This window comes from Eleutherodactylus coqui, chromosome 3 (assembly GCF_035609145.1).
Source record: "Eleutherodactylus coqui strain aEleCoq1 chromosome 3, aEleCoq1.hap1, whole genome shotgun sequence".
Classification (NCBI taxonomy): Eukaryota; Metazoa; Chordata; class Amphibia; order Anura; family Eleutherodactylidae; genus Eleutherodactylus; species Eleutherodactylus coqui.
The window spans coordinates 313,930,731-314,002,819 of record NC_089839.1 but is presented as its reverse complement, the minus strand read 5'-3'; the positions used below and the strand labels follow the sequence as shown (position 1 = coordinate 314,002,819).

Sequence of the window (72,089 nt, the reverse complement as noted above, 5' to 3'; positions counted from 1 at the left end):
TTGTATTCTTTTACATAGGAGGCAGTATTATAGTAGTTATATTCTTGTACATGTGGGCAGTATTATAGTGGTAATATTCTTGTACATAGGGAGCAGTATTATAGTAGTTATATTCTTGTACATATTGGGCAGTATTATAGTAGTTATATTCTTGTACATAGGAGCAGTATTATAGTAGTTATATTCTTCTACATAGGGAGCAGTATTATAGTAGTAATATTCTTGTACATAGGAGCAGTATTATAGTAGTTATATTCTTGTACATAGGGGGCAGTATTATAGTAGTTATATTCTTGTATATAGAAGGCAGTATTATAGTAGTTATATTCTTATACATAGGGGGCAGTATTATAGTTGTTATATTCTTGTACATAGGAGGCAGTATTATAGTAGTTATATTCTTGTACATAGGAGGCAGTATTATAGTAGTTATATTCTTGTACATAGGAGGCAGTATTATAGTAGTTATATTTTTGTACATAGCAGCAGTATTATAGTAGTTATATTCGTGTACATAGGAGCAGTATTATAGTAGTTATATTCTTGTACATAGGGGCAGTATTATAGTAGTTATATTCTTGTACATAGGGGGCAGTATTATAGTAGGTATATTCTTGTACATAGGAGCAGTATTATAGTAGTTATATTCTTGTACATAGGAGGCAGTATTATAGTAGCTATATTCTTGTACATAGGGGCAGTATTATAGTAGTTAAATTCTTGTACATAGGAGCAGTATTATAGTAGTTATATTCTTGTACATAGGGGGCAGTATTATAGTAGTTAAATACTTGTACATAGTAGCAGTATTATAGTAGTTATATTCTTGTACATAGGGGGCAGTATTATAGTAGTAATATTATTGTACATAAGGAGCAGTATTATAGTAGTTATATTCTTGTACATAGGAGCAGTATTATAGTAGTTATATTCTTGTACATAGGGGGCAGTATTATAGTAGTTATATTCTTGTACATAGGGGGCAGTATTATAGTAGTTATATTCTTGTACATAGGAGCAGTATTGTCGTAGTTATATTCTTGTACATAGGAGGCAGTATTATAGTAGTTATATTCTTGTACATAGGGGGCAGTATTATAGTAGTTATATTCTTGTACATAGGGGGCAGTATTATAGTAGTTATATTCTTGTATATAGGGGGCAGTATTATAGTAGTTATATTCTTGTACATAGGGGGCAGTATTATAGTAGTTATATTCTTGTACATAGGAGCATTATTATAGTAGCTATATTCTTGTACATAGGGGGCAGTATTATAGTAGTTATATTCTTGTACATAGGGGGCAGTATTATAGTAGCTATATTCTTGTACATAGGGGGCAGTATTATAGTAGTTATATTCTTGTACATAGGAGGCAGTATTATAGTAGTTATATTCTTGTACATAGGAGGCAGTATTATAGTAGTTATATTCTTGTACATAGGAGCTGTATTATAGTAGTTATATTCTTCTACATAGAGGGCAGTATTATAGTAGTTATATTCTTGTACATAGGAGCAGTATTATAGTAGTTATATTCTTGTACATAGGGGGCAGTATTATAGTAGTTATATTCTTGTACATAGGGGGCAGTATTATAGTAGTTATATTCTTGTACATAGGAGCAGAATTATAGTAGATATATTCTTGTACATAGGGGGTAGAATTATAGTAGTTATATTCTTCTACATAGGGGGAAGTATTATAGTAGTTATATTCTTGTACATAGGAGCAGAATTATAGTAGATATATTCTTGTACATAGGAGGCAGTATTATAGTAGTTATATTCTTGTACATAGGAGCAGTATTATAGTAGTTATATTCTTGTACATAGGGGGCAGTATTATAGTAGTTATATTCTTGTACATAAGGGGCAGTATTATAGTAGTTATATTCTTGATCATAGGAGCAGTATTATAGTAGTTATATTCTTGTACATAGGGGCAGTATTATAGTAGTTATATTCTTGTACATATGAGGCAGTATTATAGTAGTTATATTCTTGTATATAAGAGGCAGTATTATAGTAGTTATATTCTTGTACATGCGGGGCAGTATTATAGTAGTTATATTCTTGTACATATGAGGCAGTATTATAGTAGTTATATTCTTGTACATAGAGGGCAGTATTATAGTGGTTATATTCTTGTACATAGGGGGCAGTATTATAGTAGTTATATTCTTGTACATAGGAGGCAGTATTATAGTAGTTATATTCTTGTACATAGGGGGCAGTATTATAGTAGTTATATTCTTGTACATAGGGGGCAGTATTATAGTAGTTATAGTCTTATACATAGGGGGCAGTATTATAGTAGTTATATTCTTGTACATAGGAGGCAGTAGTATAGTAGTTATAGTCTTGTACATAGGGGGCAGTATTATAGTAGTTATATTCTTGTACATAGGAGCAGTATTATAGTAGTTATATTATTGTTCATAGGGGCAGTATTATTGTAGTTATATTCTTGTACATGGGAGCAGTATTATAGTAGTTATATTCTTGTACATAGGAGCAGTATTATAGTAGTTATACTCTTGTACATAGTAGCAGTATTATAGCAGTTATGTTCTTGTACATGGGGGGCAGTATTATAGTAGATATATTCCTGTACATGGGGAGCAGTATTATAGTAGTTATATTCTTGTACATAGGGGCAGTATTATAGTAGTTATATTCTTGTACCTGAGGGCAGTATTATAGTAGTTATATACTTGTACATAGGGGGCAGTATTATAGTAGCTATATTGTTGTACATAGGAGCAGTATTAAACTAGTTATATTCTTGTACATAGGGGGCAGTAGTAATTTGCTTTGAATAAAGCAAGCAGTATTATAGTAGTTATATTCTTGTATCTAGGGGCATTATAATAATAGTTATATTCTTGTGGATAAGAGCAGCATTATAGCAGTTATATTCTTATACATAGGAGGCCGTATTATAGTAGTTCTATTCTTGTACACAGGGGGCAGTATTATAGTAGTTATATTCTTGTACATAGGGGCAGTATTACATTAGTTATATTCTTGTATATAGGAGGCAGTATTATAGTAGTTATATTCTTGTATATAGGAGGCAGTATTATAGTAGTTATATTCTTATACATAGGAGCAGTATTATAGAAGTTATATCCTTGTACATAGAGAGCACTATTATAGTAGTTATATTCTTGAACATAGAGAGCAGTATTATAGTAGTTATATCCTTGTACATAGAGAGCAGTATTATAGTAGTTATATTCTTGTACTTGAGGGCAATATTAAAGTTGTTATATTCTTGTTCCTGAGGGCAGTATTGAAGTGGGTATGTTCTTGTACATAGGAGCAGTATTATAGTAGCTATATTGTTGTACATGGGGGTTGTATTATAGTAGTTATATTCTTGTACATAGGGAGCAGTATTATACTAGTTATATTCTTGTACCTAGGGGCAGTATTATAGTAGTTATATTCTTGTACATAGGGGCAGTACTATAGTAGTTATATTCTTGTACATAGGGGGCATTATTATAGGAGTTATATTCTTGTACATAGGGGGCTGTATTATAGTAGTTATATTCTTGTACATTGGAGGCAGTATTATAGTTGCTATATTGTTGTACATAGGAGCTGTATTAAACTAGTTATATTCTTGTACGTAGGGGGCAGTATTATAGTAGTTATATTCTTGTACATAGGGGCATTATAATAATAGTTATATTCTTATGGATAAGAGCAGTATTATAGCAGTTATATTCTTATACATAGGAGGCCATATTATAGTAGTTCTATTCTTGTACACAGGGGGCAGTATTATAGTAGTTATATTCTTGTACATAGGGACAGTATTACATTAGTTATATTCTTGTACATAGGAGGCAGTATTATAGTAGTTATATTCTTGTACACAGGAGGCAGTATTATGTTAGTTGTATTCTTGTACACAGGAGGCAGTATTATAGTAGTTATATCCTTGTACATAGAGGGCAGTATTATAGTAGTTATATGCTTATACATAGGAGCAGTATTATAGTAGATATATCCTTGTACATAGAGAGCAGTATTATAGTAGTTATATTCTTGTACATAGGGAGCAGTATTATAGTAGTTATATTCTTGTACCTGAGGGTAGTATTGCAGTGGGTATGTTGTTGTACATAGGAGCAGTATTATACAGTGTTTCCCCTAAAATAAGGCACCCCCTGAAAATAAGGCACCCCTTGAAATTTGCAGAAGTCCCAAATATAAGGCGCCCCCCCGATAGTAAGGCATAGTAAAGAGTGCAGGCAAGTCAAGAGGCCTGTCCCCTGCTGCCATCCCCGTTGTCTCCTACCTCCAGATGTATAGGTAGATCTGCAGAAAGTCTGCTGTTATCCTGTCCCTGCTGTGCTGTACAAATGTGCTGTTGTGAGCTCCCCTTGCTGGCTGAAAAAGTCCATACTGTACGTTCTGTTCCTGCTGTACATGTCTGCTGTGATGAGCTACCCCTGGTGGCCGGAAGCTGCAATACCATCTCTGCTAACAAGTGGTACAGGAACTTCTGTCTGCAGACAGGTACGTTACTTTACAGCCCTTATTTTTTTATGGCTCTGTGTGTGAGTCAGGCACCCTGTGTGATTCTTAAGGCTGGGTTCTCACAGAGCGTATTTCCAGCGGAAATCTCGCAGTTTGGCCACAGCGATAAACAGCGAGATTTCCGCCGGGAAAGCGCTGCTTCAAAACTCACGGCACTCAGCCGCTTGTTTTGAAGCGAACTGGCTGCATGCTTTTCCGTTTCTGTGGTTGGTGAATCCGCACCACAACACCGGCTTCCCCCAGCTTTGCCGTGACAGATTTGCTGTCCCATGTGGACGAGATTTCTGAGAAATTTTGTCCACAAAGCTGGCCAATTGAGGGATTAGCGGCCACAGACGGATTTGCCGCGGCGAAATAAGACACCCCCTGAAAATAAGACGTAGCGCATATTTGGGAGCAAAAATGAATATAAGATGCGTCTTCTTTTCGAGGAAACAGGGTAGTAGCTATATTGTTGTACATAGGGGCAGTATTAAACTAGTTATATTCTTGTACATAGGGGCATTATAATAGTAGTTATATTCTTGTGGATAAGAGCAGTATTATAGCAGTTATATTCTTGTACATAGGGGGCAGTATTATAGTAGTTATATTCCTGTACATAGGGGGCAGTATTATAGTAGTTATATTCTTGTACATAGGAGGCAGTATTATAGTAGTTATATTCTTGTACATAGGGGCAGTATTATAGTAGTTATATTCTTGTACATAGGAGGCAGTATTATAGTAGTTATATTCTTGTACATAGGGGGCAGTATTATACTAGTTATATTCTTGTACATAGGGGCAATATTATAGTAGTTATATTCTTGTACATATGGGGCAGTATTATAGTAGTTATATTCTTGTACATAGGAGGCAGTATTATAGTAGTTATATTCTTGTACATAGGGGGCAGTATTATAGTAGTTATATTCTTGTACATAGCAGCAGTATTATAGTAGTTATATTCTTGCACATAGGGGGCAGTATTATAGTAGTTATATTCTTGTACATAGGGGGCAGTATTACAGTAGTTATATTCTTGTACATAGGGGCAGTATTATAGTAGTTATATTCTTGTACATAGGAGGCAGTATTATACTAGTTATATTCTTGTACATAGGAGGCAGTATTATAGTAGTTATATTCTTGTACATAGGGGGCAGTATTATAGTAGTTATATTCTTGTACATAGGGGGCAGTATTATAGTAGTTATATTCTTTTACATAGGAGGCAGTATTATAGTAGTTATATTCTTTTACATAGGAGGCAGTATTATAGTAGTTATATTCTTTTACATAGGAGGCAGTATTATAGTAGTTATATTCTTGTAAATAGGGGGCAGTGTTATAGTAGTTATATTCTTGTACATAGGGGGCAGTGTTATAGTAGTTATATTCTTGTACATAGGGGGTAGTATTATAGTAGTTATATTCTTGTATATAGGGGGCAGTATTATAGTAGTTATATTCTTGTACATAGGAGGCAGTATTATAGTAGTTATATTCTTGTATAGAGGGGGCAGTATTATAGTAGTTATATTCTTGTACATATTACATATTCTAGGGCGAGTATTATATTGGTTTTATCCGTGTACATTGGAGGCAGTATTCTAATAGCTAATTTTCTTGTTCTTGGGAGCAGTATTATAGTAGTTATATTCTTGTACATAGGGAGCAGTATTATAGTAGTTATATTCTTGTACATGGAGGGCAGTATTGTAGGAGTTATATTCTTGTACATAGGAGGCAGTATTATAGTAGTTATATTCTTGTACATGGGTGGCAGTATTATAGTAGTTATATTCTTGTACATAGGAGCAGTATTATAGTAGATATATTCTTGTATATTGGAAGCAGTATTATAGTAGTTATATTCTTGTACATAGAGGCAGTATTATAGTAGTTATATTCTTGTACATAGGAGGCAGTATTATAGTAGTTATATTCTTGTACAGAGGGGGCAGTATTATAGTAGTTATATTCTTGTACATAGGGGGCAGTATTATAGCAGTTATATTCTTGTACATAGGGGGTAGTATTATAGTAGTTATATTCTTGTACATAGGGGCAGTATTATAGTAGTTATATTCTTGTACATAGGAGGCAGTATTATAGTAGTTATATTTCTGTACATAGGGGCAGTATTATAGTAGTTATATTCTTGTACATGGGGGGCAGTATTATAGTAGTTATATTCTGGTACATAGGAGCAGTATTATAGTAGTTATATTCATGTACATAGGGGGCAGTATTATAGTAGTTATATTCTTGTACATAGGGGCAGTATTATAGTAGTTATATTCTTGTACATAGGGGGCAGTATTATAGTAGTTATATTCTTGTACATAGGAGCAGTATTATAGTAGATATATTCTTGTATATTGGAAGCAGTATTATAGTAGTTATATTCTTGTACATAGGGGGCAGTATTATAGTAGTTATATTCTTGTACATAGGGGCAGTATTATAGTAGTTATATTCTTGTACATAGGAGGCAGTATTATAGTAGTTATATTCTTGTACATAGGAGCAGTATTATAGCAGTTATATTCTTGTACATAGGGGGCAGTATTATAGCAGTTATATTCTTGTACATGGAGGGCAGTATTGTAGGAGTTATATTCTTGTACATAGGAGGCAGTATTATAGTAGTTATATTCTTGTACATAGGGAGCAGTATTATAGTAGTTATATTCTTGTACATAGGGGGCAGTATTATACCGTGTTTCCCCGAAAGTAAGACAGTGTCTTACTTTCTTTTTATCCCCAAAAGCCCCACTATGTCTTACTTTCGGGGTATGTCTTATATTGGAAAAAAATACACTTCTGTATGGCCATATTAATGCACTTTGTAATGTACATTGTGCATTAATTATGAGCCATACAGAAGTTATAAAAAGTTTTTCACTTACCTGCTCCGTTGCTAGCGTCCTCGTTTCCATGGAGCCGACTAATTTTCGCCGTCTAATGGCCAAATTAGCCGCGCTTGCGCAGTCCGGGTCTTCTTCTTTTATGAATGGGATCGCTCGTGCAGGATGCCGGCTCCGTGTAGCTCCGCCCCGTCACATGCCGATTCCAGCCAATCAGGAGGCTGGAATCGGCAATGGACCGCACAGAAGCCCTGCGGTCCACCGAGGGTGAAGATCCCGGCGGCCATCTTCACAAGGTAAGTAAGAAGTCACCGGAGCGCGGGGATTCAGGTAAGCACTCTCCGGTGTTCTTTTTTAACCCCTGCATCGGGGTTGTCTCGCGCCGAACGGGGGGGGTGTTGGAAAAAAAAAAAAAACGTTTCTGTGCGGGACAACCCCTTTAAGATCAGAAGGAGGTGGCAGACGCGGCGACGTATGGAGAGGGGGACGGTGCGGACGTGGGCAGGAGGCGGCGCGCAGCTAGATGAGAGGGAGGCGGCAATACCCCCGTGTTTCCCCGAAAGTAAGACATATGTCTTACTTTCGGGGTACGGCTTACATTGGCCGACCCCCCTGAAACCCCCGATACGTCTTACAATCGGGGGTGTCTTACTATCGGGGAAACACGGTAGCAGTTATATTCTTGTACATGGAGGGCAGTATTGTAGGAGTTATATTCTTGTACATAGGAGGCAGTATTATAGTAGTTATATTCTTGTACATAGGGGCGGTATTATAGTAGTTATATTCTTGTACATAGGAGGCAGTATTATAGTAGTTATATTCTTGTACATAGGAGGCAGTATTATAGTAGTTATATTCTTGTACATAGGAGGCAGTATTATAGTAGTTATATTCTTGTACATAGGGGCGGTATTATAGTAGTTATATTCTTGTACATAGGAGGCAGTATTATAGTAGTTATATTCTTGTACATAGGGGGCAGTATTATAGTAGTTATATTCTTGTACATAGGAGGCAGTATTATAGTAGTTATATTCTTGTACATAGGGGGCAGTATTATAGTAGTTATATTCTTGTACATAGGAGCATTATTATAGTAGTTATATTCTTGTACATAGGGGCAATATTATAGTAGTTATATTCTTGTACATAGGAGGCAGTATTATAGTAGTTATATTCTTGTACATAGGAGCATTATTATAGTAGTTATATTCTTGTACATAGGGGCAATATTATAGTAGTTATATTCTTGTACATAGGAGGCAGTATTATAGTAGTTATATTCTTGTACATAGGGGGCAGTATTATAGTAGTTATATTCTTGTACATGGGGGGCAGTATTATAGTAGTTATATTCTTGTACATAGGGGGCAGTATTATAGTAGTTATATTCTTGTATATAGGGAGCAGTATTATAGTAGTTATATTCTTGTACATAGGGGCAGTATTATGGTAGTTATATTCTTGTACATAGGGGGAAGTATTATAGTAGTTATATTCTTGTACATGGAGGGCAGTATTGTAGGAGTTATATTCTTGTACATAGGGAGCAGTATTATAGTAGTTATATTCTTGTACATAGGAGCAGTATTATAGTAGTTATATTCTTGTACATAGGAGGCAGTATTATAGTTGTAATATACTTGTACATAGGGGGCAGTATTATAGTAGTTATATTCTTGTACATAGCGGGCAATATAATAGTAGTTATATACTTGTACATAGCGGGCAGTATTATAGTAGTTATATACTTGTACATAGCAGGCAGTATTATAGTTGTAATATACTTGTACATAGGGGGCAGTATTATAGTAGTTATATTCTTGTACATAGCGGGCAATATAATAGTAGTTATATTCTTGTACATAGGGAGCAGTCTTATAATATAAATATTTTTGTACATAGGGGACAGTATTACAGTAGTTATATTCTTGTACATAGGAGCAGTATTATAGTAGTTATATTCTTGTACATAGGGGGCAGTATTATAGTAGTTGTATTCTTTTACATAGGAGGCAGTATTATAGTAGTTATATTCTTGTACATGTGGGCAGTATTATAGTGGTAATATTCTTGTACATAGGGAGCAGTATTATAGTAGTTATATTCTTGTACATATTGGGCAGTATTATAGTAGTTATATTCTTGTACATAGGAGCAGTATTATAGTAGTTATATTCTTCTACATAGGGAGCAGTATTATAGTAGTAATATTCTTGTACATAGGAGCAGTATTATAGTAGTTATATTCTTGTACATAGGGGGCAGTATTATAGTAGTTATATTCTTGTATATAGAAGGCAGTATTATAGTAGTTATATTCTTATACATAGGGGGCAGTATTATAGTTGTTATATTCTTGTACATAGGAGGCAGTATTATAGTAGTTATATTCTTGTACATAGGAGGCAGTATTATAGTAGTTATATTCTTGTACATAGGAGGCAGTATTATAGTAGTTATATTTTTGTACATAGCAGCAGTATTATAGTAGTTATATTCGTGTACATAGGAGCAGTATTATAGTAGTTATATTCTTGTACATAGGGGCAGTATTATAGTAGTTATATTCTTGTACATAGGGGGCAGTATTATAGTAGGTATATTCTTGTACATAGGAGCAGTATTATAGTAGTTATATTCTTGTACATAGGAGGCAGTATTATAGTAGCTATATTCTTGTACATAGGGGCAGTATTATAGTAGTTAAATTCTTGTACATAGGAGCAGTATTATAGTAGTTATATTCTTGTACATAGGGGGCAGTATTATAGTAGTTAAATACTTGTACATAGTAGCAGTATTATAGTAGTTATATTCTTGTACATAGGGGGCAGTATTATAGTAGTAATATTATTGTACATAAGGAGCAGTATTATAGTAGTTATATTCTTGTACATAGGAGCAGTATTATAGTAGTTATATTCTTGTACATAGGGGGCAGTATTATAGTAGTTATATTCTTGTACATAGGGGGCAGTATTATAGTAGTTATATTCTTGTACATAGGAGCAGTATTGTCGTAGTTATATTCTTGTACATAGGAGGCAGTATTATAGTAGTTATATTCTTGTACATAGGGGGCAGTATTATAGTAGTTATATTCTTGTACATAGGAGCAGTATTATAGTACTTATATTCCTGTACATAGGGGGCAGTATTATAGTAATTATATTCTTGTACATAGGGGGCAGTATTATAATAGTTATATTCTTGTACATAGGGAGCAGTATTATAGTAGTTATATTCTTGTACATGGGAGGCAGTATTATAGTAGTTATATTCTTGTACATCGGGGGCAGTATTATAGTAGTTATATTCTTGTACATGGGAGGCAGTATTATAGTAGTTATATTCTTGTACATGGGAGGCAGTATTATAGTAGTTATATTCTTGTACATAGGGAGCAGTATTATAGTAGTTATATTCTTGTACATAGGAGCAGTATTATAGTAGTTATATTCTTGTACATCGGGGGCAGTATTATAGTAGGTATATCCTTGTACATCGGGGGCAGTATTAGGCCTCCTGCAGATGTCTGGGTCGGTTCCCACTGCGATATTTCTTGCAGCTGCTCAGCTGCTCAGAGCGTTGCTGGCGTGTCAATAGTGACATATCTGCGCGGGCCTCTGCGAGGATCGCATAGAAATGGGACATGCCCTGATTTGTTTACCTCGCGTGTTCTCACGCGATCATACCGCGGCTGTCGGCAAAGGATTGCATTATCTAATGCAACCCTGTGGCAGCGTGTACGGGCGGAAATTCTGTGGGAAATCCCACCCCGGAATTACCGCCCGTGTGCAGGCGGCCTCATATTAGTTATATTCTTGTACATAGGGGTGGTGTTTATTAGTTATTACACATTAATCTTGAGTATATGTTATGAGAACATCTCCTCGAAGGATGTTGTGGAAATGGTTCTCACTTTCTCCTCTGGATACCGTTGAGTATTTTCTGTGGAAACAGAGTAAGTTTCACACCTGAGTGAGTAATGAATTGTAGGCAGCATCGGCATCTGCGGTTCTCCGTGTTTTCATGTGGTAGGATGAGTTTACGCTCCTTAGTGTCTGAGCTCCTCTGTATTCAGCCGCCAATTCAAAATTAGAAGTAAAAGTATATTTTAAAATAAGAAAATTTTTTTTGCAAAAATAATCAGAATTTATGAGCTGCCGACATTGGATCAGCAGTTCAGTCATGTGCGAGTCTTAATGCAACAAACCCTCCATGCTAACGTCCTGTGAGTCATCCGCTCACCTCCCCCGATCTGGCATTGATGGGGTTAAAGTGGAATGGAGAGAATGAACGCTTGTTTTCAGTAGCCTCGTCATGATTTGGCAGTTTTATGGACTCATTTCCTGCCGTTTGAAAAGCCAACCTTAGTTCTAAGTTTAGCTCGGAGAAGAAGCAGCCTTTAATTTAATACAAAAATCAAAACCACCCGTGTAGCTCTCAGCTGACATCAGCACCGGCTGCACCCAACATCCCGCCAGCTCCAGACTCCGGCTCCACGGGCAGACTCTGTGGGTCACATGAAGGCTTGGGAAAACAAAAGAACTGGAATTAAGGCCTCTTAAACTGGGCGTATTTGGGTCCACACAATGCCCAATTTATAAAGAGCCATAGGGCCTAACCTACCGGCGCCATGCTGTTGCCCTATATGCCTCCTACTCCTCCGTCATATGGTGCCGTTCAGGAACACCACACAGCAGCACAGAGAGGCTTACAGCTCTACCACGTGCATGAGCTCCAAGGGTTAATCTAGACACCCTTGTTGGGCTAATATCAGATGGGCGAGTGCGATATTGGGGCGTGAAAATCGGGCTGATGTCATGCTCAGGAAAGTGCGATTTTTTTGCGGGGAACGGCAAGTGTTTCCCATTGTTTTCTATGGATAACCTCACATTCGCATGCACCTCACACGCTATGCAACGCTTTTACGGTCCCACTGCAAACAATCGGGCAATACGTCCTGAGCGCCCAAAGATAGGACATGCCGCAATTTTTTCACGCACCACGATGCAGAAAAAACTCGATCCCATATGGAGAGATACAGTACTGTTAACGTTTCAGGCACGTGTGTCAAATATGCTGCAGAGTAAAGGCCCATTTAGACACAACGATTATTGCTCAAAAGTTGGTCAAAAGACATCTTTTGAGCGATAGTCATTGTGTGCATTAACACGGCAAGTTGATCACCCAAAATTCGCCCAAACAGCAGTTTGGGTGACAGTTTTGAGCGTTTACTTTGCATAAGTGTGTAAATGAAGGCTCACACTGTATGCAGAATACAAGTGGGACTGCTATCTTTTGCATACAGCTGTTGTCTTCTCGGAGCGCTCAGCTGGTATACAGCTGAGCGCTCTGAGCGGGGTATACAGAAGACAGCTGGATCGCTGTCTTCTGCATACTCCTGCTGTGTTCACGAAGCACACAGCTGGTAGCCATCTAAGTGCTCTGAGCAAGGTAAACAGAACACAGATGAAGCGCTGTCTTCTGCATACTCCTGCTGTGTTCTCCGAGTGGGATACCAGCTGAAACAATAGTATCAGCGGTATCCCGAGGAGCACTCAGCACATGGCACTGATAAGGCTCATCGTTCTTTTTTAGCTAGCTGAAAGAGAACCATGAACGACTCGTTAAGGAAAACTGCATAATGTCCGTGCGTTTAGACCCAACGATTCTCGCTCAAAAGACGACTTTGAGCGATTTTTGAGCAAGGATCGTTGGGTCTAAATGGGCCTTAAGAATGCTTCCAGAAACAGAAGGGTTAATAGTTTATCTTTCCAATTAATAAAATGCTAAGTGACTGAATAACAGAGAGATGTAACCCCATCAGTATGTGGTGTGAGCGCCCTTCACCTTCTCGGCATTCTCGCACACAATCAAGGATTTTGTAGGATTGTAGTCAGGTGTCTCATTAACTAATTATACCAAACAGTTGATAATGATCATCGTTTTTATATGTAGGTGGAAACACAGTCATTAACTGAAACAGAAACAACTATGTAGGAGGCTTATAACTGGATGAGGAACAGCCAAACTCTGCTACAAAGGTGAAGTTATGGAAGACAGTTTCATGTCACAGGTCATACACCATGGTAAGACTGAGCGCAGCAACAAGACAAAAGGAAGTTGTCCTAGGAATCCAATAGAAATAAAATCATAACAGACATTTCCTTATCCCCTCCCCACCCCCACCAACATTCCTAGTTCCTCCCCTGTATCATCCTTTCCACATTCCATCCCCCAATCCCTATCTATAATCCGTGTCCCAGAAGAAAACGGGATAAAAGAGATAAGCAGAAGATTAAAGTTAAAAGACTGATAAGAAATAGTTTATTAACCGTTTGCATGTTGGGTATTGAATACCGATCTCAATTAAAAAATGTGCTGGAAAAAAAGAAATGAAATGCTAACGGCTGCTTCATGTATGAAGGTGGGGGAATGGTGGCAGAAACATGGTGCCCAACGGGCCTCTACAGCAGTGCCCGCGCCCTGTAGGATTCTGTACAAGTGGCTGTAATATATTATGACAGCGGCTAGATTTACAATCATACAGTTGGAAGGAAAATGTAAGTGAACCCTTTGGAACACCCTGGATTCCTACACTGATGACTGATGAAATGTGGTCTGACTGCAGCAAGAGCAGGATTACAGACAGACACAATGTAGCGCATAATGCAGACTGTTGGAGCACTCTCATCGTTTATTGAGCACAATGAGTAAACATCCACAATGCAGGCAAGAAGTAAGTGAACCTCTGTTTTAAATACCTCTCTGAGAGCAAATTCCTCAAAAGTGTTTCAGTAAGGCCTCTGTCACACGGGCGACAAAGTCACGAGATTTTCTTGTGTTGCGACATCGCCACAAATCGCATGTATGTGAAGCTCATGGGTTTCTATGGGTTCCTTCACATTTTGCCATGTTTTGTAGCCCATGTTTCCCTATGGAGCCTCCATAAACGCGGTTTTCATTCAGTGTGATGTAAATTTGACAGTATGAAATCCTACTGTTAAAGCCCTAAGCTAAGCCCTAGCTGCAGAAATTTTTTTTTAAAAAACCCCATACATCACCTCTCCAGCGCTGACAGCTACGCTGCATCTTCTCTCTGATCCCCAGCACTGTTCTTCAGCATCTCTTCAGGCCAGGGATTGGAAAATCCCTGCCTCCAGGAAGTGCTGCCTCTGATTGGCTGGGAGCCTCGGCTCAGCCAATCAGAGCCAGCACTCGATGAATCAATCACAGCCAATGAATGGCTGTGATTGGTTCATCGAGCACTCGCAATGATTGGCTGAGCGCCATAGAGGTCAGCCAATCAAAGGCAGTGCTTCCTGGAGGCAGGGATTTTCCAATCCCCGGCCTGAAGACATGCTGAAGAACAGTGCTGGGGGCCGAGCAGAAGACACAGCATAGCTGAAAGCGCCAGATAGGTAATGTATACCTTTTTTTTCCTGCAGCTGGGGCTTATTTTCAGGATAGGGCTTATATTTCAAGCCCTCCCCTGAAATTCCTTACACTGAGAATAGGGCTGATTACTCTGCACTGTGACAGCCCTTCAGATATATGTAGCTGTCTACAAATATCTGAAGGGCTGTCACAGTGCAGAGGGATCAGCCCTATTTTCATCTGCACAAGGAAAGACTAGAAGCAATGGGATGAAACTGAAAGGGAGGAGACACAGATTAGATATTAGACAGTGAGGGGATCAATGAGTGGAACTGGTTACCACGGGAGGTGGGGAGTTCTCCTTCAATGGAAGTCTTTAGAGACGGACAGACATCTGTCTGGGATGATTTAGTGAATCCTGCACTGAGCAGGGGGTTGGACCCAATGACCCTGGAGGACCCGATAACCCCTGAGGACCCGATGACCCCGGAGGTCCTGATGACCCTGGAGGACCCGATGACCCTGTAGATGCCTTCCAACTCTACCATTCTATGAAAGTCGCACGACTTTGTAGCACAACTTGTGACTTTGTAGCGCCACAAAATCCTGGTATTGCCGCAAGAAAACGCAGTGATATAGCACAGACCACTGATGAGATATCACTGCGGTTTTCTCATCGTGATATCGTGTCGCCCATTTGAAGGAGGCCTTAGGAAGATTTAATTGGCAGTGCGGGTCTCACAGGGATTATTATGTGCCTTATAATAATCATTATTTTGGTCCTAAATAAGTACATTTCTGCCCTTTATCGGGCTGAGTGGTTATTGTTTATTGTAGGTCTTTGACTGCAAGAGCAAAAATGATGAATTTGTTGTATGTTTCACCAATAAACATCTTTAAAATGATCTTTAATAAAAGTTCTGTTTTAGATTTCCACTTTTTGTCAGTGATAGTGGCATGTTATAGTGGAGGGAGCTATGGAGCAAGGGCGCATCATTGTTTGCTGCCATAGCGGAAGGGGCATCATGATTTGGAGCTGCCTTGCTCCTTAGGCCCTAGACACCTTATGATCATTGAAGGAACAATGAATTCTAAGGTGGATCAGAACATCTTAAAGAAGGATATAAGGGAGGCCATCCATTACCTCAAGCTAATGAGATGTTGGTTGATGCAATAAGACGATCACCTAAAGCACACAAAAAAATCCGTTACGATGGTGAAAGAGATGTTTTGTAGAGATGAGCGAACCTACTCAGCCACGCCCCTTTTTCGCCCGAGCGGCGCGATTTTCGAGTACTTCCGTACTCGGGCGAAAAGATTCGGGTGGCGCCGTGGGTGAGTGGGGGGTTGCAGAGGGGAGTGGGGGGGGGGAGAGAGAGAGAGAGAGGGCTCCCCCCTTTTCCCCGCTGCTACCTCCCGCTCCGCCACGCCTCCCCCCGCCCCCCGGCACCCCCCGAATCTTTTCACCCGAGTACGGAAGTACTCGAAAATCGCGGTGCTCGATCGAGTAATTACTCGAAACGAGTAGGTTCGCTCATCTCTAATGTTTTGTCTTTTGGAATAGCTAAGTTAGAGTTTTAAGATGCCATAGCATGACCAGAAGAGTCCTGTGCACAGAAGGCATCCCAGAAATACTGATGAACTGAAACACATCTGTAGGAAGGAATCATCCAAAATTCCTCCTCACAGCTGTGCGAATCCTATTTGCAGCTACACGAAATGCTTGGTGGGGGTACTAAAGGGGGATTTACAGGTTAAATGCAAAGGTTCACATACTATTTTCCCCACACAGTGAACAGCTGTATTTCTGTTATTAGTTACATTGTGTTTGTCTATAATTGTGACTTAGATACAATCAGACACAGAAATACAAGAAATTTCAAAGGGTTCACTTCCTTTTTCTCACAACTGTAGAGAATTGGAGTTTACATGTAGTGCTGTTCATCTTGATCGTCCCAATTTTCACCAAATCGAATCGGGTTAGTCCAAACCAAATTTTGGCGAAGGTCACGAGAAAATGTAATTACCCATAATGCCTGCTGAAGTGGTCAACGTGCAGACAGTCCGCTGCCATGGTGCCTTGCTGATATCACCAGATTTGTTTTCCATTTTGTATTGGGGCAACAGTTTCATTGGCGCCTGCATCAGATGACCTAGCCATATAGGACATTGGCACAGTGTAACCAGTGGCCATTCTACAGCTGAGGACGGAGAAGCTGCATCACATTTATGTGCCTATATATCCACAGATATGGTGCTGCTGCTGATGGCGCTGAGTCCACTCAGGAGGAGAAGGACAACAAAAAAATAACATGAGGTAGGAGAGGATGAAGTATTCTGTCTAACATGGAGGAAGAGTCATCATAGCAGCTTGCAGATGATGTAGGAAGAGGCAGACGTTGCAGGGCAGCACGGTGCCAAGGCAGCAAGTAGGGTGTCACAGACAAAGGGCAGTGCCACCACCCTCAGGTACTACTAGTCGCAGCGGTAAAGGCAGAAAAGTGATCATGTTTAATATCTGCGGTAAGCATTTAAAATGTGGCAAGAGCGTGATCAACCTGAACACAACACGTATGAACAGTCACATGAACTCCCACCACCGGCTACCTTGGAGAGCTCACTTGGGTCACAGGGTGAAGTGTCAGCTTCATCCTGCTCCCTCTACCGCTGCCTCTTCCTCCGTCTCCCTCCCCGGGCATGCAGTAGCCTCTGAGCGTAGAGGCGCAGTTTTGTATGGGGGCAGTAGCTCGCCTACTTTGGGCCTCCAGGCTAGTGGACATAGACGCCTTCCACAACATGATGTTAACCCACAGTATCAGATGGCCAGCTACCATTTCTTTGCCCAAAAAGCCATCCCTGTCCTGCCATATGAATGATAACGTGTCCCTGGCGTTGAAGAATGCTGTCAGTGGCAGGGTGCACCTGAGCACAAACACATGGTCCAGCAAGCATGGCAGGCACTTTACATATCCTTAACAGCACACTAGGTCAATGTTCTGTAGGTGGGGAATGAAGCTGAATGTGGTGGTCCATGGTACACTTAAGACTTGTGTGACATTGATCCTTGTCTGACCCCTCCTCACCCCCCTGCTCCTCCTCCTCTTCCTCCACCACTTCAAACCACCTTTCAGCATCCTTCCCATTGGCACGAATATCCGTATGTGACAAAATCGTACCTCCATATCGCACTGCATGTGGTGAATGCCAAAACGCTGCCCTAAAACTCATATGTCTAGTCAAGCTGTTGATGGCTCTGCAGGCCCAGGCTGACCCACATCTGAAGCCAGGTAAGGTCTAGTGTGACAATGGGGCCGACCTCCTGGAGGTCGGATGTAGCTTGCCTGGCTCAGGTGATGAAGCTGGTAGTGCAGCGCTCCCTAAACAATTACTCAGGTTTACATCCACTGCTGGAAAAGGCCAGGAAACTGCTCACACTTTCGGTGATCACACGCAGCCGCCTCTCATCTGGCAGAGGGGCAGCGACAGTTCAGACTACCACCCAACCGCCTTACCTGTGACATGCCTAAATGGTGGAATTCTATGTTGCCTATGGTGCAGAGGCTAAGCCAGCAGCAGAGAGCGGAGTACCAGATGATGTATGCCATTAGCAGGTGCTCTATGGAGGTCGGTCATTTGACGCCTGTGGAGGGGCTGCAGATCTAAGACGTGAGTGCCATTATAGCCTGCTTTGAGGAAGCAGCCAAAATGGTCAGTCGTGATGACATCCCTGTTGTCTGTCTGCTGGAACAGACTGCACAGGGCCTCAGGGACAATAATATATCGTTGTCACAGCAAGGGGAAGGGATACCTATCTCCCAACTGTCTGGTTAGTCCGCCATTACTCAACACCACAGCGAGGGTGGCTTTGGGCAAGAAAGGGGGTCTTTTCTCCAACACGGAGGGGAATAATATAGAACAAGAGGGGCTATGCAACGTTCCTTCTATCTATCACTAACCCCTGCTGTTCTATGTGGATGCTTGGACCAGCCAGAAGACACTCTTAAGCCTAACCTTGAGGAATGTGGGCTACCACCCTTAGGCACTTTGAGGTATATAAGTGCTTTTATACTACAGTGCTTGCAGAAGGACCGCTGTATAGCCCACATCAAAACATCAGATCATTACTGGATGGCCACCCCCCTTGATCCCTGCTACAAGGCCAAAATGGCAAATCTTATGCGGCAGTATCAAAGTTGATTTAAGCAGCCTGATTTTTCCATGGCTGTAGGTATCAATCCGCAATGGGTTGCAGCTTTGTGGCTCATTGTGGATGAGCAGGAAGCTGCAGCAGCACCACCACCGGTGGTAGGGGAAGTCTAACAGAGGTGTGGCATAGTTTTTTCAGCCTTTGCAACCTGCAAAAAACAACACAGCATAGGACTGACAGTCATAGGCAGCACTTATTCATGGTGGTCCAAGAGTATATCAGCTCCCCTGTGATGTTCTCAGACATGGCGTTAGCCCCTTTAACTTCTGGGTGTCTAAGCTGGACGAGTAATCCAGAGCTTGCACAACATGCTTTAGAGGTGCTTGTCTGTCCCGCTACCAGTGTGCTGTTAGAAAGGATGATCGGCACAGTTGGGGTGTGATAACTGACAGCCGCATCCGCCTGTCCACAGAGAACATGGATCACCTGACATTTATAAAGATGAACCGGGCGTGGATGTCACCTGACTTCTGCACCCCCCACTGCAGATCCACTGATTAGTTAGCATGCTGGCAGGTTTTACTCACATATGAATGAGTATAGATCCTTATCAAAGACCACACTGTGCACTCGAGGTGGTGCCGCTGGTGGTGCTGCCGCTGCTGCTCTCCTTCTGCTCCCTCCATATTTCCTCCTATCTGGAGCTCCACAGCTGCTCCTTGGAGAAGGTCCGCGCTTCAGCGTTCCGTCCACCTGACAGAATTTCTTCTTGTACAATTTATTACATTAAATTGTAATTTATTACTTTTACATCAAGCAGCCCGCCTGCTGTCTTCTTTAGCGCAATTTTTGATCCTGGAGACCCTATGTGAGCCTTGTTTTGCTATCAGTGACACCCATGCACTATAAGCGACGCCCCACACACCTCCCTACACTGTTTTGACTAATTTTGGGAGCAGCACAGTGTTTGGGGCTTAGGCCTTAGTCAGACGGGCGTTTTTTGCCGCGATTTGCGGATCGCATGACGGATGCGCATCCGCAAATCGCGTGACCGATGCGCGCAAGTCGCCCGCAAATCGCCCGAAAATCTGCTCCTAGCCGCGTTTCATTAGAAACGGGCCGGAGCTGTCCAGCGCATTGCATTCAATGGAGACGGCAATACAGCCGTCTCCATTGAAAGCAATGCGCTGCGGGCGAGCCCGGGATGAATTGTCGGGAAGGGCTTAAATATATAAGCCCTTCCCTGCAATGCATCCTAAAATGTGTTAAAATAAAAAAAAATTGCATTCTCACCTTCTGCCTGCAGCTCCGGGCAGCCGTCCTGCAGTGGGTGTGAAGGGGGTGTGAGTCAGACCTGCCCCCTGATTGGCTCAGCGCTGAGAGGCAGCAGTCACTCACCCATTCATGAATGGGTGTGTGAGTGAAACCGGCCTCTGATTGGTCAGGCTGTGACCAATCAGAGCAGATCATTCAGCAGGCGGGGATTTTAAAGTCCCGCCGGCTGAATAGTGCCGAGAAGCAGTTCAGGAGAACTGACAGCGGCCGCGGCTGGACTCCGGCTGCAGCGGAAAGGTGAGTATACAATTTTTTTTTATTTTAACACATTTTAGCATGAATTGCAGGGAAGGGTTTATATATTTAACCCCTTCCCGACAATTAACCCCGCGCACGCCGGCAGCCCATTGCTTTCAATGGAGCGGCTGTATTGCCGCTCCATTGAATTCAATGGGCAAACATCGTTCTTCTCTGCCACAGCTGTTACAGCTGTGGCAGAGAAGAATGATTTGTCTTCTATATGTTCTCAATGGGGTCGGCGCTGCTGCCGCCGGCCCCATTGAGCGCATATACAGAAGCGAACAGGAATCGCAGATCGCAGATAGGTGCGATCTGCGATTTTTTGTTCTATAATTTTTCGGACGAGCGCATAAAAAGCGCTCATGTGTCCGATACCATTGCGAAGCAATGGTTTTAAAAAATCGCCGGACGCATGCGCATGCGCAAATCGCGGCAAAAAACGCCCGTCTGACTAAGCCCTTAGGCTGCATCCTTGGAAGGGCAAATTCATGAATCCAATTGTTACTCCCATTGACTTTAATGGGAGTTGGAATCGGCCATCCTAATTCACGATAATTTTTGTGAAATTGGTCTGCTACTGATATGAACCGATTATTCCACTAATCGCTGATTACTTTGTGTATGTTCACATCCATCTCTGTGTTGTTGCAGTTTTTGGCACATTGCTGCACTTTGAGGACACCAGTGCACTGCATGCAGGTAGTAGTGAGACTTTCTGTGTCCGCTGAGTTCTGTTCTCACCTCATTTTAGAAGAGCTGAATTTTATAACGGATACTCATATAACGCCGCTTGTCATTTTTTTTCCAGTAAGAATTATGCTTTCCATTTCCCCAGATTCCAGTACTTGCTCTAACGGCCTTCAGGTAATAAGACTAACAATCACATAATAAACTAATGCAGTGCAGTGTTTTTGACGGTTTGGTGATAATGTTCTTAAAGAGACAGTGCTAATATTATGGATAACCATGAAAGTCATAGGAACCATAAAGTTGTTTCCCCTGCCGTCACTTGCAGTCAGGGGCTCTGAAGGCCAACCACACATAAGAGAGGATTTTCAAATACAGAGCAAGTCCCCAAAACCGCACAGACAAAAACGGTTGGTGTTAATTTTTCCTGCTGACTTTCGTGTTAACGTTCCCCTATGAATGCACCCTAAATGCAGCGGCGCTCCCCGTCGTCCTGGTCCTCAGCCGCCTCTTTTGCTTTTATTTATTTTGTGATTGCGAGATGCAAAGTAAATCCACATGACCAAAATAGGACATTTTTGGAGATGTGTGACTCAGGGGAGCGAGCAGGAACCGAAACTCCGCGAAGAAGGAGGCTTTATTTTCCATCAACAGTTTGGTGCTCTCCGTCATGCATCCAGGAGTCGGAGCAAGGTGCCACATTACCCAAGGACAGCATAGCAGGATGCCCTCCCCAAAATCACGGGCATACAAGAAATACTACATAAACTGTGCATATATACAGTATATACACATCAGCACAAACACATAAAGCAACACTCTGTGCATCGCAGAACCCACAGTCACTGCTGCCACCCTTCACCTGCCAACTGTCTCCGCATTCATCTGCTCAGGTCATTTTTGCATTAACATGACCCAGCAACATGTATATGACGGACGAACAAGGACCTCCGTCCATCCAGGTCAGCCTATTACCTCCCAATGTTGATCCAGAGGAAGGCAAAAAAAAACCCAATGAGGTGGAAGCTAATCTTCCTCAGTTAAGAGAGGAAAATTCCATCTTGACACCAATCTGGCAATCGGAATAATCCTGGGGTCACCGAACCTTCAGAAGTAATTAGTGATATTACTGTACTGACCTTGATATATCTATACATAGTTATTAGAGCGCCCCCTTCTTACAGTCCTGGGTATAATAGCTGATGGCAGAGATCTCTGTACTGACCCCCAATATATCTATACATAGTTATTAGAGCGCCCCCTTGTTACAGTCCTGGGTATAATAGATGATGGGAGAGATCTCTGTACTGACCCCTGATATATCTATACATAGTTATTAGAGCGCCCCCTTGTTACAGTCCTGGGTATAATAGATGATGGGAGAGATCTCTGTACTGACCCCTGATATATCTATACATAGTTATTAGAGCGCCCCCTTGTTACAGTCCTGGGTATAATAGATGATGGGAGAGATCTCTGTACTGACCCCTGATATATCTATACATAGTTATTAGAATGCCCCCTTCTTACAGTCCTGGGTATAATAGCTGATGGCAGAGATCTCTGTATTGTCCCCTGATATATCTATACATAGTTATTAGAGCGCTTCCTTGTTACAGTCCTGGGTATAATAGATGATGGGAGAGATCTCTGTACTGACCCCTGATATATCTATACATAGTTATTAGAGCACCCCCTTGTTACAGTCCTGGGTATAATATATGATGGGAGAGATCTCTGTACTGACCCCTGAAATATCTATACATAGTTATTAGAGCGCCCCCTTGTTACAGTCCTGGGTATAATAAATGATGGGAGACATCTCTGTACTGACCCCTGATATATTATACATAGTTATTAGAGCGCTTCCTTGTTACAGTCCTGGGTATAATAGATGATGGGAGAGATCTCTGTACTGACCCCCAATATATCTATACATAGTTATTGGAGCACCCCCTTGTTACAGTCCTGGGTATAATAGATGATGGGAGAGATCTCTGTTCTGACCCCTGATGTATCTATACATAGTTATTAGAGCACCCCCTTGTTACAGTCCTGGGTATAATACATGATGGGAGAGATTTCTGTACTGACCCCTGATATATCTATACATAGTTATTAGAGCGCCCCCTTGTTACTGTCCTGGGTATAATAGATGATGGCAGAGATCTCTGTACTGACCCCTGATATATTATACATAGTTATTGGAGCGCTTCCTTGTTACAGTCCTGGGTATAATAGATGATGGGAGAGATCTCTGTACTGACCCCCAATATATCTATACATAGTTATTAGAGCGCCCCCTTGTTACAGTCCTGGGTATAATAGATGATGGGAGAGATCTCTGTACTGACCCCTGATATATCTATACATAGTTATTAGAGCGCCCCCTTTTTACAGTACTGGGTATAATAGATGATGGTAGAGATCTCTGTACTGACCACTGATATACTATACATAGTTATTAGAGCGCCCCCTTGTTACAGTCCTGGGTATAATAGATGATGGGAGACATCTCTGTTCTGACCCCTGATATATCTATACATAGTTATTACAGCGCCCCCTTGTTATAGTCCTGGGTATAATAGATGAAAGGAGAGATCTCTGTACTGACCCCTGATATATTTTACATAGTTATTGGAGCGCTTCCTTGTTACAGTCCTGGGTATACTATGTGATGGGAGAGATCTCTGCACTGACCCCTGATATACTATACATAGTTATTAGAGCGCCCCCTTATTACAGTCCTGGGTATAATAGATGATGGGAGAGATCTTTGTACTGACCCCTGATATATCTATACATAGTTATTAGAACGCCCTCTTCTTACAGTCCTGGGTATAATAGATGATGGGAGTGATAGGGGTCAATCAATATTAATCAATAACCTAACATAAGAAAGATAAGGAAACAGTGTAATAAATGTGACATTAGTTATTTGGTTATATAATGTTATGTATTATATGTAAAACATTCCGGAAGTTGCTAGTAGAATTTGGATATAGAATCATATGTAAAAAGGTATATTCAAGCGTTTATTTGAATATTGATTTTAAAATACTAAATGTATGATTAATTAGATGTTATTCAGTTATCTTACTGAATACCAACTCTGTGCTGACTCCCGAGTAGGTGGCCGAACCAGTTTTGTCTATGTGAAAACTAGAAACAATGTGCCCTCTTTTGATGTGCAAATTGTTGATGGATCTTCTGATTAAGTAGGTACTCAGACAGCCAGGAGACAACCTTTATTATCACATGTAATTGTTTTATGTATAGTTCAAACAGCTTTGTTGATACCTTTTGTTTAAAAGGCTTTTGATTTACAGCCCTATTGTAATCTGTTGGAATGAGGGTTTGGTCAGCAAAAGTAGAATGAAACTAGGTATTGGAAACGCCTTCTTTACAACTTGCATATAAACTAGCAATGTACAACAATAAACAGAATTCATTCTGATTTACTAAGTCTGTGTATAGTGGGTCATTATGGTTCTCAACTATGAGTACTCTATATAATATTTCCTCTTAATTTGGATACAGGCAACATTCGCATTTCGGTCTGCGTTCCAGACCCCCCACAGTTTATTTGGCGCCCGACAAGTGGGGCAGAAGCTAACTCCTTACCTGCAGCCGATACCTGACTACACTACCTGCCGACCAGCCGGACGAGAGGCCACGGGACCCCAGATCTACAAAACACCGGTATACGGTAAGCTCTTGACTTGCCACTCAAGCTCTGGGCTCTCCTGACTTCATTCAGTCCTCGTGTCGACAGGGGGTGAGTTGCTGTATGTTATATAGGACGCTTCTGCCTGTTATTTACGGTGTTCTTAGTGACCGTGCTAGACGGAAGAACCCTTGTGTGTATATTGCCATGTTGCCTGTAGTATTGTTGAAATCTGTACGTTGATAGTCTGTGTCGTGTTAGCCATAATTTGCTTTTACTGAGTCTGTTATAATATCACCAGAAGTTCCCTTAGAAGAGAGGTCTGGTCTCCCCTAAACCCCCCCCTTAAGGAGTCCGTAAAATTATTCCAGGACCAGGGGTCCTTAGTGTACTGTGTGAAATAGAAGCCTGTGTGACCTATAGAAGCCTGTGTGACCTATAGAAGCCTGTGTGACCTATAGAAGCCTGTGTGACCTATAGAAACCTGTGTGACAAATAGAAACCTGTGTGACAAATAAGGTTCTGTGTGCCATAAGCTGTGTGAGAAAGGGAAGGGGGAGACGATTGCAGACAAGTGTATAAAATATAGAAAGATAGGACTTAGAAAAACGGGAACCTTTAACTATGAGTTCTGGTAACAGTACGGGAAAAAGCATATGAAAGATATCAGAGACGCCGGTTTAGATAAAGGAACAGACAATATGGGAAACGTACAGGGCAAGTAGTATGCCTATATGGAAATCAGCTAGAGAAATAGTAAAAGACAAAGAAGGCACGTTAGCTGTGGGAAGAAGAATGTAGTAAGGTGTTTAGAATTTTGGGAGTCTTAGACCAGCACGTTTGGGGAAAAGATTCAGATATAGTCAAAAGGTTGTATAAAAATATGTTAGACAGATGGATTAAGGCAAGTATAGATACGGCAGTAAGGGGTTATCAGAGAAAGGGAATCCTCTTATAGTTTGTGTCCCTCTGGGACATAAAGTAAGTTCATGCAAAATCTGTGGACAATTATGTGACAAATAACCACTATTGTTTGTCTTGTAAGTCTTGTTGTTATGTAAACTAATCTTTGTTGTACGTCTTAGTGTTCTTGTAATGTCTAATTTCTAAGTGTAAGAAAGTTATACCCCACTCACATCTGTGGGGGTTCAAAAGAACAATGCACGGTAATAATAGTTGCTATCTGGAGTGGTGAATATTAGTATGTGGGTAGAAATGGGCATAAGTTGTATTGTGTTTGTCATTGGGTAGCCTATTCTGAGCGAATCGTGTAAAAACCGCGGTACTAAGAGTTTTTCTTATCTATACATAATTCGCTCATTATTGGAAGTCTGGTGTACAGTAAATACAATCCCAATTTCTACTTCACATATTATCAGTCCGTATAGGAATGAATAAAACCCCCCTTACTGAGTGTGAATTTGCAGTTTTTGTAAGGTGGGGGCAAGTGTATTACATTCTGGGTTAATCTTAAATAGACAGCCCAGGAAGATAGTCACAGGCAGTGGAACCAGTTATACAGCTTTGCTATCTGTCTGGACAAGTTTCTGTGTTCTATAGAAGATAAGATAAATTTCAAAGGGTGGGGAGTACTGGGCTTTAGAAGACCTACTTGTCTTTGCAAAGAAATCTGAATTAAGAATTGGTTATATTTGGCTGCACAAGAAAAAGCCCCTATGTTGTATTATATTAAATATATATATATATATATACTTTGTTCAATATGGGAAGTTCTATGTACAGTAAATACAATCCCAGTTTCTACTTCACATGAGATACTTGTGTTATATGGTGTATACTGTCCGGTGGCTAGAAACTAAATGATGCAAGAAAGACCAAACGCTGAGCCAGATCACAGGGGGTGGAGCTAGGTGATGTAAGGAGATGGGAGGGAAGAACAATAGGAAGAGGTCTTCCTCCACCCTCAACACAGACCAGCCTAGGAGAGAAGTATACGTCTAGTAATTACTAATAATTAATGCTGTTTGAAGTCTGAATGTTTTAGTTGCTTATTAATATCTTAGCTATTGTTTCATAGAGATAAAATTCAGTGTCATAGAAAGAAAGAAAGACGCTGATGAAATAAGAAACTTGTAATGAATTATGTGAATTATACCGTCTTAAAAATAGAGAACATAGGGATTTTAAGATATATATATATATATATTTTTGCTTTTTGTGTAAATATCAGTTCTGTGATAGGTTGGACGTCTATATCACTGCTAAATGCTGTTAGTACTGCACTGTCTCTGAGAGAATGTTCTGTAGGAGAGACATGCAAACGACCAGCATCGAAGGAGTGGAGCTAGATAATGTAAAAGTAGGTAATGTTTCATCCTTCTTTTGTCTACAAAGGAGGGGGTGAGGAGCTTGGGCAGTTAGGAAATTTTTTTCTTCTTAAATTTGATGAGACATTGCAGGCAGGATCAGATTAATAATGAATTTGCTTAAATAATATCATATTTCAATATGAATACATGTTTGTGGATTATTCTGCCTTGTTGTAATTCATGTCTGTTATTTGTACTAATATCTTACAAGCCTTATCTGCATCCATCAAATTTTCACCGGATGGATCGGTACGGGTTGAGAGACCTCAAGTGACAGTTCAGAGGAGGTTTGTAAACTAACTGCTCTCTTGGTAGATCCGGCTCATGTATTTGTCTTGATAGCTACTGCAGAAACTCAGCTTTCCGCAGGTCCTGACAAATAGTAAGCCACCTCCAAGACAAACTCCAATTCCTGAGTCATTGCTTAGCACAAGGAACTGGACATCTGACATAGGTGATCCAGGTATTGCAGGTCAGCAATTTCTAAATTTTTAATTTTTAATTTTTTTTTTTGCTACAAGGTTCTGATCTATTTTAATAGAATACCAGCTTGATTATCTAGCAGTAATTGGTGCAAGGGGTTTCAGGAGTGCCAATTCAGCTGGCAGAAACTGAACCACTAGAGGTAATGTTTAAAGGGTCACGATGCCTCATGCGCTTCCTTGTGCTGGAAAGTCCTGAAAGCATATTGGGAACCGAAATGATGGGATCCTTGGGATCTTGTATCGAACTTCACTCGTCCGGTGAGGCTCGTATACACCCCAGGTCTGAAAGTCACCCGACCTTCGGTCGGATGGCAGCAGACCTAGCGACACCTCTCCCTGTCTTCACTTTTACGCACGCAGAGAAACAAGTTCTTAGTGTCGTTCCTTTGAGCCTTTGGGCTACCAGTCAGACGGACCTCGACAGACTGTCTGTATTTGTTTGTATTTAATTTCAGAGGAAAGCAGTACTGTTGGATAGTGCTGCCACAAGGGGCACAGTATAGCCCAATACCAGTTCACCAGATTCATGAAACTGGTATTAGACGCCTGGCCAATTCGCGAGGGCACCGCCCTCTTGTAATATGTTGATGATTTGTTTTTAATTTACTTTTATGTACTGCTGACAGTTACCTCAATGCATCACTAAGCCTTTTGTGTTTCCTCCATCAGAGTAGAATGGCTGAAAAGCCAGCAAAGAGAAACTTCAGTTCTGCAAGTCTCACATAGTGTTCCTGGGCCACTGCCTAGGTCCAGGTACTAAGCACCTGACGCCGGAACGCACGAAGGTGGTAAGTGACATGTAACTTCCCACCTCCCATGCCCAGTTGCGTACCTTCTTGGGACTGGTTTCATACTATTGGCAATGGACGCTCTGCCTCCATGACCATGCAGCCTCTGTACGACTGTTTGGGTTCACGGCCATTTGCCCTGACCCCGCAGGCCGAGTCAGCCTTCTATCAGCTGAAAGTACAGGTAACCGGGTGCACTGGGGCTGCCAGACTATGACAACCCTTTCCAAATGTACGTCACTGAGATGGAGGGACACGCCACCGCTGTACTGACACAAAAAGCGACCTGTAGCATACTACAGTGCCCATCTTGACGCGGTGGCTAGAGGGTCTCCATCCTGCGTCCGAGCGGTTCTAGCAGTTCAGGCACTAATGGACAAAAGTTCTGACGTTGTCCTAGATCACACCATGGTGATCTACACCCCACATGACATACATGGTATCCTGACACAGGTAAGCCATAGACATCTGTCCCGTGCTAGACAGATCAAAAATGGAACTTGCAGTACACTCTTCATCCAATGTCTCATTTCAACGTTGCACCACTTTGAATCCGGCCACCTTATTGCCATTAGGTGACACTGATTCAAATGGGGGAGTAAGTACAGAGGACCAGCTTTTTGCAAATTCTCTGACTGATGAAGAGGAGGCCTTTTGACGCAGAACACCAGCATGATTACAGCTGGGTTCGCACATGTCACTGACAAACCCCTCCTAAACCCCCACCTTGAAATGTTTGTGGATGGATCTAGATACCTGAATGACAAAGGAAGGTTTGTAACAGGTTTTGAAGTAGTCACACTGAATGAGATGCTTGTACAAAAGCCACTGCCGCCATACATGTCAGCGCAGGAACTGAGGCCTGTACGATTGAAAAATATACCACTACTAATATCTACACTGATTCCAGGCTCGTCTTTGGTACTGCACACGATTATGGACCCATTTGGCGGTCCAGGAGCTTTCTCACGGCACAAGGCAAGCCCATTAAGCTATCATGTTGCCAGGACAGGTGGCCATAATAAAGGTTAAAGCACACACGCAGGGGCAGTCACCAGAGAACAAGGGGATAGGGCAGCCAAGGCTGCAGCTCTCCTAGGACAGGACGCAAGACCCCTTGTGCTGTAAGTTGGATCTTGGTCCCACCACTCTTGTTGATTTGGGATTTGGCGTCCTACGGGACGTAGATGATGTACCAGCGGCTGCCTACACCCACCTTGCCGTCCTAGCTCACGGGAAAGTGCATGCCTCTCGGAATGCCATGGTTTCTGTTGTGGACAAGGTATAGTATGCTCCAGGGTTGGACAGGTTGGCGAAGGCATATGTGAAGGCATGTGAAGTGACCACTGTATCCTATTCAGAGATTACAAATCGATTACATCCAGCTTCCCAAATCAGGCAGGTATGAGTACGTCCTTGTGTGCGTGGACCTGTTCAAAGCCACCGCACAATGTACAGTGGCTAAACTTGTGTCAGAACTTGTATGTAGATTTGGGGTACTAGAGACAATTGAGAGTGACAGAGGTACACAATTTACAGGTTAAGTGATGCGAAAGGTGATGTCAGCCTTGGGGGTGGAACAAGCGTTTTACACTCCATACCACCCGCAGAGTTTAGACAAAGTTGAAAGAACTGAAATGATATGCTTAAGTTAAAAGAAGTGTTTGGCTCTATGCCAAGATTAGACCTGTACCATCCACAGGCCCTACAGCGGAGGTGTGATAAGGTTATTGAATATGTACAAGAACTATGTCGTAAACTGAAAATAACACCCGATCTAGTGTTTTCCCCAATTCCAGACCCTGACAACCTAGAGGGGACTCATTTCTTGCCACCTGGAGATTGGGTGGTCGCAAAAAGACACGTAGTAAAGGCCTTGGACCCAAGGTTTGACGACCATACCAAGTTCTGTTGTCAATGCCTACTTCTGTAAAAGTGGATACATGCCTCCCACTGCAAGAAAGTTCCCGAGCCAGAGGAAAAGTGATGGGTGGGATCCCGGCGTTGTTTGGGTGGGGGAGGTAATGGACATTTTGATTTTGACTTTTGCATTTGTCTTATTGGACTATCTTCTTATTGGGAAACACCACTACGAACGATCCACATGGAGAAGCGATGGACTGGATGGGCAAATATTTCCCACACATGTATGCCCAACCTCAGGAGTGGAGAGGACATTTTGCGGACTTGTCTATTATCTGTCCCCACTCCTGTAGAGACTCTTCGAGACATACCCAAAAATACACCCCTTTAAGTGTCTAATATGACTATGATGATATTGATGTTGATAAATCTAAGATTACTGTATTGTAAACTTGATTGACTTGCAATATCTGATATTATGTCATTTGTTTAAATATCTTGATGGACATAGAGTGCACCATTCCTACGTGGGAACCCGGCACCTATGGGTGACAGAACCAGGAGATAATGGTGGCTCTGATGTCCAAATGAGGGAATGATAGGGGTCAATCAATATTAATCAATAACCTAACATAAGAAAGATAAGGAAACAGTGTAATAAATGTGACATTAGTTATTTGGTTATATAATGTTATGTATTATATGTAAAACATTCCGGAAGTTGCTAGTAGAATTTGGATATAGAATCATATGTAAAAAGGTATATTCAAGCGTTTATTTGAATATTGATTTTAAAATACTAAATGTATGATTAATTAGATGTTATTCAGTTATCTTACTGAATACCAACTCTGTGCTGACTCCCGAGTAGGTGGCCGAACCAGTTTTGTCTATGTGAAAACTAGAAACAATGTGTCCTCTTTTGATGTGCAAATTGTTGATGGATCTTCTGATTAAGTAGGTACTCAGACAGCCAGGAGACAACCTTTATTATCACATGTAATTGTTTTATGTATAGTTCAAACAGCTTTGTTGATACCTTTTGTTTAAAAGGCTTTTGATTTACAGCCCTATTGTAATCTGTTGGAATGAGGGTTTGGTCAGCAAAAGTAGAATGAAACTAGGTATTGGAAACGCCTTCTTTACAACTTGCATATAAACTAGCAATGTACAACAATAAACAGAATTCATTCTGATTTACTAAGTCTGTGTATAGTGGGTCATTATGGTTCTCAACTATGAGTACTCTATATAATATTTCCTCTTAATTTGGATACAGGCAACATTCGCATTTCGGTCTGCGTTCCAGACCCCCCACAGGAGAGATCTCTGTACTGACCCCTGATATATCTATACATAGTTATTAGAGCGCCCCCTTGTTACAGTCCAGGGTATAACAGATGATGGAAGAGATCTCTGTACTGACTACTGATATATTTATACATAGTTATAAGGTCGCCCCCCTGTTACAGTCCTGGGTATAATAGATGATGGGAGAGATCTCTGTACTGACCCCTGATATATCTATACATAGTTATTAGAGTGCCCCCTTGTTACAGTCCTGGGTATAATAGATGATGGGAGAGATCTCTGTACTGACCCCTGATATATCTATACATAGTTATTAGAGCGCCCCCTTCTTACAGTCCTGGGTATAATAGATAATGGGAGAGATCTCTGTACTGACCCCTGATATATCTATATATAGTTATTAGAGCGCTCCCTTGTTACAGTCCTGGGTATAATAGATGATGGGAGAGATCTCTGTACTGACCCCTGATATATCTATACATAGTTATCAGAGCGCCCCCTTATTGCAGTCCTTGGTATAATAGATGATGGGAGAGATCTCTGTACTGACCCCTGATATATTATACATAGTTATTAGAGCGCCCCCTTGTTACTGTCCTGGTTATAAGAGACAAGACCCGCTAAATCGCATGTATGTGAGCTCCATTCTCTTGAATGAAGTCATACGCACAGGCGATGTTTTCCTTCATAGTGATGCTGCAAGGTAAAAAAAAAATCGCTGCATGTCGTATTTTTTCAAGCTCCTCGGAATGCATCGCCCGTTGTTTTCAATGAGACAGTCAAACACATCGCAGGCCATGTGATGGCACGCCAATGTGAATGCAGCCTTACTGTCAGCTTGTCAGACACCTTCTCCCTGCACTGGGTTGTGTTCACACAGGAAATTGCAATGTGGTCCGAGAAAATTAGGCCTACATCACACTCTAGTTATAGATATTGATGATGGTCTTGTGGAGGAGAAGGTATCAGGCATTACCTGGTGTCCGACGCTGACTTGATGATGGATTTTCCAATGCTAGAAGCATTACGCCATATCGTCTGTATGTGGGGCTGAGGTGCATCCATATACAGTAGCTGTGTGGTTTTGGTGCCTCTGGTGAGTGAGTGCACAGTAAGTATATGACAGACACTGAGACCTATTGTGAGTCTGAGCGGAGCTGTCCAGGCCTAGAGAGCCACTGAGGAGCATGCTGGGCGGCTGAGAGAGCAGCCTAAAGAGTGAATGAAGTCTGAGGAGCCTGCTAAACCATAGTGTGAGGAAGGTGAGAGAATGAGAGGGGTTCTGAGGCTAGAAGCCCTCAGAGGGGTCACTCAGGGATTGAGAGAGTCTGAGAGACTGATGTAAGGAGTCATGCACACTCTATGCACGCAGCTGTAGTGTTGGAATGTGTAGTGGCCTAGTGGTTGCAAAGACTCCCGGAGGCACCAGGGCATCGTCATACAAGAGGCTGGTGCAACACTCTGAATACTGCTTAAGCGGAATATGTTGTGTCATTGAGTACTCAAAACTAGAATACAGATGGTTGACTCTTGGTGAACATCTTAAGTTTCTTCTTGTTGACCCAATGATCTTCTGAGTGCTCCTCAAGTCCTTGGTCCCCCTGATGGGTGGACCATCCATTGTCTACTGCACTCAGTGCTTGCATCCCCTTTCTGGGAGGGACCTCGTTTCCATCTTTGGACTAAATGTTCATCTACCAGGACTTCTAATTGCTCAGACCCCAGAGGGCATTTATGTTATGAATTTGCTGGTTGTTCCGGTAATGACACAATTTATCTGATATTTCACTTTGCTGAAACCTAACAAAACTGTAGGACTTAGCGATGAATATGAATCATGTTGCCGCCGGGTGCTATCATGTTGAGCATGCACAAACATCTTGTATAATTGATGAAGCTGCTGGCCACAGTAGGTACCTGTATCAGTAAGTGACTGATGGCTGGATGGGGCTGAATAGTTTGTGCCCTAAAGACTCTATTTTCCAGGAAAGTTTGGATAATGTAACACTGTGGATTATGCATTAACATTGCTAGTAGTGTAACCTGGAGCCTCTAAAAAATGAAGAGTCTTCGAAGCCTAAAAGGATTTTCAGGAATATGGTGAAACTTCAGGAATTTGCTGGATCTCTTGAGGCTTGGAGGAGCTCCTATGTCTTCTGGGACTAGGCAGATCTCTTGTGTCTCGCTGGATTTTCAGGTCTTTGGTGGATCTCCTGTGTCTTGCTGGATCTTCAGTGCCTTAGTGGATTTGTAGTGGCCCAGAGTTAACGAGGCCCCTCCATAAGTGTGAATGCATTTGTGTCGCGTGCCTATGTGTTGTCAGTGTCTTCTATGTTGCATGCATTTGATGTGTATTGCACTTCTGCAGCACTGAATGAGTTAACATCTGGGTTATGTATGAAAAATGTATCTTGTTGTATGTCATGTGATCATGAAATATATATATGATTGCATGGTATATGCAAGTTAGTCTAGTCTGGGCTTGCAAAAGAAGAAAGGAGTGGAGTGTTGTTCTGCAAGAGAGCCACACAGACATTGTCTGCTCTGTGTGGTCCAGAATGGAAGAGGCTGAGAGATACATATCAGGTTGCCCTAGGCCCAATTCACCCAGGCCTTCATGCAATTAATCTGGAGGAACACTTTGTGATCTGCACTATTTCCCTGCTGGCGTGTTTATACTGTTTCTGGACTTTAAATAATTTTTCAAGTAAAGGAGCCCTGCCGACCATTCCCGGCTTTGCTTTAAACATTTCCCTGTGTGTGGACTACTTATTTTTCTACCATCTGGAATCATTGCAGAGGAAGGAACGGTGGCATCAGGAGTGACAGAACTTTAGGGTAAGCTACGTATAGGGTTACCCAGTGAAACTCCCCCAGCCGTAACTTGGACAGATCCCGTGCTACCCCCAGGGGAGGAGATGGTAGAGCCCCTTGACAAAGCCTCAATCTACCCCGCTATCTCCTGGGTGTGGGCCCGCTCATTGGATGCTGCTGATTTCTTGTGTTTTGCTGGATCTTTACTATTACCCTCTCACTTTCACAGCCACTTAAGGCCCATTTACACACAAAGACAATCTTTCAAACAATTAAAAGATTAAAAGTTTTAATGATCGTTTTGCATAAAGTGTTAATGAACACTAATGCCTATTAACACTTGATCATCTTCATTTGTGTGTAAAAGAGCCTCTGGGAGCTGTTTGCAGAGCCCAGCATGTGGGCTTAGCCCTGCACACAGCTGCATTGTTCTCGCATGGGCTGTTGGCAGAATACAATGTAATCTCCTGGCTCCCGCTAAGAACACAGTGTGCGGTCTGTTGAGAGATACTTTATCACTCTGCGGCTGAACAATGGATTTTAAGTTCACCTTAAAATCATTGTTTAGATGAAAAGTGCACGATGGCCTGTTTACACATAATGATTATCGCTCATCTGCAGTTTGAACAATTTTTGAGTGATAATTGTTGTGTGTAAATGGGCCTTTATAGTCCAGTGCATAGCTGGGATTCCTAGAGACATAGACCAATCATTCCTTTGCAGAGGGTCCCTAGGACATGTCTTGGTGTTCACAGGAGGAAGCCAGATCCAGATCTCTTGTGTATATAATTATATCATTATAGCATGAGCCAGGATGTGGGGATTAGTGGAGCTGGGTGAGAAGCAGGAGTAGAGCCGCGCCGGAGCCGGGCCCTGTGTCTGGGCATGTGTCTATACTTGTGTTATTAGTGAGGGGCCGTCTGCTGGGGTCAGTGCAAGCCTAATAAGACATCCATATAAGCCACTGTTACTATACAGAGAGCATTGCCTACAGATAAACATCTTTGTCATTTGCAGCAATTATGTCTGATAAGAGCACAAGCTGACATCAAACCTGACAACCAGCGCAGAGGCCGTGCTTAGAATACGAACGCCGGGTCTGCTTGTCACTACAGCAAAAAGCAAAGTCATCTCTGTACGCATGGCAGCTCCATCATAGGACTCTGACAACCCTGGCAATGCCCAGATGGGCAGATCTTTCTAGCAGCATTAATTCGCTGGTCTTCGTTCTCAAGGTGTAACATTACTAAGCCTTAAAGTGACAGTCCACCATATAATACTTAGTAATGTCTCCCGTAAAGGGAGACCTTTGGTGATGTAGAATTGGATGGGAATACCTAGGATGGAGGAGGTCAGGTACAACATTCACTAACAAGTACCTTGCCCAAAGGCCTTACACTCTGAATGGTTAAAGGGGAAGTCTGAATGATGGTAAACATGGATGTAATTCTGAGGGCTATTTAAAAAAAAAAATTACCCAGATCTATACAGGATGAGCCCCATGTACTCCATAGGTGGAGGATCGAGCTCCATGCATAAGTCCTGTTCTTAGAATCCTGCCTGAGGTTGGTTCACTTCACACCCACCATTGTGTTACACCCAGGAGGGGCGCATCAGGTTCTGTATGACTGACAGGTGCTACATTCCACTGCTTGACTATTGTGATAGAAATGCTGTGTATTCCTTGTTAATCATCTGGACATGCTAAGAATAGCTACCGTGTAAAAAGAGGAGAAGTCCAGGCGAGCTGGAACCAATGAGAACAGAAATCCTGGAGAACTATAACTAAGGAGAACAGAAATCCAGGCTAGCTGGAACCGAGGAGAGCAGGAATCTATGAGTGCTAGAACAGAGGAGAACTGGAGCTTAGAAGAACAGAAATGCACCTAAGCCCACGAAGCTGTGGAAACACCATCTAGTCTACTGGTTCATTCTGCTGGTAGAGAGCAGCAGGACTGGTGAACACAAGTAGGGCCATTGGAGATGCCAGCGGCTGCTGGAAGGGAACCAAGCTGGGGTAAGGGAAAGAAACTGGTGAAGTGAACAGGAGAAGCACGTGTGGAGAAAAAGGATGGGCAGAGAGGAGCAAGACTAAAGGAAAGGAGCGGCCCTGGTGGGAAGGAGTAAACCTGGCAGAAAGAGCTGAGTATGGTAGAGGAGAGTAGAACTAATGGAAGGAAGTGTGGGGAAGAGCTGCGGGTGTACAGTAGGGGAGAAGGTTTAGTGAAGAAAAGGACTTATGGAGAAGAATGAGGCTGATGGAGGGGAGAGGTGTGAATGAAGTGTAGGAGAGCAGGGCTGATAGAGAGATCAACTGCTCACTTTATAGTTGTCTCAGAGCCGGGCATGTGTGAACCTATCAACATTTCAAAGTGCTGGTGGATGGTGAGCAATGTTCAGTGCACAGTATGGCAGGTGTGTATTGTCATGGTAACAGGGTGTATGGGACTGACAGGCAACAGTCTGATGTATTTTTCTGATAACACATGAGTACTGTTGTCATGTTTTTTCTGCTTGTACTGTTCACTTACAGCCGCAGTTTAACATGTTGGGAAGTGCTGACTTTGTTTCTCTTTTTTTGTGCACCATGATCTCCATTAATGATTTTTTCTTTGAACCATCTCAGTGGAGGGAAATCACAGTCAGCAAGTCTGAAGGATGTGTATGAGAGGGGCAGGGAGACAATGAAAACTCCTGCAAATTGCCAATTTCGTTATCACTACAACAAAGGGCTTCCTTGCTGGCCCCAAAAGGAGCAAATAGGATCAAAGACCCCTCTGGTACAGGTGTGAAAAGTGGTGGAATCAATATGGATGACCTCTACTTGGCAGGAAATATACTTAACCATCTGCCTAAATGCACTCAACTTTCCCAGAGCAGGAAAGTGTCATATTGACATGGACAGATGGGTGACGATCTACCAGTATCATGTCATCTCATGTAGTGCTTTGGAGTCATTTTGCTGTACTTTATAACAATGCCCAGCAGCATAGCAATAGGGGATGCAAAGGTTGCAGACACTTTGGGGCTCTGGTTCCGGAGGTGGCCCACATATGAAGACAGCAGTAAATGGCACATAGTTGTGGGGCCCTGTTACAGATATAACATCGGGGCCCAGGATCTTCAAGTTCCACTTCTGACAAGAGATCTCATGAGCAGAATATCAGGGAGTCCAATAGATCTCGGGTTAGAGGGATCTCCAGCTCCGGCCTTTTCTTCGTTCACTTCTTCTCTCAGCATGTGACAGGAAGTGTTGACATGCTGGCCGCCTCTATCTTGTCTGTCTGAGGATGAGCTCATTGGGATTAGTTCCTTCTATGTCTGTAGCAGCCGCAGTGACGGCCCTGGATCATCCTCCAATGACTTGCATGTTTGCAGTGAAGAGATGGGTTATTTTAAGACTGAGAACATCCCATAACCACAAGTTCTGTCGCCTCCTGGCGTGTTCGCTCACTGTACGACCGTGAATCTGTCTAGTCATTCCATTCATCTGGAATATGAGGTCAGATGAAGAAATCCCCCGTTCTGACAACTCGCCTCGGATTTACAATAGCAAAGAGCAGCAATGAATTTATGGACATCTCCCCAGTAAATCTCAGTCCTGGAGTCAAATTACTGAATATTCCGGGAAAGTTGGGTGACCACCAATATGGCCGCCATTCCAGATCCTGCACAGGCTGTGAGTGAGGATGCAGCAGAAGTATGAGGATCATCTATAATGATGGGCACCCAGCTATCCCAGGAACCAATATCATTTAGAGACGGATGAATTACATTGCTCCGGGCTCCATCCGCGTCCGGATCTGTAGCTGTTACCAATGCAAATCTGCAGCAGACATTCCCACTAAGCGCACGGGTTTCTGCTTCACCATCCATGTCAGGATGCTTTCAGACGTGGCCAAAAATTCCACCACTGACAAGTACGAACGCAAATTTGCATTTCTTGCATGCAGATTTGATGATTTGCTAAGCTTGAAATCCGTAGCAGTTCCACAGCAACTTCGCATGCAAGACTGCAGATTTTGGTTCGGCATCGTCAGCGGTGGAATGTTCTCGGCAGCGAGTCGTTGCCAATACTGCGCCTTTCATATTGTAGTAGGAGAGTTTCACATCTTCAATCGGGTGTAAATTCTCTCCAAATCAGTGTCTACAGCCACGCGTTACATGCAGATTCTGACATGAATTTTGTTGCAGATTTTGATGCGAATCCCCAGCAGAATCCGCAGCATGTTTTTGTTGTGGAAAATGTGCTACTTTTGTGAAAGGCGAGTTGTGGCCAATCTGCATTGTCTTTTATATATTAGGATACTAGCCATAATATTGTAGGGGGGTAGTGCTGCCATCTTTCACCTTACAGGCGGCTCGAGAGTCACGGTGGGAAGCACTGCCTCCTCCCATGCAGAACACAGCCGGCAGGGGTACTGGGGGTGAAAGGACCGGTTGAGCGTGCAACACCCCAGAGAGGTGACCCCGGACACTTGATTAACGTGAAGAGCTGGGAGGGATAAGTTCTGTCTTGTCACGGTGGTTCTTACCATGCTCTGGTCCCTGAGGGATGACATGTAGCCAAGACCAGAGCAGGATTGTAAGCCACCTTCAACACACCTAGGAGAGGGAATGCCAATAAACGGGATGAGGGGAGTAGTAGTAGATATCACTCGTGACGCCACCGTTCCCACTCACCGGTATGCTATGCAGCGAAGAAATGAACACAGAGACTTGTGTATAATACCTCTGGTCCCAGGAACGGTTAGGGCCCGGTATAACTTACTTGGACAATAAACTTTTTACAACAGGTAATGCAGGTACAACTCACTGTAACACATTAGCAGGCTACAGCTCAGAGGTAGGGAGGATACACAGGATGAATACAGCCCTACAGTCCACGTTATCTGTATGTCACCGGTCCTGGTTTGGGAGCACTCCGAAGGGGGAAGGGGGTAGGGGTCACTCCACAGACACTCCGGTAGATAATTATTTACGTGAAGGCTTAAGCAATAACACCCCACAATGCAGGCGCATGGGTGCGTCTCAGTAACGTACCTCTGTGCGGTGATCCTGACTCTGGGCGGCCGCATAGGAAAAGCCTGTAGTGTGAACTGGTACCTGTACGGTGGGTTCCTCTATACAGAAATATTGGGAATTGCTCTCTCTCTCTCTCTAAGATCTTGGAATTCACTCCATTCACATCCAGATTCCAATCGCTATGGGATATCTCTCCTCTGCTTCCATCTTCAGAGACTTGGTCCCTGAAGAAGCGCATGAATCCGGATTTAACATTGTTTGAAATTGTGTATTGGGGCATGCATTGTCTGACACTGTCTAATCCTGTATAGGGGGCATTCTCTGTCTGACAATCTATAGGAGACACGGTCTAGCAATGTACAGGGGGCACTCTGAGGCTCTATAGGGGCATTTTCTGTCTAACACTGTATAGGGGGCACTCTCTGGAAATACCAATAGGGATGCAAGTATTTCAGAGTGGGGCTTAGCTGTAGAATTTCCTCCTAGTTGGACCCTCTGGGTTCTGGGTGCCACAGTAATATTTGCCCCCACACCCACAGGTACAATAATGTACACAGTGGTTATATGCAGTATGACATCATCCTATCATCATATATGATGTCATCAACAGTCAGCTGGTGGCGTTTGCACTGGGTTTTACCATCTGTCCTTCACACACGTCTGTTAGGAATGATGACATGGCAACATGAAGTAGAATCCCAGTGTAACCCGATGCGTAGAGTACACAGCGCCCGGCGGGGGCACACACGGCTCTGCTATTTGTGCAGCTCCAGCCTCACTTTGTTTAGCTACTGAGACGTCCCATCACTACGAGCAGGTGCTGAAGATCCCACCAGCCCATGAACTACAGCCAGATTATGCCATCCACCTGCTGATACAGTACAGGAGTGCGGAGGAACAAGCATGTGTGTATATATATATATATATGAATAGGGAGTACAAGAGTGCAGCTCTGAAGTATAATACAGGATCAGTAATGTACGTACACAGTGACTCCACCAGCAGAATAGTGAGTGCAGCTCTGCAGTATAATATAGGATGGAACTCAGGACCAGTCCCAAATGTACACAGTGTAGAAAAAGCGTATCATCCCTGATTTTTTTTTGGTCACCGACATCTGAGATACACCAGGACAGGACATAGTCAGAGGCCAGTATCCCACTGAGGGAGGTGAGTTACCAGTTGTGCAGATTTATTGATTCCACTGTGACCTAGGAGGTGAAGCCTCATCTTCAGGCAGCAGGAAAATCTTTCAACTTGATAAGAGCCAAATAGCTACTTTAACACCTTGAGGTTCCCGCCAGCCGTGGCACCAGCAGCCTGATGTGTCCTGTTCACCACAGCTGTTTCTCATATGGCAGGAAAAGCTTCTGGCGAAAAGTCGCTGGCAGCAACCAGAGGTGGGGCCGGATGGGAGCGAAGCTTGCAACCCAAAATTACTTGGAAGTTTCTTTTTTTACCTTTTCCATCCCGTTCACAGAGCAGAATTATAATAATAATGAAAAATAGGAAAGTCTGAGCCGGACCTAAAAAAATGCCCCCCAAATCCACCATCAATACTGGGGGAGAAATGCCACAGCAGGAGGATGTCTAGCAAGATAGTGAGGAGAGAAAAAGAGCGAACACACAATATAATAATATCACATGGAAGATTGATTGCATATATTTGTACACGGGCAGCAGTATTATAGTGGTTATATTCTTGTACATAGGGGGCAGTATTATAGTAGTTACATTCTTGTACATAGGAGCAGTATTATAGTAGTTATATTCTTGTACATAGAAGCAGTATAATAGTAGTTATATTCTTGTACAAAGGGGGCAGTATTATAGTAGTTATATTCTTGTACATAGGGGGCAGTATTATAGTAGTTATATTCTTGTACATAGGAGGCAGTATTATAGTAGTTATATTCTTGTACATAGGAAGCAGTATTATAGTAGTTATATTCTTGTACATAGGGGGCAGTATTATAGTAGTTATATTCTTGTACATAGGAAGCAGTATTATAGTAGTTATATTCTTGTACATAGGGGGCAGTATTATAGTAGTTATATTCTTGTACATAGGAAGCAGTATTATAGTAGTTATATCCTTGTACATAGGAGCAGTATTATAGTAGTTATATTCTTGTACATAGGGGACAGTATTATAGTAGTTATATTCTTGTACATAGCAGGCAGTATTATAGTAGTTATATTCTTGTACATAGGAAGCAGTATTATAGTAGTTATATCCTTGTACATAGGAGCAGTATTATAGTAGTTATATTCTTGTACATAGGGGACAGTATTATAGTAGTTATATTCTTGTACATAGCAGGCAGTATTATAGTAGTTATATTCTTGTACATAGGGGGGCAGTATTATAGTAGTTATATTCTTGTACATATGGGGAAGTATTATAGTAGTTATATTCTTGTACATAGGGAGCAGTATTATAGTAGTTATATTCTTGTACATAGGGGGCAGTATTATAGTAGTTATATTCTTGTACATAGGGGGCAGTATTATAGTAGTTATATTCTTGTACATAGGAGCAGTATTATAGTAGTTATATTCTTGTACATAGGGGGCAGTATTATAGTAGTTATATTCTTGTACATAGGAGCAGTATTATAGTAGTTATATTCTTGTACATAGGGGGCAGTATTATAGTAGTTATATTCTTGTACATAGGAGCAGTATTATAGTAGTTATATTCCTGTACATAGGGGACAGTATTATAGTAGTTATATTCTTGTACATAGGAGGTAGTATTATAGTAGTTATATTCTTGTACATAGGGGACAGTATTATAGTAGTTATATTCTTGTACATAGGGGACAGTATTATAGTAGTTATATTTTTGTACACGGGCAGCAGTATAACAGTAGTTATATTCTTGTACATAGGGGGCAGTATAATAGTAGTTATATTCTTGTTCATAGGGGGCAGTATTATAGTAGTTATATTCTTGTACATAGGGGACAGTATTATAGTAGTTATATTCTTGTACATAGGGGACAGTATTATAGTAGTTATATTCTTGTACATAGGGGGCAGTATTATAATAGTTATATTCTTGTACATAGGGGGCAGTATTATAGTAGGTATATTCTTGTACATAGGAGCAGTATTATAGTAGTTATATTCTTGTACATAGCGGGCAGTATTATAGTAGGTATATTCTTGTACATAGGAGCAGTATTATAGTAGTTATATTCTTGTACATAGGGGGCAGTATTATAGTAGGTATATTCTTGTACATAGGAGCAGTATTATAGTAGTTATATTCTTGTACATAGGGGGCAGTATTATAGTAGTTATATTCTTGTACATAGGAGGCAGTATAATAGTAGTTATATTCTTGTACATAGGGGGCAGTATAATAGTAGTTATATTCTTGTACATAGGACAGTATAATAGTAGTTATACTCTTGTACATAGCAGGCAGTATTATAGTAGTTATATTCTTGTACATAGGGGGCAGTATTACAGTAGTTATATTCTTGTACATAGGGGGCAGTATTATAGTAGTTATATTCTTGTACATAGGGGGCAGTATTATAGTATTTTTATTCTTGTACATAGGAGGCAGTATTATAGTAGTTATATTCTTGTACATAGGGGGCAGTATTATAGTAGTTATATTCTGGTACATAGGGGGCAGTATTATAGTAGTTATATTCTTGTACATAGGAGCAGTATTATAGTAGTTATATTCTTGTACATAGGAGGCAGTATTATAGTAGTTATATTCTTGTACATAGGAGGCAGTATAATAGTAGTTATATTCTTGTACATAGGGGGCAGTATAATAGTAGTTATATTCTTGTACATAGGGGGCAGTATTATAGTAGCTATATTCTTGTACATAGGGGACAGTATTATAGTAGTTATATTCTTGTACATAGGGGACAGTATTATAGTAGTTATATTCTTGTACATAGGGGGCAGTATTATAGTAGTTATATTCTTGTACATAGGGGGCAGTATAATAGTAGTTATATTCTTGTACATAGGGGGCAGTATTATAGTAGTTATATTCTTGTACATAGGGGGCAGTATAATAGTAGTTATATTCTTGTACATAGGGGGCAGTATTATAGTAGTTATATTCTTGTACATAGGACAGTATAATAGTAGTTATATTCTTGTACATAGCAGGCAGTATTATAGTAGTTATATTCTTGTACATAGGGGGCAGTATTATAGTAGTTATATTCTTGTACATAGGGGGCAGTATTATAGTAGTTATATTCTTGTACATAGAGGGCAGTATTATAGTAGTTATATTCTTGTACATGGGGACAGTATTATAGTAGTTATATTCTTGTACATAGGAGGCAGTATTATAGTAGTTATATTCTTGTACATAGGGGGCAGTATTATAGTAGTTATATTCTTGTACATAGGGGGCAGTATTATAGTAGTGATATTCTTGTACATAAGGGGCAGTATTATAGTAGTTATATTCTTGTACATAGGAGGCAGTATTATAGTAGTTATATTCTTGTACATAGGGGGCAGTATTATAGTAGTTATATTCTTGTACATAGGAGCAGTATTATAGTAGTTATATTCTTGTACATAGGAGGCAGTATTATAGTAGTTATATTCTTGTACATAGGAGGCAGTATTATAGTAGTTATATTCTTGTACATAGGGGGCAGTATTATATTAGTTATATTCTTGTACATAGGAGGCAGTATTATAGTAGTTATATTCTTGTACATAGGGGGCAGTATTATAGTAGTTATATTCTTGTACATAGGATGCAGTATTATAGTAGTTATATTCTTGTACATAGGAGGCAGTATTATAGTAGTTATATCCCTGTACATGGGGAGCAGTATTATAGTAGTTATATTCTTGCACATAGGAGGCAGTATTATAGTGGTTATATTCTTGTACATAGGAGGCAGTATTATAGTAGTTATATCCCTGTACATGGGGAGCAGTATTATAGTAGTTATATTCTTGTACATAGGGGGCAGTATTATAGTAGTTATATTCTTGTACATAGGGGCAGTATTATAGTAGTTATACTCTTGTACATAGGGTGCAGTATTATAGTAGTTATATTCTTGTACATAGGGGGCAGTATTATAGTAGTTATATTCTTGTACATAGGGGGTAGTATAATAGTAGTTATATTCTTGTACATAGCAGGCAGTATTATAGTAGTTATATTCTTGTACATAGGGGGCAGTATTATAGTAGTTTTATTCTTGTACATAGGAGGCAGTATTATAGTAGTTATATTCTTGTACATAGGAGGCAGTATTATAGTAGTTATATTCTTGTATATAGGGAGCACTATTATAGTAGTTATATTCTTGTACATTGGGGGCAGTATTATAGTAGTTTTATTCTTGTACATAGGAGGCAGTATTATAGTAGTTATATTCTTGTACATAGGGGGCAGTATTATAGTAGTTATATTCTTGTACATAGGAGGCAGTATTATAGTAGTTATATTCTTATACATAGGAGTAGTATTATAGTAGTTATATTCTTGTACATTGGAGGCAGTATTGTAGTAGTTATATTCTTGTACACAGGGGGCAGTATTATAGTAGTTATATTCTTATACATAGGGGCAGTATTATAGTAGTTATATTCTTGTACATAGGAGCAGTATTATAGTAGTTATATTCTTGTATATAGGGGGCAGTATTATAGTAGTTATATTCTTGTACATAGGGGGCAGTATTTTAGTAGTTATATTCTTGTACATAGGGGGCAGTATTATAGTAGTTATATTCTTGTACATAGGGGGCAGTATTATAGCAGTTATATTCTTGTATATAGGGGGCAGTATTATAGTAGTTATATTCTTGTACATAGGGGGCAGTATTATAGTAGTTATATTCTTGTACATAGGGGAGCAGTATTATAGTAGTCATATTCTTGTACATAGGGTGTTGTATTATAGTAGTTATATACTTGTCCATATGGGGGCAGTATTATAGTAGTTATATTCTTGTACATAGGGAGCAGTATTATAGTAGTCATATTCTTGTACATAGGGAGTTGTATTATAGTAGTTATATTCTTGTACATAGGAGGCAGTATTATAGTACTTTTATTCTTGTACATAGGGGGCAGTATTATAGTAGTTATATTCTTGTACATAGGGGGCAGTATTATAGTAGTTATATTCTTGTACATAGGGGGCAGTATTATAGTAGTTATATTCTTGTACATAGGGGGCAGTATTATAGTGGTTATATTCTTGTACATAGGGGGCAGTATTATAGTAGTTATATTCTTGTATATAGGGGGCAGTATTATAGTAGTTATATTCTTGTACATAGGGGGGCAGTATTATAGTAGTTATATTCTTGTACATAGGGGGCAGTATTATAGTAGTTATATTCTTGTACATAGGGGGCAGTATTATAGTAGTTATATTCTTGTATATAGGGGGCAGTATTATAGTAGTTATATTCTTGTACATAGGGGGGCAGTATTATAGTAGTTATATTCTTGTACATAGGGGGCAGTATTATAGTAGTTGTATTCTTGTACATAGGAGGCAGTATTATAGTAGTTATATTCTAGTACATAGGAGGCAGTATTATAGTAGTTATATTCCTGTACATAGGAGTAGTATTATAGTAGTTATATTCTTGTACATAGGGAGCAGTATTATAGTAGTTATATTCTTGTACATAGGGGGCAGTATTATAGTAGTTATATTCTTGTACATAGGGGGCAGTATTATAGTAGTTATATTCTTGTACACAGGGGACAGTATTATAGTAGTTATATTCTTGTACATAGGGGGCAGTATTATAGTAGTTATATTCTTGTACAAAGGGGGCAGTATTATAGTAGATATATTCTTGTACATAGGGGACAGTATTATAGTTGTTATATTCTTGTACATAGGGGGCAGTATTATAGTAGTTATATTCTTGTACATAGGGGGCAGTATTATAGTAGATATATTCTTGTACATAGGGGGCAGTATTATAGCTTTTATATTTGTTTTTTAATATAGGTGGAGGTTTTCACAAACTGTGGCAGCTTAAAGTCAGGATCAGTATTCAATGTCCAGAGAGCTTGTCTCTTTTTAAGGCTGACCAGAGACCCTGAGGCTCCCCAGAAACTTCTGATGCCAACTGATAACATCTGCAGCTCTTGAGGCCCTGATATCACCACCGTGAAATCATCCACATAGATAACATCTCTCAGAGGCAGGCAGTGGTGGACCAGCACCCCAAAAACTGCACTACTGAAGGGACCTCAGGAACAGGTGGATTGCAAAAACATACAGCAGTGGATTCAAGAGGGAACCCTGCCTCTTCCCCAAAAGTGTCACCCTGCCAACTGTTGATCAGAGGAAAGCTCTCCGCCTCACGATATAAAGTTTAGTTTCTTTAGGTGTAACTGATGACTACTCAACAGCACTTTTGTTTCTGGTGCGTGATACATCAATTCTTATGGTTTTGTAGGTGTAGAATCCGAATTTGCCTTTGTAAATAATGTATCATGTAAGGTTTTTATGTAATTTTGTTTTTTTTCTATTTTTTAAAAGTTGCTTGTGTTTGTACTCTCCTTTTCTGGTGAATTATGTATATAAAATTAAATCAGTGACTATGCTAAACTTTTTATTTGGATGTATCACAAAGTGGATGAAGTTATAAAAATGGTCAATAGATGGCAGAACAATGAAGTTGTGCGGGAAGGGTACCGGCATTAGCCTATAGGGTTACTGCTTTTTAGTGCATGTTGTAACCTGCATGAAGCACTTCTCTTCATTGTTACCTCAGCGGATCAGTATGTTTTGAGTTTCCGTTACCTCAGTTTGTGTTTTTCTGTGTTTTTTGTGTTTCCTGTGTGAGCGAGTGAAACATTCTGACATCTCAGAGTTATAGTTATTACTATGGCAACCGGTAAATGTCGTCATGTAAACCACCCAGACAACTTGTGTTATGTGTGTGGAAACTTCACTCCAAAAACCCAAAGGAAGCCAATCAGTGCTTCAGCTAAGAAGGCTTATAAACTGTATTTAGGGCCCTCGAGGATCAGGATAAAAGCTTTGCCCCTCCATTGCTGGCGTTACCTGCACAGCTAACAGCATGGATGTATGGGAAGCGCCGATGCCGCCTGCTGGGAGACGACTAATCATGCCGATTGTTATGTTTGCCTCACAATTATTGCAGGATGTTCCAGTAAGACCAGACCTAAAACACGATATCCAGATGTGTCCTCAGTGCAGAGACCCGCGCCTCATGGGGAAGGCGTGCCTACTCCTGCCCGAAACCTGCAAACTGCTGCATCGGACCAATCAGAGGAAGCCAATCAGAAGATGCGGACCGGTAGAAGAGTCCAACCCTGAATCCCATCACAGATCCCTCACCTCATAGAACAGAAGGATTTGGCCGTGATTTACAACTTTCTAAACGGAGCTGAGCTATTGGGTTCTAGATTAAAACAAGCTGAAGGGACGACTTGTAGATCAAGAAGCAGGCGTTTAAAATAATCTTTATTTGTATAGCACCAATTTATTCTGCAGCGCTTTCAAGGTACATAGGGAACACAAGCCATACAAAAATTACAGAAATTACAAGAGTTCTATGTGATATTCAATTATTTGGAAACAAAGGGGGTGGAGTGATACAGAAGAGACAGGGGCAGGAGGTGGAGTGATACAGAAGAGACAGGGGCAGGAGGTGGAGCGATACAGAAGAGACAGGGGCAGGAGGTGGAGCGATAGAGAAGAGACAGGGGCAGGAGGTGGAGCGATAGAGAAGAGACAGGGGCAGGAGGTGGAGCGATAGAGAAGAGACAGGGGCAGGAGGTGGAGCGATAGAGAAGAGACAGGGGCAGGAGGTGGAGCGATAGAGAAGAGACAGGGGCAGGAGGTGGAGCGATAGAGAAGAGACAGGGGCAGGAGGTGGAGCGATAGAGAAGAGACAGGGGCAGGAGGTGGAGCGATAGAGAAGAGACAGGGGCAGGAGGTGGAGCGATAGAGAAGAGACAGGGGCAGGAGGTGGAGCGATAGAGAAGAGACAGGGGCAGGAGGTGGAGCGATAGAGAAGAGACAGGGGCAGGAGGTGGAGCGATAGAGAAGAGACAGGGGCAGGAGGTGGAGTGATAGAGAAGAGATAGGGGCAGGAGGTGGAGCGATAGAGAAGAGACAGGGGCAGGAGGTGGAGCGATACAGAAGAGACAGGGGCAGGAGGTGGAGCGATACAGAAGAGACAGGGGCAGGAGGTGGAGCGAGGGGGAACACAGCAAGGCAAAGATACTGAATATTTTGAAGTGCAGAATCCTATGTATGTATGTATGTGTGTGTATGTGTGTATGTATGTATATACATGTGAATGGTTTGATGTTGGAGTCGGGTATTCAGTATAACCCACAGGGGTGGCGACTATTGATTGATTCCAGTACAAGCAGCTTAAAAGCCATGCTACTGCATAATGACAATAAACTCCCGTTACGGCCTTTGGCCTATGCTGTGGACATGAGAGAAATGTATGAAAGCATGGCTCTGATACTGGAGGCATGGAGAATACTCCATTAGTTGAGCCGAGTAAAATCACTTTGCCTTCACTTCATATCAAGTTGGGCCTGATGAAGTACTTCGTAAAGGTTCTTGATAAAGAAGGTCAGGCATTCAATCATTTGAAACATGTTTCCCAAATTAAGCAACAGAAAGCGAGAAGACGGCAGAAAATTACTGAACGATCCAACCCTTAATACTTAACTCACAAATCCCGAATTAGCCGCTTGGTCCTCTTTTAAAGCGACTGTGCATGGCTGTTTGGGGCACAGAATAGACAATGGCTACATATCCTCAGTGATCTGTGGGATGGCTACAAGAACATGGGGTGTGGAAGGTTTCTAAGGAATCATTTTTTACATTTACACCTTGATTTCTTCCCAGACAATGTGGGGGTGCCTTCAGTGATGGAAGAGTAAAGCTTCATCCTCCCATTGTGCCAAACCAAATCAGTTTCAACGTTGCAATATGTAAATCTTAGAGCTTTTGTTGGTCTCACATTCACAAATACATTCTGAGTGTACTTTCTTTTGTTTTTGAAACCAGTCAATGTTTACCAACGCTGTATTATTGTCTCTGTATTAGGCCGGCTGCACACGAGCGTGACGTGCTCGGCCGCGGAATATTCCGCGGCGAAGCCCGTCACGGCGCCCCCCCAGAGACCCCATACATACCAGCGGATCCGGAGTCTTCGCTCCCGCATGACGCTTCCCCGCCCACCGCCGCCGCGTCACATGACACGCCCACCGCATCACATGACGCGGCCAGCCGTGTCATGTGACGCGCCGGCCGCGTCATATGACGCGGCGGCGGTAGGCGGGAAAGCGTTTTCACGCTATCTTCCGCTGTGTTACAGCGGGAGATAGCGTGAATGGATGGCTTCCATTGACTGCAATGGAAGCCGTCAGCGCGTACACCCGCGGCAAATAGAGCATGCCGCGGGTGAGGACGGGAGATTTCATGGTGCGGAACTCGGCGGTGGAATTCCGCACCGTGTGCCCTGAGCTATTAGGTTCAATAGAACCTAATAGCAGCGGGCAACGCAGCGGATTTTCGCCGCGAATTACGCGGCGGAAATCCGTTCGTGGGAAGGAGGCCTTAGTGCTGTGTATCTCTGAAATGTGACGAGATGGATAGAATCTGATTCTTCCACTGAATTCAGCACCTCAAAATTAGGTGGGTCAACCTATTTGCAAACCAGAAACAGAAAACAGGTTAATATTTGTTGCCTAGTGTTATCAATAGCCTCCTTAACCTCCTCCACTGTTAAGGGAAAAAGCCCAGACCATTAGTATCGGGGGTTGGAGTTCTCCAAGAATTGAGTCATCTTCTCCTTATCCCAAACCTTCCTCTGAAATAAGTCCGCCTAGTAAGATCTCACCGCACCCAGGATGCCCTCCTGAGATTTCTGGAAAATGCCCTGGGAGTCAGTGAGACCTGCAACCAACCTGTTTGCCACTCGCTCCTAGCAGTTCTTAAAGGGATCTAATGCCCCATAGGACCCATAATACCATTCAGGAACCAGGGATGTATACCGGTTGTACCGATACGGCTTTATCTCAGATTTCAGTCGGTTGATATTTGTTGGTCATCCCCACCCTCCGACTAGAGCGACTAATTCTTTACGCAGCTTGAGATATTGGCTATACTTACTCTTCCCTTTCTTTACTGACCGTCTCCATAAGAGGGATCTGATCGCCTCCTTGACGTCCTCCACCAGTCAGCCATGTTGTCATAAAGGTCCACCCTCTCTAGTTGGTTCTGAATAAGAGAGTGAACCATATTCTGAACATGAACATCGTCCAAGAGACTGGAATTAACTTTCCATAATCCCTGACCATCAGGACGCCCAGTGACTCCCAAGCAGAATCACAAAGCCTTGTGGTCTCAGTAAGGGACGATTGTCTCACCTATCCCGCTAACTGTTTCTGTAGGATTCACAAAGGCCAAATCTATGCTACTTCTTCTGTCAGTGCAGGAATATGTGAACTGTGGCCTCCGACCCCCCTGTGTAAACACATCACTCAGGCCGGCCTGCAAAACTATTCTAAGACCTCGGAGTCTCCGGTCACGGTTCGCTCTCAAGATCTGTCAGCTGATGTCCTGGCAACATTGAAATCCCCAGCCATCCCCACAGGTACCGAGGTAAAGAGATATTGCTTCACCTCCTCAAACAACTGAATTCTGTCTGTCACTGTCTGTGCGCCATAGATATTAATGAGCCAGAGCCTTCTACCATGGATGGTGACTTCCAGAACCAAGCATCTTCTCATAGTCACCTCCGTTAACCTATGGACAGTCACATTATTAGTGTTAAATAGTATCGCTACTCCGGCATAAGACTTCACAGCCAGCGACCAGAAAGAAGGACCAGACCGCCATTCTCTCTCAGCCTCACGTATAATCCCCAATGTCATTAGACGGGTCTCCTGTAGGAAGATGACCTCAGCATCCGGATATCTGAGATGGTCATTAATGGCTTGTCTCGTCCTCCTGGCATTTACACTATCCATATTGCTTGTTGTCACTTTTAATGTGAACGCCGCCATCAGAATGCAACACAAAAAGAGTAGAGAAATGGCGGCCACCATCACATATCAGCATCTGACCGCTCGGCGCACCACCTGTATCCATGTCGGACTCTACATGACAGGGTCTCCTCTTCAGTGGGGTTGGTCCTCCGTGTCCCCGTCACACTCCCTCCCTATTCTTTTTAGCTTAATCCCCATCTGTCTCTGATAGGATGTCATATCTATATAACCCCATAACTCCGGAGTCACTACTGACGGTTTCCTTGGTCCTTTGGTTGCTGTACTCACCCTCAGGCTTACGGGACGGCTTGTCTTTCCTCCTCTTGCTCTGTTCATACTGACACTCCTCAGATACAGATGGTAATATAGATGCCACCTCTGTCTGCTGGCCCCGATTGACAACCTCCACCTCCCTGCTGGACCTCTAGTCTTGGCAGTATGGCCCCTGACATTAAATCTTGTTATTTTTATGCTGCCAGCTTATTCTTATTACCCCCCATGAAGCTGGGTTCTCATTTTACCAACCTTGGAAGGATGGAAGGCTGAGTCAACCTTGAGCCAGCTACCTGAACCAAGCGGGGATTGAACTTGTAACCTTCAGGTTGTAGGTGAGAGCTTACACTCTGCACCACATGAGGCTCCAAGCCCCCTCTTTGTCAGCATCTGACATTCCTAGGAGGGTCCCACTGGGTCTTACCACCTTGATTTACAGGCTGAGCATCTGCTGAAGGGGGAATCGTCACACCTTGTGCAGGTAGAGGGGGGAATCATGAACATCATTCTGTAGAACGTCCTCAGGCCCGTCCACCTCTAGGTCATTATCAGACAGTTCTGTGTCCCACATGGACTGTGCGCCCCCTGCAGGTACATCAGGTTGACTATCCCCAGTCGGTGCCCCACAGTAGAGCTCTGCTGTGTTTCCTTGTTGTCCTGAGACCTGGATACATGTCCACTGTCCTGCTGCTCAGCCGTGCCCTCTGGGACTTGTGGTACCTCTGTTAGTTCCTGAGGTCCGTACTCCTGCTCAGGGGTAGCTGTAGGCTTCTGTGGCTGTTTGCTTTATATTGTCACGCTTGTATATTCCTCCTCCATGGAATGAGAAGCTTATAGGCTGTAATAAGGGTCTTGTCACCTGCTGGGGGTCTTCTATGGAGGAAAGTGACTGTGATGGAGCTTCTGAGGACCCGGCCGGTGATTCAAAGCTCAGTTGTTGGTCCATAGATCGTTCCTTGTTCCTGTAGGTCTCAGCCAGCGGTCTCATCCTGTCCAGGATATGGTCCATCTCCCCGACCGCAGTGGAGAGTTCCAGGCCAACAGAGTGAAGCTTCCGCACATAGAGGGTCTCGCTTGCTGGATTCAGCTTATAGATACAGTCAGCATTTCTACTGCCAGACTGTAATCTAGTGCGGCCTGGGTGCGCCATTCTGCTGGAGGTTCTCCTGCAAAGTCTCTCTTTCCAGAGAAGTCCTCCGCTGTCTGTGTGCTGGAGTAGTCCGCTGCACATTTGCTGCATGAGAGGTGCTCAGCCTCATCGCCGGAGCACCTGCTGCATGAGAGGTGCTCAGCCTCATCGCCGGGGCACCTGCTGCATGAGAGGTGCTCGGTCTCATCACCGGGGCACCTGCTGCATGAGAGGTGCTCGGCCTCATCGCCGGGGCACCTGCTGCATGAAATATGTTTGGCCTCATTGCCGGGGCACCTGCTGCATGAAATGTGTTTGGCCTCATCGCCGGGGCACCTGCTGCATGAGAGGTGCTCGGCCTCATTGCCGGGGCACCTGCTGCATGAGATGTGTTTGGCGTCATCGCCGGGGCACCTGCTGGATGAGGCGTGCTCAGCCTCACCGCTGGGGCACCTGCTGCATGAGAGGTGCTCGGCCACATCGCCGAGGCACCTGCTGCATGAGAGGTGCTCGGCCTCATCGCCGGAGCACCTGCTGCATGAGAGGTGCTCGGCCTCATCGCTGGGGCATCTGCTGCATGAGAGGTGCTCGGCCTCATCGCCGGGGCACCTGCTGCATGAGAGGTGCTCGGCCTCATCGCCAGGGCACCTGCTGCATGAGAGGTGCTCGGCCTCATTGCCGGGGCACCTGCTGCATGAGAGGTGCTCGGCCTCATTGCCGGGGCACCTGCTACATGAGATGTGTTTGGCCTCATCGCCGGGGCACCTGCTGCATGAGAGGTGCTTGGCCTCATCGCCGGGGCACTTGCTGCATGAGATGTGTTCAGCCTCACCGCTGGGGCACCTGCTGGATGAGGCGTGCTCAGCCTCACCGCTGGGGCACCTGCTGCATGAGAGGTGCTCGGCCACATCACCGGGGCACCTGCTGCATGAGAGGTGCTCGGCCTCATCGCCGGGGTACCTGCTGCATGAGAGGTGCTCGGCCTCATTGCCGGGGCACCTGCTGCATGAGAGGTGCTCGGCCTCATTGCCGGGGCACCTGCTGCATGAGAGGTGCTCGGCCTCATCGCTGGGGCACCTGCTGCATGAGAGGTGCTCGGCCTCATCGGTGGGGCATCTGCTGCATGAGAGGTGCTCGGCCTCATGGCCGGGCACCTGCTGCATGAGAGGTGCTCGGCCTCATTGCCGGGGCACCTGCTGCATGAGAGGTGCTCGGTCTCATTGCCGGGGCACCTGCTGCATGAGATGTGTTTGGCCTCATCGCCGGGGCACCTGCTGCATGAGAGGTGCTTGGCCTCATCGCCGGGGCACCTGCTGCATGAGGTGTGTTCAGCCTCACCGCTGGGGCGCCTGCTGGATGAGGCGTGCTCAGCCTCACCGCTGGGGCACCTGCTGCATGAGAGGTGCTCGGCCACATCACCGGGGCACCTGCTGCATGAGAGGTGCTCGGCCTCATCGCCGGGGCACCTACTGCATGAGATGTCTTCGGCCTTACCGCTGGAGCACCTGCTGCATGAGAGGTGCTCGGTTTCATCGCCGGGGCACCAGCTGCAAACAAATCATTTACTCATCCTATTCCCTGCACTGTTCCTGGGTGCGTTCAAAATATTTTTTGAACATTTCTGCCTCTAAAACGGGGGTGCGTCTTATAGAAAAATACGGTGACAGCCAATAATGTTGCAGGTTGCCTCCTATCACTCTTCTTTGATGCACTTGCTGCTACTTTTGCCTTTGTCATTTCCAATTAAACATCTTCCTTCTTTGTCACTTAAACGCGCATCAGCTCAGCCTACCAGCCACATACTCTAATTATGCTACAGTGTGACAATTCTGGTGGCTAAATCCAAACCATTTACCTTTGAAAGATTACATATTGACCCTAATGGCCGCTTCCTTATTCTGCAGGGCTCCTTTAGTGGCCATAGGGGGCAGTATTATAGTAGTTATATTCTTGTACATAGGGGCAGTATTATAGTAGTTATATTCCTGTACATAGGGGGCAGTATTATAGTAGTTATATTCTTGTACATAGGGGGCAGTATTATAGTAGCTATATTCTTGTACATAGGAGCCAGTATTATAGTAGTTATATTCTTGTATATAGGGATCAGTATTATAGTAGTTATATTCTTGTACATAGGGGGCAGTATTATAGTAGCTATATTCTTGTATATAGGGATCAGTATTATAGTAGTTATATTCTTGTACATAGGAGGCAGTATTATAGTAGTTATATTATTGTACATAGGGGGCAGTATTATAGTAGTTATATTCTTGTACATAGGGGGCAGTATTATACTAGTTATATTCTTGTACATAGGGGGCAGTATTATAGTAGCTATATTCTTGTATATAGGGATCAGTATTATAGTAGTTATATTCTTGTACATAGGGGGCAGTATTATAGTAGCTATATTCTTGTATATAGGGATCAGTATTATAGTAGTTATATTCTTGTACATAGGGGACAGTATTATAGTAGTTATATTCTTGTACATAGGGGCAGTATTATAGTAGTTATATTATTGTACATAGGGGGCAGTATTATAGTAGTTATATTCTTATACACAGGGGCAATATTATAGTAGTTATATTCTTGTACATAGGAGGCAGTATTATAGTAGTTATATACTTGTACATAGGGAGCAGTATTATAGTAGTTATATTCTTGTACATAGGAGGCAGTATTATAGCAGTTATATTCTTGTACATAGGAGGCAGTATTATAGTAGTTATATTTTTATACATAGGGGGCAGTATTATAGTGGTTATATTCTTGTACATAGGGGGCAGTATTATAGTAGTTATATTCTTGTACACAGGGGGCAGTATTATAGTAATTATATTCTTGTGCATAGGAGGCAGTATTAGAGTAGTTATATTCTTGTACATAGGAGCAGTATTATAGTATTTACATTCTTGTACATAGGAGAATTATAGTAGTTATATTCTTGTACACAGGGGGCAGTATTATAGTAATTATATTCTTGTGCATAGGAGGCAGTATTATAGTAGTTACATTCTTGTACATAGGAGCAGTATTATAGTATTTACATTCTTGTACATAGGAGAATTATAGTAGTTATATTCTTGTACATAGGGGGCAGTATTATAGTAGTTACATTCTTGTACATAGGAGCAGTATTATAGTAGTTATATTCTTGTACATGGGGGGGCAGTATCATAGTAGTTATATTCTTGTACATAGGAAGTAGTATTATAGTAGTTATATTCTTGTACATAGGAGGCAGTATTATAGCAGTTATATTCTTGTACATAGGAGCAGTATTATAGTAGTTATATTCTTGTACATAGGGGGCAGTATTATAGCAGTTATATTCTTGTAAATAGGAGGCAGTATTATAGTAGTTATATTCTTATGCATAGGGGGCAGTATTATAGTAGTTATATTTTTGTACATAGGGGGCAGTATTATAGTAGTTATATTCTTGTACATAGGGAGCAGTATTATAGTAGTTATATTTTTCTACGTAGGAGGCAGTATTATAGTACATATATTCTTGTACATAGGGTGCAGTATTATAGTAGATATATTCTTGTACATAGGGGCAGTATTATAGTAGTTATATTCTTGTGCATAGGAGGCAGTATTATAGTAGTAATATTCTTGTACATAGGGGGCAGTATTATACTATTTACATTCTTGTACATAGGAGGAGTATTATAGTAGTTATATTCTTGTACATAGGGGGCAGTATTATAGTAGTTACATTCTTGTACATAGGAGCAGTATTATAGTAGTTATATTCTTGTACATAGGGGGCAGTATTATAGTAGTTATATTCTTGTACATATGGGGCAGTATTATAGTAATTACATTCTTGTACATAGGAGCAGTATTATAGTAGTTATATTCTTGTACATAGGGGGCAGTATTATAGTAGTTACATTCTTGTACATAGGAGCAGTATTATAGTAGTTATATTCTTATACATAGGGGGCAGTATTATAGTAGTTACATTCTTGTACATAGGAGCAGTATTATAGTAGTTATATTCTTGTACATAGGGGGCAGTATTATAGTAGTTACATTCTTGTACATAGGAGCAGTATTATAGTAGTTATATTCTTGTACATAGGGGGCAGTATTATAGTAGTTATATTGTTGTACATAGGGGGCAGTATTATAGTAGTTATATTCTTGTACATAGGAGCAGTATTATAGTAGTTATATTCTTGTACATAAGAGCAGTATTATAGTAGTTGTATTCTTGTACATAGGGGGCAGTATTATAGTAGTTATATTCTTGTACATAGGAGCAGTATTATAGTAGTTATATTCTTGTACATAGGAGGCAGTATTATAGTAGTTATATTCTTGTACATAGGAGCAGTATTATAGTACTTACATTCTTGTACATAGGAGAATTATAGTAGTTATATTCTTGTACATAGGGGGCAGTATTATAGTAGTTACATACCTTTGAAAGATTACATATTGACCCTAATGGCCGCTTCCTTATACTGCAGGGCTCCTTTAGTGGCCATAGGGGGCAGTATTATAGTAGTTATATTTTTGTACATAGGAGGCAGTATTATAGTAGTTATAGTCTTGTACATAGGAGGCAGTATTATAGTAGTTATATTCTGGTACATAGGGGGCATTATTATAGTAGTTATATTTTTGTACATAAGAGGCAGTATTATAGTAGTTATATTCTTGTACATAGGAGGCAGTATTATAGTAGTTATAGTCTTGTACATAGGGATCAGTAGTATAGTAGTTATATTATTGTACATAGGGGCAGTATTATAGTAGTTATATTCTTGTACATAGTGGGCAGTATTATAGGAGTTATATTCTTGTACATAGGAGCAGTATTATAGTAGTTATATTCTTGTACATAGGGGCAGTATTATAGTAGTTATATTCCTGTACATAGGGGGCATTATTATAGTAGTTATATTCTTGTACATAGGGGGGCAGTATTATAGTAGTTATATTATTGTACATAGGGGGCAGTATTATAGTAGTTATATTCTTGTACATAGGGGGCAGTATTATAGTAGTTATATTCTTGTACATAGGACGCAGTATTATAGTAGTTATATTCTGGTACATAGGGGGCAGTATTATAGTAGTTATATTCTTGTACCTAGGAGGCAATATTATAGTAGTTATATTCTTGTACATAGGAGGCAGTATTATAGTAGTTATAGTCTTGTACATAGGGATCAGTATTATAGTAGTTATATTATTGTACATAGGGGGCAGTATTATAGTAGTTATATTCTTGTACATAGTGGGCAGTATTATAGTAGTTATATTCTTGTACATAGGAGCAGTATTATAGTAGTTATATTCCTGTACATAGGGGGCAGTATTATAGTAGTTATATTCTTGTACATAGGGGCAGTATTATAGTAGTTATATTCCTGTACATAGGGGGCAGTATTATAGTAGTTATATTCTTGTACATAGGGGGGCAGTATTATAGTAGTTATATTATTGTACATAGGGGGCAGTATTATAGTAGTTATATTCTTGTACATAGGGGGCAGTATTATAGTAGCTATATTCTTGTATATAGGGATCAGTATTATAGTAGTTATATTCTTGTACATAGGGGGCAGTATTATAGTAGTTATATTCTTATACACAGGGGCAATATTATAGTAGTTATATTCTTGTATATAGGAGCAGTATTATAGTAGTTATATTCTTGTACATAGGAGGCAGTATTATAGCAGTTATATTCTTGTACATAGGAGGCAGTATTATAGTAGTTATATTTTTATACATAGGGGGCAGTATTATAGTAGTTATATTCTTGTACACAGGGGGCAGTATTATAGTAATTATATTCTTGTGCATAGGAGGCAGTATTAGAGTAGTTATATTCTTGTACATAGGAGCAGTATTATAGTATTTACATTCTTGTACATAGGAGAATTATAGTAGTTATATTCTTGTACATAGGGGGCAGTATTATAGTAGTTACATTCTTGTACATAGGAGCAGTATTATAGTAGTTATATTCTTGTACATGGGGGGGCAGTATCATAGTAGTTATATTCTTGTACATAGGAAGTAGTATTATAGTAGTTATATTCTTGTACATAGGAGGCAGTATTATAGCAGTTATATTCTTGTACATAGGAGCAGTATTATAGTAGTTATATTCTTGTACATAGGGGGCAGTATTATAGTAGTTATATTCTTGTACATAGGGGGCAGTATTATAGCAGTTATATTCTTGTAAATAGGAGGCAGTGTTATAGTAGTTATATTCTTATGCATAGGGGGCAGTATTATAGTAGTTATATTTTTGTACATAGGGGGCAGTATTATAGTAGTTATATTCTTGTACATAGGGAGCAGTATTATAGTAGTTATATTTTTCTACGTAGGAGGCAGTATTATAGTACATATATTCTTGTACATAGGGTGCAGTATTATAGTAGATATATTCTTGTACATAGGGGCAGTATTATAGTAGTTATATTCTTGTGCATAGGAGGCAGTATTATAGTAGTAATATTCTTGTACATAGGGGGCAGTATTATAGTATTTACATTCTTGTACATAGGAGGAGTATTATAGTAGTTATATTCTTGTACATAGGGGGCAGTATTATAGTAGTTACATTCTTGTACATAGGAGCAGTATTATAGTAGTTATATTCTTGTACATAGGGGGCAGTATTATAGTAGTTATATTCTTGTACATATGGGGCAGTATTATAGTAATTACATTCTTGTACATAGGAGCAGTATTATAGTAGTTATATTCTTGTACATAGGGGGCAGTATTATAGTAGTTACATTCTTGTACATAGGAGCAGTATTATAGTAGTTATATTCTTATACATAGGGGGCAGTATTATAGTAGTTACATTCTTGTACATAGGAGCAGTATTATAGTAGTTATATTCTTGTACATAGGGGGCAGTATTATAGTAGTTACATTCTTGTACATAGGAGCAGTATTATAGTAGTTATATTCTTGTACATAGGGGGCAGTATTATAGTAGTTATATTGTTGTACATAGGGGGCAGTATTATAGTAGTTATATTCTTGTACATAGGAGCAGTATTATAGTAGTTATATTCTTGTACATAAGAGCAGTATTATAGTAGTTGTATTCTTGTACATAGGGGGCAGTATTATAGTAGTTATATTCTTGTACATAGGAGGCAGTATTATAGTAGTTATATTCTTGTACATAGGAGCAGTATTATAGCATTTATATTCTTGTACATAGGGGACAGTATTATAGTAGTTATATTCTTGTACATAGGGGGCAGTATTATAGTAGTTATATTCTTGTACATTGGAGCAGTATTATAGTAGTTATATTCTTGTACATAGGAGGCAGTATTATAGTAGTTATATTCTTGTACATAGGGGGCAGTATTATAGTAGTTATGTTCTTGTATTTAGGGGGTGATAGCTTAGAATTTTTCAACTGTGATTCTTGCTTCGGTTAAAGCGTTTTTAGTAATTACCTATATTTCTAAGTATGCTGTATGTGTTGGCTCTACTTGTCGTTTTGGACCTTGATAGGCTTAGTATGGCATTTGAATCCTGCCGAAGGGGACGAAACAAAGGCATTGATTTCAATGGTTTCATTTCCACTATCCCGATTCTCACGCTTTAGTATTAGGGTGCCTACCCACTGGCGATTTTTTTTCCTGCGATGCTAAATTGCGTTTTGCGTTTTTTCTGAAGAGCAATTAGCATAGAATGTGTTCTTGTCCATTTGGGGTTTTTTTTTCGTTTCTGTGCAATTTTTCACATAGGAACTGTCAGTTGCATATGTCTCCTTATTTTTCTCTTAATGCACCCTTGATTGCCAATGGAAATTAACGAAAAAGGCGCGAAAAACGCTGCGTTTTTCACGCAGGAAAATCGGCAATGCCAGTGGGTAGGCGCCCTTATGAAGAAGAAAAGATAGGACTTGCCCTATCTTTCTCACATGTAGTTTTCCTATGTTTAAGAAAGATAGGGCAGGGCCTATAGCTCACTTTTTTCATTCAAACTCAGGCGCAGTAGAACTAATATGCTCCCTAGTGGTGAGTGTATTAGTACATGCGCCAATCTCTTCAGGCCCTTAATCCTTTGTCTCTGACATGGACTGCAGTGTCAGGTTAGTTATACTTACGTGTACTTGCTGTAATCTTACATGTTGCGCTCTGCATTGTGAGGCGCAGCGAGAGGAGCGCAGAGTAGAAAGTAGTAACATTGTGTATTCTGAAGACCGTTGACTCGATGCATTCTGGAATCTAAGGTGGATCAACCTCATGTATGACAAATCCGATCGTCTCAGCTTTACACGCAGCGACAAGTGGAAAATCTTTCCTCGCATTGCGCTATTACTATGACAACAGACAGTACATAATTTAATTCCGTTCTGGAACCTTCTGTGAAGATTCGCCTAAAGCAGCGATGAATGGAAATATTAGGTTATAGCGTGATGGCCCTGGGGCTAAGTGTATAATCCCGTGTTATATAGTTATCTTGGCAGTTGCAGAAATGTCCGACCCTTGGGCATGCATTAGGTCCGGTACATTATGTAGTGCAGCTGCAACTGCAACTTTGGTGCAATGGAATTTGTTAATGTTGCATGAAGCTAACAATCTTGCCGCGATGACCACTGACTTCTTATGGGTCACACATGTAAACATTTGCATTCCTGAGCCTAATCTTCATACTTATAAAGTTACATCAGCTTTGCTCCTCCCACTTAAAGGGCAAGTGTCCCTTTATGTTGCAGGAGAGGTTGTGGGCCCCCCCTACTGATGAAGGGCAAATACCCTGAAACAGCTGTCTGTGCATGGAGTTTGACTTTGCTTTTATTTCCCAGTCATTGTTACAAGGCTTGTATGAAGAGTCTAACTTTGGAATGCTGCCTTCCAATAGGTGGCGCTGTGGAGGTATTATTCCATCTCCCTTATTTGCATATTACCCAGAGGAGCATGTATGGCCTTTTGGATGTCCTCACTCACCGTCTAGGTGCTCTCCCTAAGGAGAAAAGATAGTGTTTCTGACCCTGGGCCCCCACTGGCACACTGCAGTCTGTGCACCCTGTATTGCACCCCCACTGATAGGGCTATAGAGCAATAAAGGTCTTGGAGCAGTTCTAGTAGAACAGAAGATACATGGGGCGCTTGTGGCAGGAATTCTCTGGTGTAATAGGGTGACAATGGGCTGTCGGGGGAGGTGGCGTGCCTGCAGCACCCCGAGTCGTCCTCTGCTGGGTGCGGTTCCTAAGTCTGAGTGACTCATCCCCAGGATTTCCTTGTTGCTTCTGTGGTTTTAGCTCAGGGCTGCGCTCATGCAAAGGGGGTGCGAAAATACGTGATGCCAAGCGACACAACATGAGCAACAAGTGCAGCACAAGGAGCAAATAACTAATGTATCACCTTGTATCACTGCCTGCAGATGCAGCCTCCTCATCCCAATGCTGCAGTGTCCTTTGTGCTTCACCAGCTCTGCTTGCTGGCATTCTTGTTTCCATCTCTAGGCAGGATCCTGTACTGTAACACAGCTGCAGGGCTCGTTACAATGTAGCGCTCCGGTATAATATGCACCGGTGTCAGCAGGACTCAGTCAGGACAGGTTTACAGCTTCTGGACATAAAAAATCATCTTGCATTCACTGACAGCAAACTAACATCTTGAAAATGGTTGAATCCTCAATCTTATGTTCATCTCATTTATTTATATACCATCATACATCTCTAGCTCATGTCCATCAATCGTGTCTATAGATCTCACACCTATATATCGCATAACTATCTGCTTCTGTGTATAAATATGGTTGTTTGCATTCACTGACAGCAAGCAGAAATCTTGAAAATGGTAAGGAATTTAATCATTAACCTCCATGTCATAGCTTTCTGACCATTATCTCGTGTGTGTCTGCTTCTGAATATAGATAGTAAGGCTTACTTCACACGGGCGAGCGTGATATCGCCGCGAGATAATCGTTGCAATACCACCTATTTGCTCATGCGATGTTTGAATGTCAAATCATCGCGCATCGCAGCGGCCTGCTAGGAGTTAATGATAAAAACGCATCGCATGAACATCGCAAGTTCGTGCGTTGCGACAAATCTCTCATTATTTATTACTGCTGGTTCGCCTTCCTTAATCCTCCTCTTCTCTCGCTATCATTGCGATTAGCGGATCCCCCGAGGTCTTATCCCCCCCCATGGGATGTGTCTCACCTGTAGACTTTACCTGCGCATAGACAAAGAGGCACGAGGTTCCAGCGAGGCTCGCACCTCCGTCTGCCCCCCCTTGGGCGTGCCTCTTATTCTCCAACTATAAAGAATAAAGTGTTTCTGCTGCTGTCAGTGAGTGACAGCGCTGGGCGGCTGCTGGTTGGACGCTGCTGCTCGGGGCTGTTCCTTCCCATTCACTTCTTCATAAAGTAACCCAATGCAGGACACACAGTTGTTTCCACTTCTCTCACTGGCTCTTTGTCTCCCTTCATCCAAGTCAGTCCGACTTACTCTGCTCCAACCTTCCCTCATCCCCTGCGAGGCACGAGGCTCGCCGTTCCTCCCTTTACTATCCCGAAGTTCTTGTAGAAGTGCCTTGGAGTTTACGATCCCCCTATGGATACCTTACAGTCCGGCCGCCTCCACGTTGTGTAAGTACGCCGTTTATTCAGTAGCTCCTGCTATGTTCACGCTAAAATAGGAAAGAATCGCAACTGAATAGCGAGACGGATTATTTTTCCTTTTTGCATAAATTTTCTCTTTCTTGTTGAGTAAAAATATAAAAAAGGGTTTCCGTTTTACTCAAAAAAATGACACTAAATTGTACCCCTGGAGGACGTAAATAACCGCCGCTGCCACGGGAAATCAGCATGTGCAATTTCAACACAAGCCCTAGCAGAGGCGGACGCCATTGAATTTGAGGGATCACACGTTTGTGGAAAGTTTTTATTCCGCTTCAGTTTATACCGGCATTGTTTTAGCGATACAAAAAATGATGACATTTCTGCGCCATTTTTGCACCCTGTCGTGCGCTGCCCCCTGTGTATTAAGAATGGAGTCATGCATTTCTTCTCCACATGTTTGGGTTCTGCATTAGGCTTTTCCAGTTTTCTGTTACACTTTTGTTACATTGTTGCAAATGATTTAATTTGTCCTGTTAAAATGACGCCGCTCTGACCGCCATATTGTTCAGTCCAACCAGTAATGCTATGGTGGCGGGGCTGGACATGACCGCTAGGTGCTTGCATTGCTCTGTAGGTGGGGATGCGATGCCCTCTGGATCCCGGGCACTGCTGAGTGGTCCTGATAATACCCGAGGACCACAGGACCAAAGGTCAAGATGGCGCTGGCCTAGGTGCGGCTCGCCGAATAATAGCTTTCAGGGGCACGAGTGAAGGACGCATGACGCACAAATGTTGAGGGTTGTGATGGGGGAAATACGAGGGACTCATAAATAAACCTGTGGGCAATAAGCAGCGGGACGGGTGCAGAAACTTATTAAGGCAGAAGCATGAAAGCTTAGAAGTGCAGAAAATGAGTATAGAGCTGCATGTAAACGTGTGCGTGTCTTTGGACATGTATGTACTAGTCATGTGTTGTTTGTATGTAAATAGGCCTGTGCATGTATGTAGTTCGCATGTGTATAAGAACGTACATTTGTACTGTTTTTTCTCACACATCTTTGTTACTTTGTGCACATAGAGGTCTGACTCCGTGCCGTGGATATACTGGATGTATACATGCACATGCTAAGGTGTATGTCTACATATGACTGTCTGTGATGTATACACGCACTTGCTAAGGTGTATGTCTACATATGACTGTCTGTGATGTATACACGCACTTGCTAAGGTGTATGTCTACATATGACTGTCTGGGATGTATACACGCACATGCTAAGGTGTATGTCTACATATGACTGTCTGTGATGTATACACACACATGCTAGGGTGTATGTCTACATATGACTGTCTGGGATGTATACACACACATGCTAGGGTGTATGTCTACATATGACTGTCTGGGATGTATACACACACATGCTAAGGTGTATGTCTACATATGACTGTCTTGGATGTATACACGCACATGCTAAGGTGTATGTCTACATATGACTGTCTGTGATGTATACACGCACATGCTAAGGTGTATGTCTACATATGACTGTCTGTGATGTATACACACACATGCTAAGGTGTATGTCTACATATGACTGTCTGGGATGTATACACACACATGCTAGGGTGTATGTCTACATATGACTGTCTGGGATGTATACACGCATATGCTAAGGTGTATGTCTACATATGACTGTCTGGGATGTATACACGCATATGCTAAGGTGTATGTCTACATATGACTGTCTGTGATGTATACACACACATGCTAGGGTGTATGTCTACATATGACTGTCTGTGATATATACACGCACACGCTAAGGTGTATGTCTACATATGACTGTCTGGGATGCATCTATGTGTTATATACTTGTGTCTGCGGCACGGATTACTGGGTGACACTTCACCATTCAGCCATGAGGATGATTTATGCCGCTTATATATCTAATGGGGCTTATTCACACGCGCAATTTTCCCGTCACGTTTTGGCGTTGCGAGATGCACAAAATTCACCCGGAAACAGAACTGTTATAAATGAGACTATTGACTATTTTCGTCTCACAGTGAGGGGTTCGACGGCCGAGCGTGTTACACAATACACTCGCTCCTGCGCACATCTCTGGCGTGCGAACACGAATAAGAGAGGGCAGCTCTTATTTTTTAAGGCGCAAAAAAAAGTGAAAATGAGCCAATTGCAATCAATGGATTCTCCGCGTTTCGCTCGCCGTAACACATTCGTCTGACGAAGCCGTTAGGGGGGCTAAGCGCAGCCCATAGACTCGCAGTGAAAGCCGCTCTTTAAGAAGCACAGTATGGGTCCGAGCTCCGTGTGTTATAATCACCATCGTTATGCGGCTTCCGATCGTGTTTGTCGCGCTCGCACAGTTGATAATTCACGGTTTTATAACTTGTGGAGACTTCAGGTTTTCTGATGTAATATACAGAATATATGTGGCGGTCGCCGTGTCTGTAACGTGTGGCTCAGTGGGGGATCCACTCAGCAGGAAACAACGAAGGATGTGCAGAACCTGCTGTAGTACCACAACTCCCAGCATGTCCTGCCAGCCACACAGCTCCGTTGGTTGTGTCTGAGGCCTTCAGCCGGCGACTGATTTAGCCATCCAGAGACCCCGGGGGGTTCATATTACATCCTGGGCAGACGGGCAGTCACTTCCCTTCCAGAGATGCTTCCCGCAGATCTGAAGTCTTCCACTAATATATATTACTAGCCAGGTGCCAACCAACATGGCGGCTCCTGCGCAGTCTTGCACTCAGCTTTCCTCCGGTCCTGAATGGTAGTTCCATGGGTCGGTTGGAGTCGTAGAGACGGTTGTTCTTGTGCAGAGTGTTGCAGTGACCGCCGGGCCTCGGAGGATACAGTGTATGACTATATAATATTATAGCGCAGCTTATAGAGCGGATATCCAACAATTACACTTTAAAAGCTTTATGCGGGGCCCATATTGCAAGGTGAACCCAACAATATTGGGTGAACCCGCATGATACAGCAAACAGATACCTGTCCGTGTGCTGTCTGATCTGTCTGGACATTGCATACAGGAGCGCCTTTATCATCGACCGACCTGAGACTGATAACTCAGGCAGCAGTCTGCAGGGCCTCAGAGGGGTAGTGGGTTGCCACCTGACCGGTAAGTATTTTTTACCAGCCCTATTATTACTGGGGCCACTGTGGGAGTCACTATTACTACTGGGGCCACTATGGGGGTTGCTATTACTACTGGGGCCACTATGGGAGTCACTATTACTACTGGGGCCACTGTGGGGGACACTATTACTACTGGGGCCACTGTGGGGGACACTATTACCATTGAGGCCACTGTGGGAGACACTATTACTATTGAGGCCACTGTGGGGGTCACTATTACTACTGGGGCCACTGTGGGGGACACTATTACTACTGGGGCCACTGTGGGGGCCACTATTACTACTGGGGCCACTGTGGGGGTCACTATTACTACTGGGGCCACTATGGGGGTTGCTATTACTACTGGGGCCACTATGGGAGTCACTATTACTACTGGGGCCACTGTGGGGGTCACTATTACTACTGGGGCCACTGTGGGGGACACTATTACTACTGGGGCCACTGTGGGGGATACTATTACCATTGAGGCCACTGTGGGAGACACTATTACTATTGAGGCCACTGTGGGGGTCACTATTACTACTGGGGCCACTGTGGGGGACACTATTACTACTGGGGCCACTGTGGGGGACACTATTACTACTGGGACCACTGTGGGGGACACTATTACCATTGAGGCCACTGTGGGAGACACTGTTACTATTGAGGCCACTGTGGGGGGGTCACTATTACTACTGAGGCCACTGTGGGGGTCACTATTACTACTAAGGCCACTGTGGGGTCACTATTACTACTGAGGCCACTGTGGGGGACACTATTACTACTGGGGCCACTATGAGGGACACTATTACTACTGGGGCCACTATGAGGGTCACTATTACTACTGGGGCCACTGTGGGGGACACTATTAATACTGGGGCCACTGTGGGGGTCACTATTAATACTGGGGCCACTGTGGGGGTCACTATTACTACTGAGGCCACTGTGGGGGACACTATTACTACTGGGGCCACTATGAGGGTCACTATTACTACTGGGGCCACTGTGGGGGTCACTATTACTACTGGGGTCACTGTGGGGGTCACTATTAATACTGGGGCCACTGTGGGGGTCACTATTACTACTGGGGCCACTTTGGGGGACACTAATATGACTAGGGCCACTATGGGGGATTATTATTACAACTGGGGCAACTATGGGGTCACTGTTACTACTGGGGCCACTTTGCGGGTCACTAATACTACTGGGGCCACTATGGCGGATTATTACTACTGGAGCCACTACAGTCATTCCAGACAAGTTTCAATGGTTTAAATCTGTGTGGGGTAGCTTGTATATTGGCGCTTACAGTGCCTGTAAAATGAGTGGTTTTTGGGGTGGTGGTGGGGGGTGCATTTCACACTTCACCCCAGGCAGTATGAAGGCTAGGGGCCCCTGACCGTATGGACTGAAGGCTTTAGGCTACATTCACACAGGCAAGGGCGATGTTGGGCTGAGTAAATCACGTCTGTAAATGTGTGTTTTTCACACCAATGCAAGGTGCTTTTCATCCCAAACGGCCTGGCATCACTTCTGTGACATTGTGATCCTCGTGTTTCATGTGCGTCAGCGGATCGCAAGTGTTTGCCATTGATCTTAATGGGAAACATCACAGCGGGCACATCCCTCGCCATGCGATGTCTCCTAAGGTCCCACTGAAATGGACGCGGCGCTCCTGCGGGACTCCAAGATAGAACATGCCGGGATTCTTTCTCAAGGGGTTTTGTGTGCCTGCTGAAGTGCTTGCCCGAGTGGAATGGACGGCGGCTTCATCCCCTCCCGTTAGCCTCGCCCAGGTTTGTGGCAAATGTTGGAGAAAAACTAAATTTGGCACGAGTGGGACGGGCGCACAAAAATCAGCTTTTTTACACCTGGAGACACTTTTCTGAATTCTCTTTTGGACACTGTGATCCTGGTGATTTTTGGGGCAGCTCAGCTCTCCGCCGTGGGTCTGCAGTAAATTATGAAGGACCCCACAAAAACATTATTTTTCACTTTGCTGGTTTTTGGGGTCCAAGTCATGTTCTGCGTCTGGTGATTTTCAGACATTTTCCCACAGGCGCCTCTATAGGGAAAAAACTCCAAAGAAAAAAAAACCCCATCACCTAGAACCCGGGCAGCGCAGGAAAAATATATGTATATCGCATGACGACGTCTGAGGGAGACTGTAAGGCCGGACTCACATGGCCGGCAGCGGATTACTGCTGTGAGCCCAGTGGTGACCCTGCGTACGGCCAGCGAAACGGTACTGCGCCTGACTGTGTACTGACCCAAGCAGTCATGTGCAGCATACATTTTTTCGTTTATTTTTCCTGCGCCATCACTAAGCGTATGGGCTGCGGGTATATCTGCCATCATAGAGAACAGTGCGCTCTATATCGTGGATATCGCCAGTAAAATAGAACAAGCTGCGTTCAATTTTTCCGCTCGTGGATTAGGCAATTCTTAGATGCTAATGTGATTGGAACGGCGTAAATCAATGCATTTGATGACTCCGTGTATTACTGCGGATCATACAATCCACCATTCAAGTCCAGCCATGTGAGATCGGCCTAACACTCACCGTAAGGGCGGCTTCAGAAGACTGTAGGCGCAACTACATATCTTTTCCCAGCCGTACAATTAACGGGCGAGAATCCCGATAGTGAAAAGCAAATCACTGAAATCCTACTGCAATCAGTGGTTTCATTTTGTGCCACATAACAGGAGAAAACCACGTTTGTCTGAAGCCGCCCCGCGGTGCCAGGGCGGCGCATCAATACTCTGGGAGAGAATGCTGAATATCATTAGTGATGAAAAACGAGGAAAACGTTGGCGAACTCCTCATCGGCACCTGAAGTGACCTCATAGACGTCGGATTATCAGAGATTACAGTTTGCTTCGTCTTCTGGTTTGTCAGATTCCGCATTATAATTCAATTCAGTGCTGGCATCAATACCAGATTATGGGAATGTCTGAGTTACTGGTTGCCGGATTAATAGGTTATGTATTTCTATCTGTATCTGCGGTTTGCTGAAATCAGTAGAAGTTCCCGGTGTCATTCATGGGCTTCATCTTCTTATTTTTAGGTCTAAACTTCTGCACAAATGAATTTCCTAATATATCGTTCCAGGGATCGGGACGAGAGCCTTCTGATACATTGTTCCAGATTCTTGTATAGATATAGTTACTTTGTGTCTGCCGCCACCACTAGGGGGAGCTGAGAAAATTACCGCATACTGTGCATTGAGTTGAATGTATAAACAGTATATGTTAATCTCCTGAGCTCCCCCTAGTGGTGGCTGCAGGTATTCAGCATGTGATCCTTCAACTCTGTCTATGCAGGAGAGTTAGAGCTCTGACTGTTACAAAGAGACAGAATATTAGAAGTGTGACTATATGAGTGTTACAGTGTGTATCTGTGTGCGCCAATGTATGTATACGCGTGTCAGGGCGGTTCCAGACAAACATGGTTTTCTCCTGTTATGCGGCCGTGATAAAGATAGAAAACGAAACCTCTGATTTCACTGGTTTCATTTTCACTCGCTCTTCTCTCGGCCGTTAATATTACGGGCGAGAGAGTATAGGAGCCGCCTAGAGAATACATCGTGCGGGGAGGATCGGGCGGCAGCTATCTTGCGGCTGTTTTTTTTTTTTCAAACTCCTGCATTCTGGCGTGGAGTTTGAAAACCCGGCGAAGAGGAAGAAACTTCCCTCCATGGCGCGAGAGTAGTTGCGCTATGTCAGTGTGAATGCCTACGTGCGCTGCGGCTCCTGAACGCGGGCGCATTGTTCATCAGTATTTTGTGAGCCAAAACCGGCAGCGGGTCCAAAATACGGGAGAAACGCCGATCTTTCCGATATACTTTACTTCTCTACGTTCCACTTTTGGCTTTGGCTCACAAAGTACTGATGAACAATACGCCCGTGTGAAGGCGCCCTCGGAGTGAGTGCGTGTGTGTCAGACAACATAGGCGCAACTACGCTTGGCGGCACGGAGTGTAGTTGCGTCTGAATGAGGGAAATTTCTTTCCCTTTGCCGGCCTTTCAAACTCCGTGCCAGAGTTTGAAAAAAAAATACGTAAAGACAGATTCGCCCGATCCGCCCCGCACGCCGTATCCACGACAGGGAGGGTCATAGTTTTTCTGGGCTGTACAATTAACAGGTAAGAATGCCGATAGTGAAGACAAAACCACTGAAATCAATGTTTTCGCTTTGTCCCGTCATGCGGCCGTAATTATCATTGCCACATAACGGGAGAAAACCCCTCATATCTGACTCCGCCCTGAGGGTGAGAGCGTATGCCCAGGGAGCAGCGCCGGTCGTAAGAGCACGAGTGCCCAGATCATGCCCACACAGCAGCGCCAGTCCTGTTTGTGCCCAGCAGACATTTCACCAGGCATTAGTCACTCTGGTTGCGCCCGTGGCTTCTTGTCAGCCAGCAACAGCTGCCCGGATGGCAGTGCCAGTTCTAGTAGTCTTGCCAGCTGCAGGCCAGGTTTATTGGACGGGTTCAGGAAAAGGTAACACATCAGGGGGTCCCTGGTTATTTTAGAACTGCCCTGAAAGAGTTAAATCAGAGGGTGTTATGTGTGTCCCTGCATAACCCCCCCAAACTTCAGCTTAGTGCCACCTACTCATTGGATTGCGCAGCTGGCTGCTGGCAGGGAGTCCCATCTCTGTAGGGAGAGCCAGGCAGCGGGCGTACTACTCCACCCATCAGACACGAGGGCTTATTCCCCTCCAGTCCCTCATTTCAAGCTGTGTAGTACACAGAGGATTGTCCAGACAGGGTGCAGTTGTAACAAACCCACAGATGTGAGAAGGCCGATGTAAAGAAGGTTTCCACTTAGTGACAGCATGCAGGGATCTTGAAAACGGTGAGGAATTGAAACACAATCTATCAGAGAGCTGCAGAGCTTCTCGTTATCCAGTTAATAAGCTCCGTCTACATGAAAGTGGAGCTGCCCTTTAAGCCAGACATAACCAGCCGCTTGCCGATGTCAGGATTAGACTCTCTCTAAAGCAGCGGCCGGTCCGGATCTTCAGCAGCCACGACGCTTTTATGTGGTGGTGACGTCATGTCTGCCGCGCCGCTCTCTTCTCCGCTCAACGCTTGTTGTTTTTTTTCCCCCTGAGCTAAGCAAAAAAGCAGCCATAAAATCTCCTGTAATTCTCTGTTTTCTCCAAACCGCCTAAACATTTCCATCCAGCGCCACAGCTGCCAAGTACACAGCCCGTCTGTCTGGGCGCGTGGGGGGAGGCATCGTGCGCCCATGTGTCCTGACCGCCAGTCCAATGCAAAGGACACTGCAGGAGTCCATGATGACCGGGCAGCGGGATGCCATGGCATCCAAATGGGGCAAGTTTGGGTAACAGTTGGTCGTGTGTGGGGGGCTGGCAAACGTGTAAAAACCACGAACAGGGGAAGGGTTAGGTCGGAGCGCAC

General features: G+C 42.7%; 1 long non-coding RNA gene across 1 annotated transcript; it reads left to right on the top strand.

The window, feature by feature from the left end:
* The first annotated feature begins 21,170 nt into the window (after positions 1–21,170).
* LOC136620064 (uncharacterized) lies at positions 21,171–47,969 on the top strand. Its single transcript, XR_010791128.1, has 3 exons — positions 21,171–21,222; positions 21,332–21,387; positions 47,650–47,969. It is a non-coding gene; the product is annotated as an uncharacterized lncRNA (long non-coding RNA).
* Positions 47,970–72,089: the final 24,120 nt, after the last annotated feature.